Genomic DNA, 72,089 nt, shown 5'->3' with positions numbered 1-72,089 from the left:
CTAGTGGTGGAGAGAGAGATGAGTGGGCTAGTGGTGGGGAGAGAGAGATGAGTGGGCTAGTGGTGGGGGAGAGAGAGAGATGAGTGGGCTAGTGGTGGAGAGAGAGATGAGTGGGCTAGTGGTGGAGAGAGAGATGGTTAGTGGGCTAGTGGTGGAGAGAGAGATGAGTGGGCTAGTGGTGGAGAGAGAGATGAGTGGGCTAGTGGTGGAGAGAGAGAGATGAGTGGGCTAGTGGTGGAGAGAGAGATGAGTGGGCTAGTGGTGGAGAGAGAGATGAGTGGGCTAGTGGTGGAGAGAGAGATAGTGGGCTAGTGGTGGAGAGAGATGGATAGAGATGTGGGCTAGTGGTGGAGAGAGAGATGAGTGGGCTAGTGGTGGAGAGAGAGAGAGATGAGTGGGCTAGTGGTGGAGAGAGAGAGATGGTGGGCTAGTGGTGGAGAGAGAGAGTGGTGGGAGAGATGAGTGGGCTAGTGGTGGAGAGAGAGAGAGATGAGTGGGCTAGTGGTGGAGAGAGAGAGATGAGTGGGCTAGTGGTGGAGAGAGAGATGAGTGGGCTAGTGGTGGAGAGAGAGATGGGTGGGCTAGTGGGGGGAGAGAGAGAGATGGGTGGGCTAGTGGTGGGAGAGAGAGATGAGTGGGCTAGTGGTGGAGAGAGAGAGATGAGTGGGCTAGTGGTGGAGAGAGAGAAATGGGCTAGTGGTGGAGAGAGAGATGAGTGGGCTAGTGGTGGAGAGAGAGATGAGTGGGCTAGTGGTGGAGAGAGAGAGATGAGTGGGCTAGTGGTGGAGAGAGAGATGAGTGGAGTGGGCTAGTGGTGGGAGAGAGAGATTAGTGGGCTAGTGGTGGAGAGAGAGATGAGTTGGGCTAGTGGTGGAGAGAGAGAAATGGTGGAGAGAGAGAGAGTGGGCTAGTGGTGGAGAGAGAGATAGTGGGCTAGTGGTGGAGAGAGATGGTGGGCTAGTGGTGGAGAGAGAAATGAGTGGGCTAGTGGTGGAGAGAGAGAGATGAGTGGGCTAGTGGTGGAGAGAGAGATGAGTGGGCTAGTGGTGGAGAGAGAGATGAGTGGGCTAGTGGTGGAGAGAGAGATTAGTGGGCTAGTGGTGGAGAGAGAGATGGTTGGGCTAGTGGTGGAGAGAGAGAAATGAGTGGGCTAGTGGTGGAGAGAGAGATGGAGTGGGCTAGTGGTGGAGAGAGAGATGAGTGGGCTAGTGGTGGAGAGAGAGATGAGTGGGCTAGTGGTGGAGAGAGAGAGATGAGTGGGCTAGTGGTGGAGAGAGAGAGATGAGTGGGCTAGTGGTGGAGAGAGAGAGATGAGTGGGCTAGTGGTGGAGAGAGAGATGAGTGGGCTAGTGGTGGAGAGAGAGAGATGAGTGGGCTAGTGGTGGAGAGAGAGATGAGTGGGCTAGTGGTGGAGAGAGAGATGAGTGGGCTAGTGGTGAGAGAGAGATGAGTGGGCTAGTGGTGGAGAGAGAGATGAGTGGGCTAGTGGTGGAGAGAGAGATGAGTGGGCTAGTGGTGGAGAGAGAGATGAGTGGGCTAGTGGTGGAGAGAGAGTGGGCTAGTGGTGGAGAGAGAGATGAGTGGGCTAGTGGTGGAGAGAGAGAGATGAGTGGGCTAGTGGTGGAGAGAGAGAGATGAGTGGGCTAGTGGTGGAGAGAGAGATGAGTGGGCTAGTGGTGGAGAGAGAGAGATGAGTGGGCTAGTGGTGGAGAGAGAGAGATGGTGGGCTAGTGGTGGAGAGAGAGATGTTTGGGCTAGTGGTGGAGAGAGAGAGATGAGTGGGCTAGTGGTGGAGAGAGAGATGAGTGGGCTAGTGGTGGAGAGAGAGAGATTAGTGGGCTAGTGGTGGAGAGAGATTAGTGGGCTAGTGGTGGAGAGAGAGATGTTTGGGCTAGTGGTGGAGAGAGAGAGATGAGTGGGCTAGTGGTGGAGAGAGAGATTAGTGGGCTAGTGGTGGGGAGAGAGAGATGAGTGGGCTAGTGGTGGAGAGAGAGATGTGTGGGCTAGTGGTGGAGAGAGAGATGTTTGGGCTAGTGGTGGAGAGAGAGAAATGAGTGGGCTAGTGGTGGAGAGAGAGATGAGTGGGCTAGTGGTGGAGAGAGAGATGAGTGGGCTAGTGGTGGGAGAGAGATATGAGTGGGCTAGTGGTGGAGAGAGAGATGATGAGTGGGCTAGTGGTGGAGAGAGAGAGATGAGTGGGCTAGTGGTGGAGAGAGATGAGTGGGCTAGTGGTGGAGAGATGATTAGTGGGCTAGTGGTGGGAGAGAGATGAGTGGGCTAGTGGTGGGAGAGAGAGAGATGAGTGGGCTAGTGGTGGGAGAGAGAGAGAGTGGTGAGATTAGTGGGCTAGTGGTGGAGAGAGAGAGATGAGTGGGCTAGTGGGTGAGAGAGAGATTAGTGGGCTAGTGGTGGAGAGAGATATGGTTGGGCTAGTGGTGGAGAGAGAGAGATGAGTGGGCTAGTGGTGGAGAGAGAGATGAGTGGGCTAGTGGTGGAGAGAGAGATGAGTGGGCTAGTGGTGGAGAGAGAGATGGGTGGGCGAGTGGTGGAGAGAGAGATGGGTGGGCTTGTGGTGGAGAGAGAGAGATGGTGGGCTAGTGGTGAGAGAGAGTGGGCTAGTGGTGGCTAGTGGTGGAGAGAGAGATGAGTGGGCTAGTGGTGGAGAGAGAGAGATGAGTGGGCTAGTGGTGGAGAGAGAGATGAGTGGGCTAGTGGTGGAGAGAGAGATGAGTGGGCTAGTGGTGGAGAGAGAGAGATGAGTGGGCTAGTGGTGGAGAGAGATGAGTGGGCTAGTGGTGGAGAGAGAGATGAGTGGGCTAGTGGTGGAGAGAGATGAGTGGGCTAGTGGTGGAGAGAGAGAGATGAGTGGGCTAGTGGTGGGAGAGAGAGATGAGTGGGCTAGTGGTGGAGAGAGAGATTAGTGGGCTAGTGGTGGAGAGAGAGATGAGTGGGCTAGTGGTGGAGAGAGAGATGAGTGGGCTAGTGGTGGAGAGAGAGATGGTTGGGCTAGTGGTGGAGAGAGAAATGAGTGGGCTAGTGGTGGAGAGAGAGAGATGAGTGGGCTAGTGGTGGAGAGAGAGAGATGAGTGGGCTAGTGGTGGAGAGAGAGATGAGTGGGCTAGTGGTGGAGAGAGAGATGAGTGGGCTAGTGGTGGGAGAGAGAGATGAGTGGGCTAGTGGTGGAGAGAGAGATGAGTGGGCTAGTGGTGGAGAGAGAGAGATGAGTGGGCTAGTGGAGAGAGAGGAGAGTGGGAGTGGTGGAGAGATAGATGAGTGGGCTAGTGGTGGGAGAGAGAGATGAGTGGGCTAGTGGTGGAGAGAGAGATTAGTGGGCTAGTGGTGGAGAGAGAGAGATGAGTGGGCTAGTGGTGGAGAGAGAGAGTGGGCTAGTGGTGGAGAGAGAGATGGTGGGCTAGTGGTGGAGAGAGAGATGGTGGGCTAGTGGTGGAGAGAGAGATGGTGGGCTAGTGGTGGGAGAGAGAGATGAGTGGGCTAGTGGTGGAGAGAGAGAGAGATGAGTGGGCTAGTGGTGGAGAGAGAGATGAGTGGGCTAGTGGTGGGAGAGAGAGATGAGTGGGCTAGTGGTGGAGAGAGAGAGATTAGTGGGCTAGTGGTGGGAGAGAGAGATGAGTTGGGCTAGTGGTGGAGAGAGAAATGAGTGGGCTAGTGGTGAGAGAGAGAGATGAGTGGGCTAGTGGTGAGAGAGAGAGATGAGTGGGCTAGTGGTGGAGAGAGAGATGGTGGGCTAGTGGTGGAGAGAGAGAGATGAGTGGGCTAGTGGTGGGAGAGAGATGGTGGGCTAGTGGTGGAGAGAGAGATGAGTGGGCTAGTGGTGAGAGAGAGAGATGAGTGGGCTAGTGGTGGAGAGAGAGATGAGTGGGCTAGTGGTGGGAGAGAGAGATGAGTGGGCTAGTGGTGGAGAGAGAGAGATGAGTGGGCTAGTGGTGGAGAGAGAGATTGGGCTAGTGGTGGGCTAGTGGTGGAGAGAGATATGGTTGGGCTAGTGGTGGAGAGAGAGAGATGAGTGGGCTAGTGGTGGAGAGAGAGAGATGAATGGGCTAGTGGTGGGAGAGAGAGATGAGTGGGCTAGTGGTGGAGAGAGAGATGAGTGGGCTAGTGGTGGAGAGAGAGATGGTGGGCTAGTGGTGGAGAGAGAGATGAGTGGGCTAGTGGTGGAAGAGAGATGAGTGGGCTAGTGGTGAGAGAGAGATTGGGCTAGTGGTGTGAGAGGATAGTGGCTAGTGGAGAGAGAGATGGTTGGGCTAGTGGTGGAGAGAGAGAAATGAGTGGGCTAGTGGTGGAGAGAGAGATGAGTGGGCTAGTGGGCAAGTGGTGGAGAGAGAGATTAGTGGGCTAGTGGTGGGGAGAGAGAGATGAGTGGGCTAGTGGTGGAGAGAGATATGAGTGGGCTAGTGGTGGAGAGAGAGATGGTGGGCTAGTGGTGGAGAGAGAGAGATGAGTGGGCTAGTGGTGGAGAGAGAGATGAGTGGGCTAGTGGTGGAGAGAGAGAGAGATGAGTGGGCTAGTGGTGGAGAGAGAGAGATGAGTGGGCTAGTGGTGGAGAGAGAGAGATGAGTGGGCTAGTGGTGGAGAGAGAGATTAGTGGGCTAGTGGTGGAGAGAGAGATGGTTGGGCTAGTGGTGGAGAGAGAGATGAGTGGGCTAGTGGTGGAGAGAGAGAGATGAGTGGGCTAGTGGTGGAGAGAGAGATGAGTGGGCTAGTGGTGGAGAGAGAGATGATTGGGCTAGTGGTGGGGAGAGAGAGATGAGTGGGCTAGTGGTGGAGAGAGAGAGATTAGTGGGCTAGTGGTGGAGAGAGATGAGTGGGCTAGTGGTGGAGAGAGAGAGATGAGTGGGCTAGTGGGCTAGTGGTGGAGAGAGAGAGTGGGCTAGTGAGATGAGTGGGCTAGTGGGGGAGAGAGAGATGAGTGGGCTAGTGGTGGAGAGAGAGATGAGTGGGCTAGTGGTGGGAGAGAGAGATTAGTGGGCTAGTGGTGGAGAGAGAGATGAGTGGGCCAGTGGTGGAGAGAGATGAGTGGGCTAGTGGTGGAGAGAGAGATGAGTGGGCTAGTGGTGGAGAGAGAGATGAGTGGGCTAGTGGTGGAGAGAGTGGTGGGGCTAGAGAGATGATGAGTGGGCCAGTGGTGGGCTAGTGGTGGAGAGAGAGAGATGAGAGAGAGTGGGCTAGTGGTGGAGAGAGAGATGAGTGGGCTAGTGGTGGAGAGAGAGATTAGTGGGCTAGTGGTGGAGAGAGAGATGGAGTGGGCTAGTGGTGGAGAGAGAGATGAGTGGGCTAGTGGTGGAGAGAGAGAGATGAGTGGGCTAGTGGTGGAGAGAGAGATGAGTGGGCTAGTGGTGGAGAGAGAGATGGGTGGGCTAGTGGTGGAGAGAGAGATGAGTGGGCTAGTGGTGGAGAGAGATGAGTGGGCTAGTGGTGGGAGAGAGAGATAGTGGGCGAGTGGTGGAGAGAGAGATTGGTGGGCTAGTGGTGGAGAGAGAGAGATGAGTGGGCTAGTGGTGGAGAGAGAGAGATGAGTGGGCTAGTGGTGGAGAGAGAGATTAGTGGGCTAGTGGTGGGGAGAGAGAGATGAGTGGGCTAGTGGTGGAGAGAGAGAGTGGTGGAGAGAGATGGTGGGCTAGTGGTGGAGAGAGAGATGAGTGGGCTAGTGGTGGGAGAGAGATGAGTGGGCTAGTGGTGGAGAGAGAGAGATGAGTGGGCTAGTGGTGAGAGAGAGTGGGCTAGTGGTGGAGTGGAGATGAGTGGGCTAGTGGTGGAGAGAGAGATGAGTGGGCTAGTGGTGGGAGAGAGAGATGAGTGGGCTAGTGGTGGAGAGAGAGATGAGTGGGCTAGTGGTTGGAAGAGAGAGATGAGTGGGCTAGTGGTGGAGAGAGAGATTAGTGGGCTAGTGGTGGAGAGAGAGATGGTTGGGCTAGTGGTGGAGAGAGAGAAATGAGTGGGCTAGTGGTGGAGAGAGAGAGATGAGTGGGCTAGTGGTGGAGAGAGAGATGAGTGGGCTAGTGGTGGGAGAGAGAGATGAGTGGGCTAGTGGTGGAGAGAGAGATGAGTGGGCTAGTGGTGGAGAGAGAGATGAGTGGGCTAGTGGTGGAGAGAGAGATGAGTGGGCTAGTGGTGGAGAGAGAGATGAGTGGGCTAGTGGTGGAGAGAGAGATTAGTGGGCTAGTGGTGGAGAGAGAGATGGTGGGCTTGTGGTGGAGAGAGAGAAATGAGTGGGCTAGTGGTGGAGAGAGAGATGAGTGGGCAAGTGGTGGAGAGAGAGATTAGTGGGCTTGTGGTGGGGAGAGAGAGATGAGTGGGCTAGTAGTGGAGAGAGAGATTTGTGGGCTAGTGGTGGAGAGAGAGATGGTTGGGCTAGTGGTGGAGAGAGAGATGTGTGGGCTCGTGGTGGGGAGAGAGATGAGTGGGCTTGTGGTGGAGAGAGAGAGAGAGATGAGTGGGCTAGTGGTGGAGAGAGAGAGATGAGTAGGCTTGTTGTAGAGAAAGAGATGAGTGGGCTAGTGGTGGAGAGAGAGATGGTTGGGCTAGTGGTGGAGAGAGAGAAATGAGTGGGCTAGTGGTGGAGAGAGAGAGATGAGTGGGCTAGTGGTGGAGAGAGAGAGATGAGTGGGCTAGTGGTGGAGAGAGAGATGATTGGGCTAGTGGTGGGAGAGAGAGAGATGAGTGGGCTAGTGGTGGAGAGAGAGAGATGAGTGGGCTAGTGGTGGAGAGAGATGAGTGGGCTAGTGGTAGAGAGAGAGATGAGTGGGCTAGTGGGGGGGAGAGAGAGATGAGTGGGCTAGTGGGGGAGAGAGAGATGAGTGGGCTAGTGGTGGAGAGAGAGAAATGAGTGGGCTAGTGGTGGGGAGAGAGAGATTAGTGGGCTAGTGGTGGAGAGAGAGAAATGAGTGGGCCAGTGGTGGAGAGAGAGATGAGTGGGCTAGTGGTGGAGAGAGAGATGAGTGGGCTAGTGGTGGAGAGAGAGAGATGAGTGGGCTAGTGGTGGGAGAGAGAGATGAGTGGGCTAGTGGTGGAGAGAGAGATATGTGGGCTAGTGGTGGAGAGAGAGAAATGAGTGGGCTAGTGGTGGAGAGAGAGATTAGTGGGCTAGTGGTGGAGAGAGAGATGGTTGGGCTAGTGGTGGAGAGAGAGAAATGAGTGGGCTAGTGGTGGAGAGAGAGATGAGTGGGCTAGTGGTGGAGAGGAGTGGAGAGATGAGTGGGCTAGTGGTGGAGGTGGAGTGAGAGAGATGAGTGGGCTAGTGGTGGAGAGAGAGTTGGGCTAGTGGTGGGCTAGTGGTAGTGAAGAGAGAGATGAGTGGGCTAGTGGTGGAGAGAGAGATTAGTGGGCTAGTGGTGGAGAGAGAGATGGTTGGGCTAGTGGTGGAGAGAGAGAAATGAGTGGGCTAGTGGTGGAGAGAGAGATGAGTGGGCTAGTGGTGGAGGAGAGAGATGAGTGGGCTAGTGGTGGAGAGAGAGATGAGTGGGCTAGTGGTGGAGAGAGAGATGAGTGGGCTAGTGGTGGAGAGAGAGATGGTTGGGCTAGTGGTGGAGAGAGAGATGTGTGGGCTAGTGGTGGAGAGAGAGATGAGTGGGCTAGTGGTGGAGAGAGAGATGAGTGGGCTAGTGGTGGAGAGAGAGAGATGAGTGGGCTTGTGGTGGAGAAAGAGATGAGTGGGCTAGTGGTGGAAGAGAGAGATTAGTGGGCTAGTGTTGGAGAGAGAGATGGTTGGGCTAGTGGTGGAGAGAGAGAAATGAGTGGGCAAGTGGTGGAGAGAGAGAGATGAGTGGGCTAGTGGTGGAGAGAGAGAGATGAGTGGGCTAGTGGTGGAGAGAGAGATGATTGGGCTAGTGGTGGGGAGAGAGAGATGAGTGGGCTAGTGGTGGAGAGAGAGAGATGAGTGGGCTAGTGGTGGAGAGATATGAGTGGGCTAGTGGTAGAGAGAGAGATGAGTGGGCTAGTGGGGGGGAGAGAGAGATGAGTGGGCTAGTGGGGGGGAGAGAGAGATGAGTGGGCTAGTGGTGGAGAGAGAGAAATGAGTGGGCTAGTGGTGGAGAGAGAGAGATTAGTGGGCTAGTGATGGAGAGAGAGAAATGTGTGGGCCAGTGGTGGAGAGAGAGATGAGTGGGCTAGTGGTGGAGAGAGAGAGATGAGTGGGCTAGTGGTGGAGAGAGAGATGAGTGGGCTAGTGGTGGAGAGAGAGATGAGTGGGCGAGTGGTGGAGAGAGAGATGAGTGGGCTAGTGGTGGAGAGAGAGATTAGTGGGCTAGTGGTTGGAAGAGAGAGGTGAGTGGGCTAGTGGTGGAGAGAGAGATTAGTGGGCTAGTGGTGGAGAGAGAGATGGTTGGGCTTGTGGTGGAGAGAGAGAAATGAGTGGGCTAGTGGTGGAGAGAGAGAGATGAGTGGGCAAGTGGTGGAGAGAGAGATTAGTGGGCTTGTGGTGGGGAGAGAGAGATGAGTGGGCTAGTAGTGGAGAGAGAGATTTGTGGGCTTGTGGTGGAGAGAGAGATGAGTGGGCTAGTGGTGGAGAGAGAGAGATGAGTAGGCTTGTTGTAGAGAAAGAGATGAGTGGGCTAGTGGTGAAGAGAGAGATTAGTGGGCTAGTGTTGGAGAGAGAGATGGTTGGGCTAGTGGTGGAGAGAGAGAAATGAGTGGGCAAGTGGTGGAGAGAGAGAGATGAGTGGGCTAGTGGTGGGGAGAGAGAGATGAGTGGGCTAGTGGTGGAGAGAGAGAGATGAGTGGGCTAGTGGTGGAGAGATATGAGTGGGCTAGTGGTAGAGAGAGATGAGTGGGCTAGTGGGGGGAGAGAGAGATGAGTGGGCTAGTGGGGGGGAGAGAGAAATGTGTGGGCCAGTGGTGGAGAGAGAGATGAGTGGGCTAGTGGTGGAGAGATGAGTGGGAGTGGTGGAGAGAGAGTGGGCTAGTGGTGGAGAGAGAGATGAGTGGGCTAGTTGTGGAGAGAGATGAGTGGGCTAGTGGTGGGGAGAGAGAGATGAGTGGGCTAGTGGTGGAGAGAGAGAGATGAGTGGGCTAGTGGTGGAGAGAGAGATGAGTGGGCTAGTGGTGGAGAGAGAGAGATGAGTGGGCCAGTGGTGGAGAGAGAGATGAGTGGGCTAGTGGTGGAGAGAGAGAGATTAGTGGGCTTGTGGTGGGGAGAGAGAGATGAGTGGGCTAGTGGTGGAGAGAGAGATTTGTGGGCTAGTGGTGGAGAGAGAGATGGTTGGGCTAGTGGTGGAGAGAGAGATGTGTGGGCTAGTGGTGGAGAGAGAGATGTGTGGGCTCGTGGAGGGGAGAGAGATGAGTGGGCTTGTGGTTGAGAGAGAGAGAGATGAGTGGGCTAGTGGTGGAGAGAGAGAGATGAGTAGGCTTGTTGTAGAGAAAGAGATGAGTGGGCTAGTGGTGGAGAGAGAGATTAGTGGGCTAGTGTTGGAGAGAGAGATGGTTGGGCTGTCATAATATAATACAGGCAGTAGATCGAGCTGGTCTGTCATAATATAATTGAGACAGTAGATCTAGCTGGTTTGTCATAATATAGTAGAGACAGTAGATCTAGCTGGTTTGTCATAATATAGTAGAGACAGTAGATCTAGCTGGTCTGTCATAATATAATAGAGATAGAAGATCTAGCTGGTCTGTCATAATATAATACAGGCAGTAGATCGAGCTGGTCTGTCATAATATAATTGAGACAGTAGATCTAGCTGGTTTGTCATAATATAGTAGATATAGTAGATCTAGCTGGTTTGTCATAATATAATACAGGCAGTAGATCGAGCTGGTCTGTCATAATATAATTGAGACAGTAGATCTAGCTGGTTTGTCATAATATAGTAGAGACAGTAGATCTAGCTGGTTTGTCATAATATAGTAGAGACAGTAGATCTAGCTGGTCTGTCATAATATAATAGAGACAGTAGATCTAGCTGGTTTGTCATAATATAGTAAAGACAGTAGATCAAGCTGGTCCGTCATAATATAATAGAGATAGAAGATCTAGCTGGTCTGTCATAATATAATAGAGACAGTAGATCTAGCTGGTCTGTCATAATATTGTAGAGACAGTAGTTATAGCTGGTCTGTCACAATATAATAGAGACAGTAGATCTCTCTGGTCTGTCATTATATAATAGAGACAGTAGATCAAGCTGGTCTGTCATAATATAATAGAGACAGTAGATTTTGCTGTTCATTCATAAAACAATAGAGACAGTAGATCTAGCTGGTCTGTCATAATATAATAGAGACAGTAGATCTAGCTGGTTTGCCATAATATAGTAGAGACAGTAGATCAAGCTGGTCCGTCATAATATAATAGAGACAGTAGATCTAGCTGGTTTGTCATAATATAGAGACAGTAGATCTAGCTGTTCAATCATAAAATAATAGAGACAGTCGATCTTGCTGGTCTGTCATTATAAAACAGAGACAGTAGATCTAGCTGGTCTGTCATAATATAATAGAGACAGTAGATCTAGCTGGTCTGTCATAATATAATAGAGACAGTAGATCAAGCTGGTATGTCACAATATAATAGAGACAGTAGATCTCGCTGTTCATTCATGATATAATAGAGACAGTCGATCTTGCTGATCTGTCATAACATAATAGAGACAGTAGGTCCAGCTGGTCTGTCATAATATTGTAGAGACAGTAGTTCTAGCTGGTCTGTCACAATATAATAGAGACAGTAGATCTCGCTGGTCTGTCATTATATAATAGAGACAGTAGATCAAGCTGGTCTGTCATAATATAATAGAGACAGTAGATCTTGCTGTTCATTCATAAAATAATAGAGACAGTAGATCTAGCTGGTCTGTCATAATATAATAGAGACAGTAGATCTAGCTGGTTTGCCATAATATAGTAGAGACAGTAGATCAAGCTGGTCCGTCATAATATAATAGAGACAGTCGATCTTGCTGGTCTGTCATTATATAATAGAGACAGTAGATCAAGCTGCTCTGTCATAATATAACAGTTGACAGTAGATGTTGCTGTTCATTCATAAAATAATAGAGACAGTCGATCTTGCTGGTCTGTCATTATATAATAGAGACAGTAGATCAAGCTGGTTTGCCATAATATAGTAGAGACAGTAGATCTAGCTGGTCTGTCATAATATAATAGAGACAGTAGATCTAGCTGGTCTGTCATAATATTGTAGAGACAGTAGTTCTAGCTGGTCTGTCATTATATAATAGAGACAGTAGATCAAGCTGGTCTGTCATAATATAATAGAGACAGTAGATCTTGCTGTTCATTCATAAAATAATAGAGACAGTAGATCTAGCTGGTCTGTCATAATATAACAGAGACAGTTGATCTAGCTGGTCTGTCATAATATAATAGAGACAGTAGGTCCAGCTGGTCTGTCATAATATTGTAGAGACAGTAGTTCTAGCTGGTCTGTCACAATATAATAGAGACAGTAGATCTAGCTGGTTTGCCATAATATAGTAGAGACAGTAGATCAAGCTGGTCCGTCATAATATAATAGAGACAGTAGATCTAGCTGGTTTGTCATAATATAGAGACAGTAGATCTAGCTGGTCCGTCATAATATAATAGAGACATTAGATCTAGCTGGTCTGTCATAATATTGTAGAGACAATAGATCTAGCTGGTTTGTCATAATATAATAGAGACAGTAGATCGAGCTGGTCTGTCATTATATAATAGAGACAGTAGATCTAGCTGGTTTGTCATAATATATTAGAGACAGTAGATCTAGCTGGTCTGTCATAATATAATAGAGACAGTAGATCTAGCTGGTTTGTCATAATATAATAAAGACAGTAGATCTAGCTGGTCTGTCATAATATTGTAGAGACAGTAGTTCTAGCTGGTCTGTCACAATATAATAGAGACAGTAGATCTCGCTGTTCATTCATAAAATAATAGAGACAGTCGATCTTGCTGGTCTGTCATTATATAATAGAGACAGTAGATCAAGCTGCTCTGTCATAATATAATAGTTGACAGTAGATCTTGCTGTTCATTCATAAAATAATAGAGACAGTAGATCTAGATGTTCTGTCATAATATAATAGAGACAGTAGATCTAGCTGGTTTGCCATAATATAGTAGAGACAGTAGATCTAGCTGGTCTGTCATAATATAATAGAGACAGTAGATCTAGCTGGTCTGTCATAATATTGTAGAGACAGTAGTTCTAGCTGGTCTGTCATTATATAATAGAGACAGTAGATCAAGCTGGTCTGTCATAATATAATAGAGACAGTAGATCGAGCTGGTCTGTCATAATATGATAGAGACAGTAGATCTTGCTGATCTGTCATAAAATAATAGAGACAGTAGATCGAGCTGTTCTTTCATGTTATAATAGAAACAGTAGATCTACCTGGTCTGTCATAATATAATAGAGACAGTAGATCTAGCTGGACTGTCATATTATAATAGAGACATTAGGTCTAGCTGGTCTGTCATATTATAATACAGACAGTTGATCTAGCTGGTCTGTCATATTATAATAGAGACAGTAGATCTAGCTGGTCTGTCATAAAATAATAGAGACTGTAGATCTAGCTGGTCTATCATGTTATAATGGAGACAGTAGATCTAGCTGGTCTGTCATAATATAATAGAGACTGTAGATCTAGCTGGTCTGTCACATTATAATAGAGACAGTTGATCTAGCTGGTCTGTCATAATATAGTAGAGACAGTAGATCAAAATGGTCTGTCATTTTATAATAGAGACAGTACATCTAGCTGGTCTGTCATAATCTAATAGAGACAGTAGATTTTGCTGGTCTGTCATATTATAATAGAGACAGTAGATCTCGCTGGTCTGTGATAATAGAATAGAGGCAGTAGATCTAGCTGGTCTGTCATAAAATAATAGAGACAGTAGATCGAGCTGGTCTGTCATAATATGATAGAGACAGTAGATCTAGCTGATCTGTCATAAAATAATAGAGACAGTAGAACGAGCTGTTCTTTCATGTTATAATAGAAACAGTAGATCTACCTGGTCTGTCATAATATAATAGAGACAGTAGATCTAGCTGGTCTGTCATATTATAATAGAGACAGTAGATCTAGCTGTTCTGTCATAATATGAGACAGTATATCTAGCTGGTCTGTCATATTATAATAGAGACAGTAGATCTAGCTGGTCTGTCATATTATAATGGGGACAGTAGATCTAGCTGGTCTGTCATAATAGAATAGAGATAGTAGATCTAGCTGGTCTGACACATTATAATAGAGACAGTAGATCGAGCTGGTCTGTCATATTATAATACAGACAGTTGATCTTGCTGGTCTGTCATATTATAATAGAGACAGTAGATCTAGCTGGTCTGTCATAATATAATAGAGACAGTAGATTTAGCTGGTCTATCATATTATAATGGACACAGTAGATGTCGCTGGTCTGTCATAATGTAATAGAGACAGTAGATCTAGCTGGTCTGTCATATTATAATAGAGACAGTAGATCTACCTTGTCTGTCATAGAATAATAGAGACAGTAGATCTAGCTGGTCTGTCATAATATAATAGAGACATTATATCTAGCTGGTCTGTCAAATTATAATAGAGACAGTAGATCGAGCTGGTCTGTCATATTATAATACAGACAGTTGATCTCGCTGGTCTGTCATATTATAATAGAGACAGTAGATCTAGCTGGTCTGTCATATTATAATGGAGACAGTAGATCTAGCTGGTCTGTCATATTATAATAGAGACAGTACATCTCGCTGGTTTGTCATAATAGAATACAGACAGTAGATCTACCTGGTCTGTCATTCTCTAATAGAGACAGTAGATTTTGCTGGTCTGTCATATTATAATGGAGACAGTAGATCTAGCTGTTCTGTCATAATATGAGACAGTAGATCTAGCTGGTCTTTCATATTATAATAGAGACAGTAGATCTACCTGGTCTGTCATAATATAATAGATACAGTAGATCTACCTGGTCTGTCATAATAGAATAGAGACAGTAGATCGAGCTGGTCTGTCATATTATAATGGAGACAGTAGATCTAGCTGTTCTGTCATAATATGAGACAGTAGATCTAGCTGGTCTGTCATATTATAATAGAGACAGTAGATCTAGCTGATCTGTCATATTATAATGGGGACAGTAGATCTAGCTGGTCTGTCATAGAATAATAGAGACAGTAGATCTAGCTGGTATGTCATATTATAATAGAGGCAGTAGATCTAGCTGGTCTGTCATAAAATAATAGAGACAGTAGATCGAGCTGGTCTGTCATGATATAATAGAGACAGTATATCTCGCTGGTCTGTCAAATTATAATAGAGGCAGTAGATCTAGCTGGTCTGTCATAAAATAATAGAGACAGTAGATCGAGCTGGTCTTTCATGTTATAATAGAAACAGTAGATCTAGCTGGTCTGTCATAATATAATAGAGACAGTATATCTAGCTGGTCTGTCACATTATAATAGAGACAGTAGATCTAGCTGGTCTGTCATAATATAGCAGAGACAGTAGATCTATCTGGTCTGTCATAAAATAATAGAGACAGAAGATCGAGCTGTTCTTTCATGTTATAATAGAGACAGTAGATCTAGCTGGTCTGTCATATTATAATAGAGACAGTAGATCTAGCTGGTCTGTCATATTATAATGGGGACAGTAGATCTAGCTGGTCTGTCATAATAGAATAGAGATAGTAGATCTAGCTGGTCTGTCACATTATAATAGAGACAGTAGATCTAGCTGATCTGTCATAAAATAATTGAGACAGTAGATCGAGCTGGTCTTTCATGTTATAATAGAAACAGTAGATCTACCTGGTCTGTCATAATATAATAGAGACAGTAGATCTAGCTGGTCTGTCATATTATAATAGAGACATTAGGTCTAGCTGGTCTGTCATATTATAATACAGACAGTTGATCTAGCTGGTCTGTCATATTATAATAGAGACAGTAGATCTAGCTGGTCTGTCATAAAATAATAGAGACTGTAGATCTAGCTGGTCTATCATGTTATAATAGAGACAGTATATCTAGCTGGTCTGTCATAAAATAATAGAGACTGTAGATCTAGCTGGTCTATCATGTTATAATAGAGACAGTATATCTAGCTGGTCTGTCACATTATAATAGAGACAGTAGATCTAGCTGGTCTGTCATAATATAGCAGAGACAGTAGATCTTGCTGGTCTGTCATAAAATAATAGAGACAGTAGATCGAGCTGGTCTGTCATAATATGATAGAGACAGTAGATCTTGCTGATCTGTCATAAAATAATAGAGACAGTAGATCGAGCTGTTCTTTCATGTTATAATAGAAACAGTAGATCTACCTGGTCTGTCATAATATAATAGAGACAGTAGATCTAGCTGGACTGTCATATTATAATAGAGACATTAGGTCTAGCTGGTCTGTCATATTATAATACAGACAGTTGATCTAGCTGGTCTGTCATATTATAATAGAGACAGTAGATCTAGCTGGTCTGTCATAAAATAATAGAGACTGTAGATCTAGCTGGTCTATCATGTTATAATGGAGACAGTAGATCTAGCTGGTCTGTCATAATATAATAGAGACTGTAGATCTAGCTGGTCTGTCACATTATAATAGAGACATTAGGTCTAGCTGGTCTGTCATATTATAATACAGACAGTTGATCTAGCTGGTCTGTCATAATATAGTAGAGACAGTAGATCAAAATGGTCTGTCATTTTATAATAGAGACAGTACATCTAGCTGGTCTGTCATAATCTAATAGAGACAGTAGATTTTGCTGGTCTGTCATATTATAATAGAGACAGTAGATCGAGCTGTTCTTTCATGTTATAATAGAAACAGTAGATCTACCTTGTCTGTCATAATATAATAGAGACAGTAGATCTAGCTGGTCTGTCATATTATAATAGAGACAGTAGATCTAGCTGTTCTGTCATAATATGAGACAGTATATCTAGCTGGTCTGTGATAATAGAATAGAGACAGTAGATCTAGCTGGTCTGTCATAAAATAATAGAGACAGTAGATCGAGCTGGTCTGTCATAATATGATAGAGACAGTAGATCTAGCTGATCTGTCATAAAATAATAGAGACAGTAGATCGAGCTGTTCTTTCATGTTATAATAGAAACAGTAGATCTACCTTGTCTGTCATAATATAATAGAGACAGTAGATCTAGCTGGTCTGTCATATTATAATAGAGACAGTAGATCTAGCTGTTCTGTCATAATATGAGACAGTATATCTAGCTGGTCTGTCATATTATAATAGAGACAGTAGATCTAGCTGATCTGTCATATTATAATGGGGACAGTAGATCTAGCTGGTCTGTCATAATAGAATAGAGATAGTAGATCTAGCTGGTCTGACACATTATAATAGAGACAGTAGATCGAGCTGGTCTGTCATATTATAATACAGACAGTTGATCTTGCTGGTCTGTCATATTATAATAGAGACAGTAGATCTAGCTGGTCTGTCATAATATAATAGAGACAGTAGATTTAGCTGGTCTATCATATTATAATGGACACAGTAGATGTCGCTGGTCTGTCATAATGTAATAGAGACAGTAGATCTAGCTGGTCTGTCATATTATAATAGAGACAGTAGATCTACCTTGTCTGTCATAGAATAATAGAGACAGTACATCTAGCTGGTCTGTCATAATAGAATAGAGACAGTAGATCTAGCTGTTCTGTCATAATATGAGACAGTAGATCTAGCTGGTCTTTCATATTATAATAGAGACAGTAGATGTAGCTGGTCTGTCATAATATAATAGAGACAGTATATCTAGCTGGTCTGTCAAATTATAATAGAGACAGTAGATCTAGCTGGTCTGTCATAATATAGCAGAGACAGTAGATCTAGCTGATCTGTCATAAAATAATAGAGACAGTAGATCGAGCTGGTCTTTCATGTTATAATAGAAACAGTAGATCTAGCTGGTCTGTCATAATATAATAGAGACAGTAGATCTAGCTGGTCTGTCATAATATAGCAGAGACAGTAGATCTACCTGGTCTGTCATAAAATAATAGAGACAGTAGATCGAGCTTGTCTGTCATAATATGATAGAGACAGTAGATCTAGCTGATCTGTCATAAAATAATAGAGACAGTAGATCGAGCTGTTCTTTCATGTTATAATAGAAACAGTAGATCTACCTGGTCTGTCATAATATAATAGAGACAGTAGATCTAGCTGTTCTGTCATAATATGAGACAGTATATCTAGCTGGTCTGTCATATTATAATAGAGACAGTAGATCTAGCTGGTCTGTCATATTATAATAGAGACAGTACATCTACCTGGTCTGTCATAATAGAATAGAGACAGTAGATCTAGCTGTTCTGTCATAATATGAGACAGTAGATCTCGCTGGTCTTTCATATTATAATAGAGACAGTAGATCTTGCTGGTCTGTCATAATATAGTAGAGACAGTAGATCTAGCTGGTCTGTCATAATAGAATAGAGATAGTAGATCGAGCTGGTCTGTCATATTATAATACAGACAGTTGATCTCGCTGGTCTGTCATATTATAATAGAGACAGTAGATCTAGCTGGTCTGTCATTATATAATAGAGACAGTAGATTTAGCTGGTCTGTCATATTATAATGGACACAGTAGATGTCGCTGGTCTGTCATAATATAATAGAGACAGTAGATCTAGCTGGTCTGTCATATTATAATGGAGACAGTAGATCTAGCTGGTCTGTCATATTATAATAGAGACAGTACATCTAGCTGGTCTGTCATAATAGAATAGAGACAGTAGATCTAGCTGTTCTGTCATAATATGAGACAGTAGATCTAGCTGGTCTTTCATATTATAATAGAGACAATAGATCTACCTGGTCTGTCATAATATAATAGATACAGTAGATCTACCTGGTCTGTCATAGAATAATAGAGACAGTAGATCTAGCTGGTCTGTCATATTATAATAGAGACAGTAGATCTAGCTGGTCTGTCATAATATAATAGAGACAGTATATATAGCTAGTCTGTGAAATTATAATAGAGACAGTAGATCTAGCTGGTCTGTCATAATATAGCAGAGACAGTAGATCTAGCTGATCTGTCATAAAATAATAGAGACAGTAGATCTAGCTGGTCTGTCATAATATAGCAGAGACAGTAGATCTAGCTGATCTGTCATAAAATAATAGAGACAGTAGATCTAGCTGGTCTATCATATTATAATGGACACAGTAGATCTAGCTGGTCTGTCATAATATAATAGAGACAGTAGATCTAGCTGGTCTATCATATTATAATGGACACAGTAGATCTAGCTGGTCTGTCATAATATAATAGAGACAGTATATCTATCTGGTCTGTCAAATTATAATAGAGACAGTAGATCTAGCTGGTCTGTCATAATATAGCAGAGACAGTAGATCTACCTGGTCTGTCATAAAATAATAGAGACAGTAGATCGAGCTTGTCTGTCATAATATGATAGAGACAGTAGATCTAGCTGATCTGTCATAAAATAATAGAGACAGTAGATTGAGCTGTTCTTTCATGTTATAATAGAAACAGTAGATCTACCTGGTCTGTCATAATATAATAGAGACAGTAGATCTAGCTGTTCTGTCATAATATGAGACAGTATATCTAGCTGGTCTGTCATATTATAATAGAGACAGTAGATCTAGCTGGTCTGTCATATTATAATAGAGACAGTACATCTACCTGGTCTGTCATAATAGAATAGAGACAGTAGATCTAGCTGTTCTGTCATAATATGAGACAGTAGATCTCGCTGGTCTTTCATATTATAATAGAGACAGTAGATCTTGCTGGTCTGTCATAATATAGTAGAGACAGTAGATCTAGCTGGTCTGTCATAATAGAATAGAGATAGTAGATCGAGCTGGTCTGTCATATTATAATACAGACAGTTGATCTCGCTGGTCTGTCATATTATAATGGACACAGTAGATGTCGCTGGTCTGTCATAATATAATAGAGACAGTAGATCTAGCTGGTCTGTCATATTATAATGGAGACAGTAGATCTAGCTGGTCTGTCATATTATAATAGAGACAGTACATCTAGCTGGTCTGTCATAATAGAATAGAGACAGTAGATCTAGCTGTTCTGTCATAATATGAGACAGTAGATCTAGCTGGTCTTTCATATTATAATAGAGACAATAGATCTACCTGGTCTGTCATAATATAATAGATACAGTAGATCTACCTGGTCTGTCATAGAATAATAGAGACAGTAGATCTAGCTGGTCTGTCATATTATAATAGAGACAGTAGATCTAGCTGGTCTGTCATAATATAATAGAGACAGTATATCTAGCTGGTCTGGGAAATTATAATAGAGACAGTAGATCTAGCTGGTCTGTCATAATATAGCAGAGACAGTAGATCTAGCTGATCTGTCATAAAATAATAGAGACAGTAGATCTAGCTGGTCTATCAAATTATAATGGACACAGTAGATCTAGCTGGTCTGTCATAATATAATAGAGACTGTAGATCTAGCTGGTCTGTCATATTATAATAGAGACAGTAGATGTCGCTGGTCTGTCATAATATAATAGAGACAGTAGATCTAGCTGGTCTGTCATATTATAATGGAGACAGTAGATCGAGCTGGTCTTTCATGTTATAATAGAAACAGTAGATATAGCTGGTCTGTCATAATATAATAGAGACAGTATATCTAGCTGGTCTTTCATGTTATAATAGAAACAGTAGATCGAGCTGGTCTGTCATAATATAATAGAGACAGTAGATCTAGCTGTTCTGTCATAATATGAGACAGTAGATCTCACTGGTCTTTCATATTATAATAGAGACAGTAGATCTTGCTGGTCTGTCATAATATAGTAGAGACAGTAGATCTAGCTGGTCTGTCATAATAGAATAGAGATAGTAGATCTAGCTGGTATGTCACATTATAATAGAGACAGTAGATCGAGCTGGTCTGTCATATTATAATACAGACAGTTGATCTCGCTGGTCTGTCATATTATAATAGAGACAGTAGATCTAGCTGGTCTGTCATAATATAATAGAGACAGTAGATTTAGCTGGTCTGTCATATTATAATGGACACAGTAGATGTCGCTGGTCTGTCATAATATAATAGAGACAGTAGATCTAGCTGGTCTGTCATATTATAATGGAGACAGTAGATCGAGCTGGTCTTTCATGTTATAATTGAAACAGTAGATCTAGCTGGTCTGTCATAATATAATAGAGACAGTATATCTAGCTGGTCTGTCATAATATAATAGAGACAGTATATCTAGCTGGTCTGTCATAATATAGCAGAGACAGTAGATCTAGCTGATCTGTCATAAAATAATAGAGACAGTAGATCTAGCTGGTCTATCATAGTATAATGGACACAGTAGATCTAGCTGGTCTGTCATAATATAATAGAGACTGTAGATCTAGCTGGTCGGTCATATTATAATAGAGACAATACATCTAGCTGGTCTGTCATAATATAATAGAGACAGTAGATCTAGCTGGTCTGTCATATTATAATGGAGACAGTAGATCGAGCTGGTCTTTCATGTTATAATAGAAACAGTAGATCTAGCTGGTCTGTCATAATATAATAGAGACTGTAGATCTAGCTGGTCTGTCATATTATAATAGAGACAGTAGATGTCGCTGGTCTGTCATAATATAATAGAGACAGTAGATCGAGCTGGTCTGTCATAATATGATAGAGACAGTAGATCTAGCTGATCTGTCATAAAATAATAGAGACAGTAGATCGAGCTGTTCTGTCATAATATGAGACAGTATATCTAGCTGGTCTGTCATATTATAATAGAGACAGTAGATCTAGCTGGTCTGTCATATTATAATAGAGACAGTACATCTACCTGGTCTGTCATAATAGAATAGAGACAGTAGATCTAGCTGTTCTGTCATAATATGAGACAGTAGATCTCGCTGGTCTTTCATATTATAATAGAGACAGTAGATCTTGCTGGTCTGTCATAATATAGTAGAGACAGTAGATCTAGCTGGTCTGTCATAATAGAATAGAGATAGTAGATCGAGCTGGTCTGTCATATTATAATACAGACAGTTGATCTCGCTGGTCTGTCATATTATAATAGAGACAGTAGATCTAGCTGGTCTGTCATAATATAATAGAGACAGTAGATTTAGCTGGTCTGTCATATTATAATACAGACAGTTGATCTCGCTGGTCTGTCATATTATAATGGACACAGTAGATGTCGCTGGTCTGTCATAATATAATAGAGACAGTAGATCTAGCTGGTCTGTCATATTATAATGGAGACAGTAGATCTAGCTGGTCTGTCATATTATAATAGAGACAGTACATCTAGCTGGTCTGTCATAATAGAATAGAGACAGTAGATCTAGCTGTTCTGTCATAATATGAGACAGTAGATCTAGCTGGTCTTTCATATTATAATAGAGACAATAGATCTACCTGGTCTGTCATAATATAATAGATACAGTAGATCTACCTGGTCTGTCATAGAATAATAGAGACAGTAGATCTAGCTGGTCTGTCATATTATAATAGAGACAGTAGATCTAGCTGGTCTGTCATAATATAATAGAGACAGTATATCTAGCTGGTCTGTGAAATTATAATAGAGACAGTAGATCTAGCTGGTCTGTCATAATATAGCAGAGACAGTAGATCTAGCTGATCTGTCATAAAATAATAGAGACAGTAGATCTAGCTGGTCTATCATATTATAATGGACACAGTAGATCTAGCTGGTCTGTCATAATATAATAGAGACTGTAGATCTAGCTGGTCTGTCATATTATAATAGAGACAGTAGATGTCGCTGGTCTGTCATAATATAATAGAGACAGTAGATCTAGCTGGTCTGTCATATTATAATGGAGACAGTAGATCGAGCTGGTCTTTCATGTTATAATAGAAACAGTAGATATAGCTGGTCTGTCATAATATAATAGAGACAGTATATCTAGCTGGTCTTTCATGTTATAATAGAAACAGTAGATCGAGCTGGTCTGTCATAATATAATAGAGACAGTAGATCTAGCTGTTCTGTCATAATATGAGACAGTAGATCTCGCTGGTCTTTCATATTATAATAGAGACAGTAGATCTTGCTGGTCTGTCATAATATAGTAGAGACAGTAGATCTAGCTGGTCTGTCATAATAGAATAGAGATAGTAGATCTAGCTGGTCTGTCACATTATAATAGAGACAGTAGATCGAGCTGGTCTGTCATATTATAATACAGACAGTTGATCTCGCTGGTCTGTCATATTATAATAGAGACAGTAGATCTAGCTGGTCTGTCATAATATAATAGAGACAGTAGATTTAGCTGGTCTGTCATATTATAATGGACACAGTAGATGTCGCTGGTCTGTCATAATATAATAGAGACAGTAGATCTAGCTGGTCTGTCATATTATAATGGAGACAGTAGATCGAGCTGGTCTTTCATGTTATAATTGAAACAGTAGATCTAGCTGGTCTGTCATAATATAATAGAGACAGTATATCTAGCTGGTCTGTCATAATATAATAGAGACAGTATATCTAGCTGGTCTGTCAAATTATAATAGAGACAGTAGATCTAGCTGGTCTGTCATAATATAGCAGAGACAGTAGATCTAGCTGATCTGTCATAAAATAATAGAGACAGTAGATCTAGCTGGTCTATCATATTATAATGGACACAGTAGATCTAGCTGGTCTGTCATAATATAATAGAGACTGTAGATCTAGCTGGTCGGTCATATTATAATAGAGACAATACATCTAGCTGGTCTGTCATAATATAATAGAGACAGTAGATCTAGCTGGTCTGTCATATTATAATGGAGACAGTAGATCGAGCTGGTCTTTCATGTTATAATAGAAACAGTAGATCTAGCTGGTCTGTCATAATATAATAGAGACAGTATATCTAGCTGGTCTGTCAAATTATAATAGAGACAGTAGATCTAGCTGGTCTGTCATAATATAGCAGAGACAGTAGATCTAGCTGATCTGTCATAAAATAATAGAGACAGTAGATCTAGCTGGTCTATCATAGTATAATGGACACAGTAGATCTAGCTGGTCTGTCATAATATAATAGAGACTGTAGATCTAGCTGGTCGGTCATATTATAATAGAGACAATACATCTAGCTGGTCTGTCATAATATAATAGAGACAGTAGATCTAGCTGGTCTGTCATATTATAATGGAGACAGTAGATCGAGCTGGTCTTTCATGTTATAATAGAAACAGTAGATCTAGCTGGTCTGTCATAATATAATAGAGACTGTAGATCTAGCTGGTCTGTCATATTATAATAGAGACAGTAGATGTCGCTGGTCTGTCATAATATAATAGAGACAGTAGATCGAGCTGGTCTGTCATAATATGATAGAGACAGTAGATCTAGCTGATCTGTCATAAAATAATAGAGACAGTAGATCGAGCTGGTCTTTCATGTTATAATAGAAACAGTAGATCTAGCTGGTCTGTCATAATATAATAGAGACAGTATATCTATCTGGACTGTCAAATTATAATAGAGACAGTACATCTAGCTGGTCTGTCATATTATAAGAGACAGTACATCTAGCTGGTCTGTCAAATTATAATAGAGACAGTAGATCTAGCTGGTCTGTCATAATATAGCAGAGACAGTAGATCTAGCTGATCTGTCATAAAATAATAGAGACAGTAGATCTAGCTGGTCTATCATATTATAATGGACACAGTAGATCTAGCTGGTCTGTCATAATATAATAGAGACTGTAGATCTAGCTGGTCGGTCATATTATAATAGAGACAATACATCTAGCTGGTCTGTCATAATATAATACAGACAGTAGATCTAGCTGGTCTGTCATATTATAATGGAGACAGTAGATCTAGCTGATCTGTCATAAAATAATAGAGACAGTAGATCGAGCTGGTCTTTCATGTTATAATAGAAACAGTAGATCTAGCTGGTCTGTCATAATATAATAGAGACAGTAGATCGAGCTGGTCTGTCATATTATAATACAGACATTTGATCTCGCTGGTCTGTCATATTATAATAGAGACAGTAGATCGAGCTGGTCTGTCATATTATAATACAGACATTTGATCTCGCTGGTCTGTCATATTATAATAGAGACAGTAGATCTAGCTGGTCTGTCATAATGTAATAGAGACAGTAGATTTAGCTGGTCTGTTATATTATAATGGACACAGTAGATGTCGCTGGTCTGTCATAATATAATAGAGACAGTAGATCTAGCTGGTCTGTCATATTATAATGGAGACAGTAGATCGAGCTGGTCTTTCATGTTATAATAGAGACAGTATATCTAGCTGGTCTGTCATAATATAATAGAGACAGTATATCTAGCTGGTTTGTCAAATTATAATAGAGACAGTAGATCTAGCTGGTCTGTCATAATATAGCAGAGACAGTTGATCTAGCTGATCTGTCATAAAATAATAGAGACAGTAGATCTAGCTGGTCTATCATATTATAATGGACACAGTAGATCTAGCTGGTCTGCCATAATATAATAGAGACTGTAGATCTAGCTGGTCGGTCATATTATAATAGAGACAATACATCTAGCTGGTCTGTCATAATATAATAGAGACAGTAGATCTAGCTGGTCTGTCATATTATAATGGAGACAGTAGATCGAGCTGGTCTTTCATGTTATAATAGAAACAGTAGATCTAGCTGGTCTGTCATAATATAATAGAGACTGTAGATCTAGCTGGTCTGTCATAATATAATAGAGACTGTAGATCTAGCTGGTCTGTCATATTATAATGGACACAGTAGATCTAGCTGGTCTGTCATAATATAATAGAGACTGTAGATCTAGCTGGTCTGTCATATTATAATAGAGACAGTAGATGTCGCTGGTCTGTCATAATATAATAGAGACAGTAGATCTAGCTGGTCTGTCATATTATAATGGAGACAGTAGATCGAGCTGGTCTTTCATGTTATAATAGAAACAGTAGATATAGCTGGTCTGTCATAATATAATAGAGACAGTATATCTAGCTGGTCTTTCATGTTATAATAGAAACAGTAGATCTAGCTGGTCTGTCATAATATAATAGAGACAGTAGATCTAGCTGTTCTGTCATAATATGAGACAGTAGATCTCGCTGGTCTTTCATTTTATAATAGAGACAGTAGATCTTGCTGGTCTGTCATAATATAGTAGAGACAGTAGATCTAGCTGGTCTGTCATAATAGAATAGAGATAGTAGATCTAGCTGGTCTGTCACGTTATAATAGAGACAGTAGATCGAGCTGGTCTGTCATATTATAATATGTAATATAATATATGTAATATATGCCATTTAGCTGACGCTTTTATCCAAAGACAGTTGATCTCGCTGGTCTGTCATATTATAATAGAGTCAGTAGATCTAGCTGGTCTGTCATAATGTAATAGAGACAGTAGATTTAGCTGGTCTGTCATATTATAATGGACACAGTAGATGTCGCTGGTCTGTCATAATATAATAGAGACAGTAGATCTAGCTGGTCTGTCATATTATAATGGAGACAGTAGATCGAGCTGGTCTTTCATGTTATAATAGAGACAGTATATCTAGCTGGTCTGTCATAATATAATAGAGACAGTATATCTAGCTGGTCTGTCAAATTATAATAGAGACAGTAGATCTAGCTGGTCTGTCATAATATAGCAGAGACAGTAGATCTAGCTGATCTGTCATAAAATAATAGAGACAGTAGATCTAGCTGGTCTATCATATTATAATGGACACAGTAGATCTAGCTGGTCTGTCATAATATAATAGAGACTGTAGATCTAGCTGGTCGGTCATATTATAATAGAGACAATACATCTAGCTGGTCTGTCATAATATAATAGAGACAGTAGATCTAGCTGGTCTGTCATATTATAATGGAGACAGTAGATCGAGCTGGTCTTTCATGTTATAATAGAAACAGTAGATCTAGCTGGTCTGTCATAATATAATAGAGACTGTAGATCTAGCTGGTCTGTCATAATATAATAGAGACTGTAGATCTAGCTGGTCTGTCATATTATAATGGACACAGTAGATCTAGCTGGTCTGTCATAATATAATAGAGACTGTAGATCTAGCTGGTCTGTCATATTATAATAGAGACAGTAGATGTCGCTGGTCTGTCATAATATAATAGAGACAGTAGATCTAGCTGGTCTGTCATATTATAATGGAGACAGTAGATCGAGCTGGTCTTTCATGTTATAATAGAAACAGTAGATATAGCTGGTCTGTCATAATATAATAGAGACAGTATATCTAGCTGGTCTTTCATGTTATAATAGAAACAGTAGATGTAGCTGGTCTGTCATAATATAATAGAGACAGTAGATCTAGCTGTTCTGTCATAATATAAGACAGTAGATCTCGCTGGTCTTTCATTTTATAATAGAGACAGTAGATCTTGCTGGTCTGTCATAATATAGTAGAGACTGTAGATCTAGCTGGTCTGTCATATTATAATAGAGACAGTAGATGTCGCTGGTCTGTCATATTATAATGGAGACAGTAGATCTAGCTGTTCTGTCATAATATGAGACAGTATATCTAGCTGGTCTGTCATATTATAATAGAGACAGTACATCTAGCTGGTCTGTCATATTATAATACAGACAGTTGATCTAGCTGGTCTGTCATATTATAATAGAGACAGTAGATCTAGCTGGTCTGTCATAAAATAATAGAGACTGTAGATCTAGCTGGTCTATCATGTTATAATGGAGACAGTAGATCTAGCTGGTCTGTCATAATATAATAGAGACTGTAGATCTAGCTGGTCTGTCATATTATAATAGAGACAGTAGATGTCTTTGGTCTGTCATAATATAATAGAGACAGTAGATCGAGCTGGTCTGTCATATTATAATGGAGACAGTAGATCTACCTGGTCTGTCATATTATAATAGAGACAGTAGATCTAGCTGGTCTGTCATATTATAATGGACACAGTAGATCTAGCTGGTCTGTCATAATATAATGGAGACAGTAGATCTACCTGGTCTGTCATATTATAATAGAGACAGTAGATCTAGCTGGTCTGTCATATTATAATGGACACAGTAGATCTAGCTGGTCTGTCATAATATAATAGAGACTGTAGATCTAGCTGGTCTGTCATATTATAATAGAGACAGTAGATGTCGCTGGTCTGTCATAATATAATAGAGACAGTAGATCGAGCTGGTCTGTCATATTATAATGGAGACAGTAGATCTACCTGGTCTGTCATATTATAATAGAGTCAGTAGATCTAGCTGGTCTGTCATATTATAATGGACACAGTAGATCTAGCTGGTCTGTCATAATATAATAGAGACTGTAGATCTAGCTGGTCTGTCATATTATAATAGAGACAGTAGATGTCGCTGGTCTGTCATAATATAATAGAGACAGTAGATCTAGCTGGTCTGTCATATTATAATGGAGACAGTAGATCTAGCTGGTCTGTCATATTATAATAGAGACAGTAGATCTAGCTGGTCTGTCATATTATAATAGAGACAGTAGATCTAGCTGGTCTGTCATAATATGACACAGTAGATCTCGCTGGTCTTTCATATTATAATAGAGACAGTAGATCTCGCTGGTCTGTCATAATAGAATAGAGACAGTAGATCTACCTGGTCTGTCATAATCTAATAGAGACAGTAGATTTTGCTGCTCTGTCATATTATAATAGAGACAGTAGATCTCGCTGGTCTGTCATAATAGAATAGAGACAGTAGATCGAGCTGGTCTGTCATATTATAATGGAGACAGTAGATCTCGCTGGTCTGTCATAATAGAATAGAGACAGTAGATCGAGCTGGTCTGTCATATTATAATGGAGACAGTAGATCTAGCTGTTCTGTCATAATATGAGAAAGTAGATCTAGCTGGTCTTTCATATTATAATAGAGACAGTAGATCTACCTGGTCTGTCATAATATAATAGATACAGTAGATCTACCTGGTCTGTCATAGAATAATAGAGACAGTAGATCTAGCTGGTCTGTCATATTATAATAGAGGCAGTAGATCTAGCTGGTCTGTCATAATATAATAGAGACAGTATATCTAGCTGGTCTGTCAAATTATAATAGAGACAGTAGATCTAGCTGGTCTGTCATATTATAATAGAGACAGTAGATCTAGCTGGTCTGTCATAATATAGCAGAGACAGTAGATCTACCTGGTCTGTCATAAAATAATAGAGACAGTAGATCTAGCTGGTCTGTCATAATATGATAGAGACAGTAGATCTAGCTGATCTGTCATAAAATAATAGAGACAGTAGATCGAGCTGGTCTTTCATGTTATAATAGAAACAGTAGATCTAGCTGGTCTTTCATAATATAATAGAGACAGTATATCTAGCTGGTCTGTCACATTATAATAGAGACAGTAGATCTAGCTGGTCTGTCATAATATAGCAGAGACAGTAGATCTAGCTAGTCTGTCATATTATAATAGAGACAGTAGATCTAGCTGTTCTGTCATAATATGAGACAGTATATCTAGCTGGTCTGTCATATTATAATAGAGACAGTACATCTAGCTGGTCTGTCATATTATAATGGGGACAGTAGATCTAGCTGGTCTGTCACATTATAATAGAGACATTAGGTCTAGCTGGTCTGTCATATTACAATACAGACAGTTGATCAAGCTGGTCTGTCATATTATAATAGAGACAGTAGATCTAGCTGGTCTGTCATAAAATAATAGAGACTGTAGATCTAGCTGGTCTATCATGTTATAATGGACACAGTAGATCTAGCTGGTCTGTCATAATATAATAGAGACTGTAGATCTAGCTGGTCGGTCATATTATAATAGAGACAATACATCTAGCTGGTCTGTCATAATATAATAGAGACAGTAGATCTAGCTGATCTGTCATAAAATAATAGAGACAGTAGATCTAGCTGGTCTATCATATTATAATGGACACAGTAGATCTAGCTGGTCTGTCATAATATAATAGAGACTGTAGATCTAGCTGGTCGGTCATATTATAATAGAGACAATACATCTAGCTGGTCTGTCATAATATAATAGAGACAGTAGATCTAGCTGGTCTGTCATATTATAATGGAGACAGTAGATCGAGCTGGTCTTTCATGTTATAATAGAAACAGTAGATCTAGCTGGTCTGTCATAATATAATAGAGACAGTATATCTAGCTGGTCTGTCAAATTATAATAGAGACAGTAGATCTAGCTGGTCTGTCATAATATAGCAGAGACAGTAGATCTAGCTGATCTGTCATAAAATAATAGAGACAGTAGATCTAGCTGGTCTATCATATTATAATGGACACAGTAGATCTAGCTGGTCTGTCATAATATAATAGAGACTGTAGATCTAGCTGGTCGGTCATATTATAATAGAGACAATACATCTAGCTGGTCTGTCATAATATAATAGAGACAGTAGATCTAGCTGGTCTGTCATATTATAATGGAGACAGTAGATCGAGCTGGTCTTTCATGTTATAATAGAAACAGTAGATCTAGCTGGTCTGTCATAATATAATAGAGACAGTATATCTAGCTGGTCTGTCAAATTATGATAGAGACAGTAGATCTAGCTGATCTGTCATAAAATAATAGAGACATTAGATCGAGCTGGTCTTTCATGTTATAATAGAAACAGTAGATCTAGCTGGTCTGTCATAATATGATAGAGACAGTAGATCTAGCTGGTCTATCATATTATAATGGACACAGTAGATCTAGCTGGTCTGTCATAATATAATAGAGACTGTAGATCTAGCTGGTCTGTCATATTATAATAGAGACAGTAGATGTCGCTGGTCTGTCATAATATAATAGAGACAGTAGATCTAGCTGGTCTGTCATATTATAATGGAGACAGTAGATCTAGCTGGTCTGTCATATTATAATAGAGACAGTAGATCTAGCTGGTCTGTCATATTATAATAGAGACAGTAGATCTAGCTGGTCTGTCATAATATGACACAGTAGATCTCGCTGGTCTTTCATATTATAATAGAGACAGTAGATCTCGCTGGTCTGTCATAATAGAATAGAGACAGTAGATCTACCTGGTCTGTCATAATCTAATAGAGACAGTAGATTTTGCTGCTCTGTCATATTATAATAGAGACAGTAGATCTCGCTGGTCTGTCATAATAGAATAGAGACAGTAGATCGAGCTGGTCTGTCATATTATAATGGAGACAGTAGATCTCGCTGGTCTGTCATAATAGAATAGAGACAGTAGATCGAGCTGGTCTGTCATGTTATAATGGAGACAGTAGATCTAGCTGTTCTGTCATAATATGAGAAAGTAGATCTAGCTGGTCTTTCATATTATAATAGAGACAGTAGATCTACCTGGTCTGTCATAATATAATAGATACAGTAGATCTACCTGGTCTGTCATAGAATAATAGAGACAGTAGATCTAGCTGGTCTGTCATATTATAATAGAGGCAGTAGATCTAGCTGGTCTGTCATAATATAATAGAGACAGTATATCTAGCTGGTCTGTCAAATTATAATAGAGACAGTAGATCTAGCTGGTCTGTCATATTATAATAGAGACAGTAGATCTAGCTGGTCTGTCATAATATAGCAGAGACAGTAGATCTACCTGGTCTGTCATAAAATAATAGAGACAGTAGATCTAGCTGGTCTGTCATAATATGATAGAGACAGTAGATCTAGCTGATCTGTCATAAAATAATAGAGACAGTAGATCGAGCTGGTCTTTCATGTTATAATAGAAACAGTAGATCTAGCTGGTCTTTCATAATATAATAGAGACAGTATATCTAGCTGGTCTGTCACATTATAATAGAGACAGTAGATCTAGCTGGTCTGTCATAATATAGCAGAGACAGTAGATCTAGCTAGTCTGTCATATTATAATAGAGACAGTAGATCTAGCTGTTCTGTCATAATATGAGACAGTATATCTAGCTGGTCTGTCATATTATAATAGAGACAGTACATCTAGCTGGTCTGTCATATTATAATGGGGACAGTAGATCTAGCTGGTCTGTCACATTATAATAGAGACATTAGGTCTAGCTGGTCTGTCATATTACAATACAGACAGTTGATCAAGCTGGTCTGTCATATTATAATAGAGACAGTAGATCTAGCTGGTCTGTCATAAAATAATAGAGACTGTAGATCTAGCTGGTCTATCATGTTATAATGGACACAGTAGATCTAGCTGGTCTGTCATAATATAATAGAGACTGTAGATCTAGCTGGTCAGTCATATTATAATAGAGACAATACATCTAGCTGGTCTGTCATAATATAATAGAGACAGTAGATCTATCTGATCTGTCATAAAATAATAGAGACAGTAGATCTAGCTGGTCTATCATATTATAATGGACACAGTAGATCTAGCTGGTCTGTCATAATATAATAGAGACTGTAGATCTAGCTGGTCGGTCATATTATAATAGAGACAATACATCTAGCTGGTCTGTCATAATATAATAGAGACAGTAGATCTAGCTGGTCTGTCATATTATAATGGAGACAGTAGATCGAGCTGGTCTTTCATGTTATAATAGAAACAGTAGATCTAGCTGGTCTGTCATAATATAATAGAGACAGTATATCTAGCTGGTCTGTCAAATTATGATAGAGACAGTAGATCTAGCTGATCTGTCATAAAATAATAGAGACAGTAGATCGAGCTGGTCTTTCATGTTATAATAGAAACAGTAGATCTAGCTGGTCTGTCATAATATAATAGAGACAGTATATCTAGCTGGTCTGTCAAATTATGATAGAGACAGTAGATCTAGCTGATCTGTCATAAAATAATAGAGACAGTAGATCGAGCTGGTCTTTCATGTTATAATAGAAACAGTAGATCTAGCTGGTCTGTCATAATATGATAGAGACAGTAGATCTAGCTGGTCTATCATATTATAATGGACACAGTAGATCTAGCTGGTCTGTCATAATATAATAGAGACTGTAGATCTAGCTGGTCTGTCATATTATAATAGAGACAGTAGATGTCGCTGGTCTGTCATAATATAATAGAGACAGTAGATCTAGCTGGTCTGTCATATTATAATGGAGACAGTAGATCTAGCTGGTCTGTCACATTATAATAGAGACATTAGGTCTAGCTGGTCTGTCATATTATAATACAGACAGTTGATCTAGCTGGTCTGTCATATTATAATAGAGACAGTAGATCTAGCTGGTCTGTCATAAAATAATAGAGACAGTAGATCGAGCTGGTCTGTCATATTATAATGGAGACAGTAGATCTACCTGGTCTGTCATATTATAATAGAGACAGTAGATCTAGCTGGTCTGTCATATTATAATAGAGACAGTACATCTAGCTGGTCTGTCATAATATCAGACAGTAGATCTCGCTGGTCTTTCATATTATAATAGAGACAGTAGATCTTGCTGGTCTGTCATAATATAATAGAGACAGTAGATCTACCTGGTCTGTCATAATCTAGTAGAGACAGTAGATTTTGCTGGTCTGTCATATTATAATAGAGACAGTAGATCTCGCTGGTCTGTGATAATAGAATAGAGACAGTAGATCTCCCTGGTCTGTCATAAAATAATAGAGACAGATCTAGCTGGTCTGTCATAATATGATAGAGACAGTAGATCTAGCTGGTCTGTCATAATATAATAGAGACAGTATATCTAGCTGGTCTGTCATATTATAATACAGACAGTTGATCTCGCTGGTCTGTCATATTATAATAGAGACAGTAGATCTAGCTGGTCTGTCATAATATAATAGAGACAGTAGATTTAGCTGGTCTATCATATTATAATGGACACAGTAGATGTCGCTGGTCTGTCATAATATAATAGATACAGTAGATCTACCTGGTCTGTCATAGAATAATAGAGACAGTACATCTAGCTGGTCTGTCATAATATGAGACAGTAGATCTAGCTGGTCTGTCATATTACAATAGAGACAGTAGATCTACCTGGTCTGTCATAATATAATAGATACAGTAGATTTACCTGGTCTGTCATGGAATAATAGAGACAGTAGATCTAGCTGGTCTGTCATATTATAATAGAGACAGTAGATGTTGCTGGTCTGTCATAATATAATAGAGACAGTATATCTAGCTGGTCTGTCAAATTATAATAGAGACAGTAGATCTAGCTGGTCTGTCATAATATAGCAGAGACAGTAGATCTAGCTGATCTGTCATAAAATAATAGAGACAGTAGATCGAGCTGGTCTTTCATGTTATAATAGAAACAGTAGATCTAGCTGGTCTGTCATAATATAATAGAGACAGTATATCTAGCTGGTCTGTCAAATTATGATAGAGACAGTAGATCTAGCTGATCTGTCATAAAATAATAGAGACAGTAGATCGAGCTGGTCTTTCATGTTATGATAGAAACAGTAGATCTAGCTGGTCTGTCATAATATAATAGAGACAGTATATCTAGCTGGTCTGTCAAATTATAATAGAGACAGTAGATCGAGCTGGTCTGTCATATTATAATACAGACAGTTGATCTCGCTGGTCTGTCATATTATAATAGAGACAATAGATCTAGCTGGTCTGTCATATTATAATGGAGACAGTAGATCTAGCTGGTCTGTCATATTATAATAGAGACAGTACATCTCGCTGGTCTGTCATAATAGAATACAGACAGTAGATCTACCTGGTCTGTCATTATCTAATATAGACAGTAGATTTTGCTGGTCTGTCATATTATAATAGAGACAGTAGATCGAGCTGGTCTGTCATAATAGAATAGAGACAGTAGATCGAGCTGGTCTGTCATATTATAATGGAGACAGTAGATCTAGCTGTTCTGTCATAATATGAGACTGTAGATCTAGCTGGTCTTTCATATTATAATAGAGACAGTAGATCTACCTGGTCTGTCATAATATAATAGATACAGTAGATCTACCTGGTCTGTCATAGAATAATAGAGACAGTAGATCTAGCTGGTCTGTCATATTATAATAGAGGCAGTAGATCTAGCTGGTCTGTCATAATATAATAGAGACAGTATATCTAGCTGGTCTGTCAAATTATAATAGATACAGTAGATCTAGCTGGTCTGTCATAATATAGCAGAGACAGTAGATCTACCTGGTCTGTCATAAAATAATAGAGACAGTAGATCGAGCTGGTCTGTCATATTATAATAGAGACAGTAGATCTACCTGGTCTGTCATATTATAATAGAGACAGTAGATCTAGCTGGTCTGTCATATTATAATGGGGACAGTAGATCTAGCTGGTCTGTCATAATAGAATAGAGACAGTAGATCTCGCTGGTCTGTCATAATAGAATACAGACAGTAGATCTACCTGGTCTGTCATTATCTAATATAGACAGTAGATTTTGCTGGTCTGTCATATTATAATAGAGACAGTAGATCGAGCTGGTCTGTCATAATAGAATAGAGACAGTAGATCGAGCTGGTCTGTCATATTATAATAGAGACAGTAGATCTACCTGGTCTGTCATATTATAATAGAGACAGTAGATCTAGCTGGTCTGTCATATTATAATAGAGACAGTAGATCTAGCTGGTCTGTCATATTATAATAGAGACAGTAGATCTACCTGGTCTGTCATATTATAATAGAGACAGTAGATCTAGCTGGTCTGTCATATTATAATAGAGGCAGTAGATCTAGCTGGTCTGTCATAATATAATAGAGACAGTAGATCTAGCTGGTCTGTCATAATATAGCAGAGACAGTAGATCTACCTGGTCTGTCATAAAATAATAGAGACAGTAGATCGAGCTGGTCTGTCATATTATAATAGAGACAGTAGATCTACCTGGTCTGTCATATTATAATAGAGACAGTAGATCTAGCTGGTCTGTCATATTATAATGGGGACAGTAGATCTAGCTGGTCTGTCATAATAGAATAGAGACAGTAGATCTAGCTGGTCTGTCACATTATAATAGAGACATTAGATCTAGCTGGTCTGTCATATTATAATAGAGACAGTAGATCGAGCTGGTCTGTCATAAAATAATAGAGACAGTAGATCTAGCTGGTCTGTCATAATAGAATACAGACAGTAGATCTACCTGGTCTGTCATTATCTAATATAGACAGTAGATTTTGCTGGTCTGTCATATTATAATAGAGACAGTAGATCGAGCTGGTCTGTCATAATAGAATAGAGACAGTAGATCGAGCTGGTCTGTCATATTATAATGGAGACAGTAGATCTAGCTGTTCTGTCATAATATGAGACTGTAGATCTAGCTGGTCTTTCATATTATAATAGAGACAGTAGATCTACCTGGTCTGTCATAATATAATAGATACAGTAGATCTACCTGGTCTGTCATAGAATAATAGAGACAGTAGATCTAGCTGGTCTGTCATATTATAATAGAGGCAGTAGATCTAGCTGGTCTGTCATAATATAATAGAGACAGTATATCTAGCTGGTCTGTCAAATTATAATAGATACAGTAGATCTAGCTGGTCTGTCATAATATAGCAGAGACAGTAGATCTACCTGGTCTGTCATAAAATAATAGAGACAGTAGATCGAGCTGGTCTGTCATATTATAATAGAGACAGTAGATCTAGCTGGTCTGTCATATTATAATGGGGACAGTAGATCTAGCTGGTCTGTCATAATAGAATAGAGACAGTAGATCTAGCTGGTCTGTCACATTATAATAGAGACATTAGATCTAGCTGGTCTGTCATATTATAATAGAGACAGTAGATCGAGCTGGTCTGTCATAAAATAATAGAGACAGTAGATCTAGCTGGTCTATCATGTTATAATGGAGACAGTAGATCGAGCTGGTCTGTCATATTATAATGGAGACAGTAGATCTACCTGGTCTGTCATATTATAATAGAGACAGTAGATCTAGCTGGTCTGTCATATTATAATAGAGACAGTACATCTAGCTGGTCTGTCATAATAGAATAGAGACAGTAGATCTAGCTGTTCTGTCATAATATGAGACAGTAGATCTCGCTGGTCTTTCATATTATAATAGAGACAGTAGATCTTGCTGGTCTGTCATAATATAGTAGAGACAGTAGATCAAGGTGGTCTGTCATTTTATAATAGAGACAGTACATCTAGCTGGTCTGTCATAATATAATAGAGACAGTAGATCTACCTGGTCTGTCATAATCTAATAGAGACAGTAGATTTTGCTGGTCTGACATATTATAATAGAGACAGTAGATCTCGCTGGTCTGTCATAATATAATAGAGACAGTAGATCTACCTGGTCTGTCATAAAATAATAGAGACAGTAGATCTAGCCGGTCTGTCATAATATGATAGAGACAGTAGATCTAGCTGGTCTGTCATAATATAATAGAGACAGTATATCTAGCTGGTCTGTCAAATTATAATAGAGGCAGTAGATCTAGCTGGTCTGTCATAAAATAATAGAGACAGTAGATCTAGCTGGTCTTTCATGTTATAATAGAAACAGTAGATCTAGCTGGTCTGTCATAATAGAATAGAGACAGTATATCTAGCTGGTCTGTCACATTATAATAGAGACAGTAGATCTAGCTGGTCTGTCATAATATAGCAGAGACAGTAGATCTAGCTGGTCTGTCATAAAATAATAGAGACAGTAGATCGAGCTGGTCTGTCATAATATGATAGAGACAGTAGATCTAGCTGATCTGTCATATTATAATACAGACAGTTGATCTAGCTGGTCTGTCATATTATAATAGAGACAGTAGATCTAGCTGGTCTGTCATATTATAATGGAGACAGTAGATCTAGCTGGTCTGTCATATTATAATAGAGACAGTACATCTCGCTGGTCTGTCATAATAGAATACAGACAGTAGATCTACCTGGTCTTTCATTATCTAATAGAGACAGTAGATTTTGCTGGTCTGTCATATTATAATAGAGACAGTAGATCTAGCTGGTCTGTCATAATAGAATAGAGACAGTAGATCGAGCTGGTCTGTCATATTATAATGGAGACAGTAGATCTAGCTGTTCTGTCATAATATGAGACAGTATATCTAGCTGGTCTGTCATATTATAATACAGACAGTTGATCTCGCTGGTCTGTCATATTATAATAGAGACAGTAGATCTAGCTGGTCTGTCATAATATAATAGAGACAGTAGATTTAGCTGGTCTATCATATTATAATGGACACAGTAGATGTCGCTGGTCTGTCATAATATAATAGATACAGTAGATCTACCTGGTCTGTCATAGAATAATAGAGACAGTACATCTAGCTGGTCTGTCATAATATGAGACAGTAGATCTAGCTGGTCTGTCATATTATAATAGAGACAGTAGATCTACCTGGTCTGTCATAATATAATAGATACAGTAGATTTACCTGGTCTGTCATGGAATAATAGAGACAGTAGATCTAGCTGGTCTGTCATATTATAATAGAGACAGTAGATGTTGCTGGTCTGTCATAATATAATAGAGACAGTATATCTAGCTGGTCTGTCAAATTATAATAGAGACAGTAGATCTAGCTGGTCTGTCATAATATAGCAGAGACAGTAGATCTAGCTGATCTGTCATAAAATAATAGAGACAGTAGATCGAGCTGGTCTTTCATGTTATAATAGAAACAGTAGATCTAGCTGGTCTGTCATAATATAATAGAGACAGTATATCTAGCTGGTCTGTCAAATTATGATAGAGACAGTAGATCTAGCTGATCTGTCATAAAATAATAGAGACAGTAGATCGAGCTGGTCTTTCATGTTATGATAGAAACAGTAGATCTAGCTGGTCTGTCATAATATAATAGAGACAGTATATCTAGCTGGTCTGTCAAATTATAATAGAGACAGTAGATCGAGCTGGTCTGTCATATTATAATACAGACAGTTGATCTCGCTGGTCTGTCATATTATAATAGAGACAATAGATCTAGCTGGTCTGTCATATTATAATGGAGACAGTAGATCTAGCTGGTCTGTCATATTATAATAGAGACAGTAGATCTACCTGGTCTGTCATTATCTAATATAGACAGTAGATTTTGCTGGTCTGTCATATTATAATAGAGACAGTAGATCGAGCTGGTCTGTCATAATAGAATAGAGACAGTAGATCGAGCTGGTCTGTCATATTATAATGGAGACAGTAGATCTAGCTGTTCTGTCATAATATGAGACTGTAGATCTAGCTGGTCTTTCATATTATAATAGAGACAGTAGATCTACCTGGTCTGTCATAATATAATAGATACAGTAGATCTACCTGGTCTGTCATAGAATAATAGAGACAGTAGATCTAGCTGGTCTGTCATATTATAATAGAGGCAGTAGATCTAGCAGGTCTGTCATAATATAATAGAGACAGTATATCTAGCTGGTCTGTCAAATTATAATAGATACAGTAGATCTAGCTGGTCTGTCATAATATAGCAGAGACAGTAGATCTACCTGGTCTGTCATAAAATAATAGAGACAGTAGATCGAGCTGGTCTGTCATATTATAATAGAGACAGTAGATCTACCTGGTCTGTCATATTATAATAGAGACAGTAGATCTAGCTGGTCTGTCATATTATAATGGGGACAGTAGATCTAGCTGGTCTGTCATAATAGAATAGAGACAGTAGATCTAGCTGGTCTGTCATAATAGAATAGAGACAGTAGATCTAGCTGGTCTGTCACATTATAATAGAGACATTAGATCTAGCTGGTCTGTCATATTATAATAGAGACAGTAGATCGAGCTGGTCTGTCATAAAATAATAGAGACAGTAGATCTAGCTGGTCTATCATGTTATAATGGAGACAGTAGATCGAGCTGGTCTGTCATATTATAATGGAGACAGTAGATCTACCTGGTCTGTCATATTATAATAGAGACAGTAGATCTAGCTGGTCTGTCATATTATAATAGAGACAGTACATCTAGCTGGTCTGTCATAATAGAATAGAGACAGTAGATCTAGCTGTTCTGTCATAATATGAGACAGTAGATCTCGCTGGTCTTTCATATTATAATAGAGACAGTAGATCTTGCTGGTCTGTCATAATATAGTAGAGACAGTAGATCAAGGTGGTCTGTCATTTTATAATAGAGACAGTACATCTAGCTGGTCTGTCATAATAGAATACAGACAGTAGATCTACCTGGTCTTTCATTATCTAATAGAGACAGTAGATTTTGCTGGTCTGTCATATTATAATAGAGACAGTAGATCGAGCTGGTCTGTCATAATAGAATAGAGACAGTAGATCGAGCTGGTCTGTCATATTATAATGGAGACAGTAGATCTAGCTGTTCTGTCATAATATAATAGAGACAGTATATCTAGCTGGTCTGTCACATTATAATAGAGACAGTAGATCTAGCTGGTCTGTCATAATATAGCAGAGACAGTAGATCTAGCTGGTCTGTCATAAAATAATAGAGATAGTAGATCGAGCTGGTCTGTCATAATATGATAGAGACAGTAGATCTAGCTGATCTGTCATAAAATAATAGAGACAGTAGATCGAGCTGTTCTTTCATGTTATAATAGAGACAGTAGATCTAGCTGGTCTGTCATATTATAATAGAGACAGTAGATCTAGCTGTTCTGTCATAATATGAGACAGTATATCTAGCTGGTCTGTCATATTATAATAGAGACAGTAGATCTAGCTGGTCTGTCATATTATAATGGGGACAGTAGATCTAGCTGGTCTGTCATAATAGAATAGAGATAGTAGATCGAGGTGGTCTGTAACATTATAATAGAGACAGTAGATCGAGCTGGTCTGTCATATTATAATACAGACAGTTGATCTCGCTGGTCTGTCATATTATAATAGAGACAGTAGATCTAGCTGGTCTGTCATATTATAATGGGGACAGTAGATCTAGCTGGTCTGTCATAATAGAATAGAGATAGTAGATCGAGCTGGTCTGTAACATTATAATAGAGACAGTAGATCGAGCTGGTCTGTCATATTATAATAAAGACAGTTGATCTCGCTGGTCTGTCATATTATAATAGACACAGTAGATCTAGCTGGTCTGTCATAATATAATAGAGACAGTAGATTTAGCTAGTCTATCATATTATAATGGACACAGTAGATGTCGCTGGTCTGTCATAATATAATAGAGACAGTAGATCTAGCTGGTCTGTCATAAAATAATAGAGACAGTAGATCTAGCTGGTCTATCATGTTATAATGGAGACAGTAGATCGAGCTGGTCTGTCATATTATAATGGAGACAGTAGATCTACCTGGTCTGTCATATTATAATAGAGACAGTAGATCTAGCTGGTCTGTCATATTATAATAGAGACAGTACATCTAGCTGGTCTGTCATAATAGAATAGAGACAGTAGATCTAGCTGTTCTGTCATAATATGAGACAGTAGATCTCGCTGGTCTTTCATATTATAATAGAGACAGTAGATCTTGCTGGTCTGTCATAATATAGTAGAGACAGTAGATCAAGGTGGTCTGTCATTTTATAATAGAGACAGTACATCTAGCTGGTCTGTCATAATATAATAGAGACAGTAGATCTACCTGGTCTGTCATAATCTAATAGAGACAGTAGATTTTGCTGGTCTGTCATATTATAATAGAGACAGTAGATCTCGCTGGTCTGTCATAATATAATAGAGACAGTAGATCTACCTGGTCTGTCATAAAATAATAGAGACAGTAGATCTAGCTGGTCTGTCATAATATGATAGAGACAGTAGATCTAGCTGGTCTGTCATAATATAATAGAGACAGTATATCTAGCTGGTCTGTCAAATTATAATAGAGGCAGTAGATCTAGCTGGTCTGTCATAAAATAATAGAGACAGTAGATCGAGCTGGTCTTTCATGTTATAATAGAAACAGTAGATCTAGCTGGTCTGTCATAATAGAATAGAGACAGTATATCTAGCTGGTCTGTCACATTATAATAGAGACAGTAGATCTAGCTGGTCTGTCATAATATAGCAGAGACAGTAGATCTAGCTGGTCTGTCATAAAATAATAGAGACAGTAGATCGAGCTGGTCTTTCATGTTATAATAGAAACAGTAGATCTAGCTGGTCTGTCATAATATAATAGAGACAGTATATCTAGCTGGTCTGTCAAATTATGATAGAGACAGTAGATCTAGCTGATCTGTCATAAAATAATAGAGACAGTAGATCGAGCTGGTCTTTCATGTTATGATAGAAACAGTAGATCTAGCTGGTCTGTCATAATATAATAGAGACAGTATATCTAGCTGTTCTGTCAAATTATAATAGAGACAGTAGATCGAGCTGGTCTGTCATATTATAATACAGACAGTTGATCTCGCTGGTCTGTCATATTATAATAGAGACAATAGATCTAGCTGGTCTGTCATATTATAATGGAGACAGTAGATCTAGCTGGTCTGTCATATTATAATAGAGACAGTAGATCTACCTGGTCTGTCATTATCTAATATAGACAGTAGATTTTGCTGGTCTGTCATATTATAATAGAGACAGTAGATCGAGCTGGTCTGTCATAATAGAATAGAGACAGTAGATCGAGCTGGTCTGTCATATTATAATGGAGACAGTAGATCTAGCTGTTCTGTCATAATATGAGACTGTAGATCTAGCTGGTCTTTCATATTATAATAGAGACAGTAGATCTACCTGGTCTGTCATAATATAATAGATACAGTAGATCTACCTGGTCTGTCATAGAATAATAGAGACAGTAGATCTAGCTGGTCTGTCATATTATAATAGAGGCAGTAGATCTAGCAGGTCTGTCATAATATAATAGAGACAGTAGATCTAGCTGGTCTGTCATAATATAGCAGAGACAGTAGATCTACCTGGTCTGTCATAAAATAATAGAGACAGTAGATCGAGCTGGTCTGTCATATTATAATAGAGACAGTAGATCTACCTGGTCTGTCATATTATAATAGAGACAGTAGATCTAGCTGGTCTGTCATATTATAATGGGGACAGTAGATCTAGCTGGTCTGTCATAATAGAATAGAGACAGTAGATCTAGCTGGTCTGTCATAATAGAATAGAGACAGTAGATCTAGCTGGTCTGTCACATTATAATAGAGACATTAGATCTAGCTGGTCTGTCATATTATAATAGAGACAGTAGATCTAGCTGGTCTGTCATAAAATAATAGAGACAGTAGATCTAGCTGGTCTATCATGTTATAATGGAGACAGTAGATCGAGCTGGTCTGTCATATTATAATGGAGACAGTAGATCTACCTGGTCTGTCATATTATAATAGAGACAGTAGATCTAGCTGGTCTGTCATATTATAATAGAGACAGTACATCTAGCTGGTCTGTCATAATAGAATAGAGACAGTAGATCTAGCTGTTCTGTCATAATATGAGACAGTAGATCTCGCTGGTCTTTCATATTATAATAGAGACAGTAGATCTTGCTGGTCTGTCATAATATAGTAGAGACAGTAGATCAAGGTGGTCTGTCATTTTATAATAGAGACAGTACATCTAGCTGGTCTGTCATAATAGAATACAGACAGTAGATCTACCTGGTCTTTCATTATCTAATAGAGACAGTAGATTTTGCTGGTCTGTCATATTATAATAGAGACAGTAGATCGAGCTGGTCTGTCATAATAGAATAGAGACAGTAGATCGAGCTGGTCTGTCATATTATAATGGAGACAGTAGATCTAGCTGTTCTGTCATAATATAATAGAGACAGTATATCTAGCTGGTCTGTCACATTATAATAGAGACAGTAGATCTAGCTGGTCTGTCATAATATAGCAGAGACAGTAGATCTAGCTGGTCTGTCATAAAATAATAGAGATAGTAGATCGAGCTGGTCTGTCATAATATGATAGAGACAGTAGATCTAGCTGATCTGTCATAAAATAATAGAGACAGTAGATCGAGCTGTTCTTTCATGTTATAATAGAGACAGTAGATCTAGCTGGTCTGTCATATTATAATAGAGACAGTAGATCTAGCTGTTCTGTCATAATATGAGACAGTATATCTAGCTGGTCTGTCATATTATAATAGAGACAGTAGATCTAGCTGGTCTGTCATATTATAATGGGGACAGTAGATCTAGCTGGTCTGTCATAATAGAATAGAGATAGTAGATCGAGGTGGTCTGTAACATTATAATAGAGACAGTAGATCGAGCTGGTCTGTCATATTATAATACAGACAGTTGATCTCGCTGGTCTGTCATATTATAATAGAGACAGTAGATCTAGCTGGTCTGTCATATTATAATGGGGACAGTAGATCTAGCTGGTCTGTCATAATAGAATAGAGATAGTAGATCGAGCTGGTCTGTAACATTATAATAGAGACAGTAGATCGAGCTGGTCTGTCATATTATAATAAAGACAGTTGATCTCGCTGGTCTGTCATATTATAATAGACACAGTAGATCTAGCTGGTCTGTCATAATATAATAGAGACAGTAGATTTAGCTAGTCTATCATATTATAATGGACACAGTAGATGTCGCTGGTCTGTCATAATATAATAGAGACAGTAGATCTAGCTGGTCTGTCATAAAATAATAGAGACAGTAGATCTAGCTGGTCTATCATGTTATAATGGAGACAGTAGATCGAGCTGGTCTGTCATATTATAATGGAGACAGTAGATCTACCTGGTCTGTCATATTATAATAGAGACAGTAGATCTAGCTGGTCTGTCATATTATAATAGAGACAGTACATCTAGCTGGTCTGTCATAATAGAATAGAGACAGTAGATCTAGCTGTTCTGTCATAATATGAGACAGTAGATCTCGCTGGTCTTTCATATTATAATAGAGACAGTAGATCTTGCTGGTCTGTCATAATATAGTAGAGACAGTAGATCAAGGTGGTCTGTCATTTTTATAATAGAGACAGTACATCTAGCTGGTCTGTCATAATATAATAGAGACAGTAGATCTACCTGGTCTGTCATAATCTAATAGAGACAGTAGATTTTGCTGGTCTGTCATATTATAATAGAGACAGTAGATCTCGCTGGTCTGTCATAATATAATAGAGACAGTAGATCTACCTGGTCTGTCATAAAATAATAGAGACAGTAGATCTAGCCGGTCTGTCATAATATGATAGAGACAGTAGATCTAGCTGGTCTGTCATAATATAATAGAGACAGTATATCTAGCTGGTCTGTCAAATTATAATAGAGGCAGTAGATCTAGCTGGTCTGTCATAAAATAATAGAGACAGTAGATCGAGCTGGTCTTTCATGTTATAATAGAAACAGTAGATCTAGCTGGTCTGTCATAATAGAATAGAGACAGTATATCTAGCTGGTCTGTCACATTATAATAGAGACAGTAGATCTAGCTGGTCTGTCATAATATAGCAGAGACAGTAGATCTAGCTGGTCTGTCATAAAATAATAGAGACAGTAGATCGAGCTGGTCTGTCATAATATGATAGAGACAGTAGATCTAGCTGATCTGTCATATTATAATACAGACAGTTGATCTCGCTGGTCTGTCATATTATAATAGAGACAGTAGATCTAGCTGGTCTGTCATATTATAATGGAGACAGTAGATCTAGCTGGTCTGTCATATTATAATAGAGACAGTACATCTCGCTGGTCTGTCATAATAGAATACAGACAGTAGATCTACCTGGTCTTTCATTATCTAATAGAGACAGTAGATTTTGCTGGTCTGTCATATTATAATAGAGACAGTAGATCGAGCTGGTCTGTCATAATAGAATAGAGACAGTAGATCGAGCTGGTCTGTCATATTATAATGGAGACAGTAGATCTAGCTGTTCTGTCATAATATGAGACAGTATATCTAGCTGGTCTGTCATATTATAATACAGACAGTTGATCTCGCTGGTCTGTCATATTATAATAGAGACAGTAGATCTAGCTGGTCTGTCATAATATAATAGAGACAGTAGATTTAGCTGGTCTATCATATTATAATGGACACAGTAGATGTCGCTGGTCTGTCATAATATAATAGATACAGTAGATCTACCTGGTCTGTCATAGAATAATAGAGACAGTACATCTAGCTGGTCTGTCATAATATGAGACAGTAGATCTAGCTGGTCTGTCATATTATAATAGAGACAGTAGATCTACCTGGTCTGTCATAATATAATAGATACAGTAGATTTACCTGGTCTGTCATGGAATAATAGAGACAGTAGATCTAGCTGGTCTGTCATATTATAATAGAGACAGTAGATGTTGCTGGTCTGTCATAATATAATAGAGACAGTATATCTAGCTGGTCTGTCAAATTATAATAGAGACAGTAGATCTAGCTGGTCTGTCATAATATAGCAGAGACAGTAGATCTAGCTGATCTGTCATAAAATAATAGAGACAGTAGATCGAGCTGGTCTTTCATGTTATAATAGAAACAGTAGATCTAGCTGGTCTGTCATAATATAATAGAGACAGTATATCTAGCTGGTCTGTCAAATTATGATAGAGACAGTAGATCTAGCTGATCTGTCATAAAATAATAGAGACAGTAGATCGAGCTGGTCTTTCATGTTATGATAGAAACAGTAGATCTAGCTGGTCTGTCATAATATAATAGAGACAGTATATCTAGCTGGTCTGTCAAATTATAATAGAGACAGTAGATCGAGCTGGTCTGTCATATTATAATACAGACAGTTGATCTCGCTGGTCTGTCATATTATAATAGAGACAATAGATCTAGCTGGTCTGTCATATTATAATGGAGACAGTAGATCTAGCTGGTCTGTCATATTATAATAGAGACAGTAGATCTACCTGGTCTGTCATTATCTAATATAGACAGTAGATTTTGCTGGTCTGTCATATTATAATAGAGACAGTAGATCGAGCTGGTCTGTCATAATAGAATAGAGACAGTAGATCGAGCTGGTCTGTCATATTATAATGGAGACAGTAGATCTAGCTGTTCTGTCATAATATGAGACTGTAGATCTAGCTGGTCTTTCATATTATAATAGAGACAGTAGATCTACCTGGTCTGTCATAATATAATAGATACAGTAGATCTACCTGGTCTGTCATAGAATAATAGAGACAGTAGATCTAGCTGGTCTGTCATATTATAATAGAGGCAGTAGATCTAGCAGGTCTGTCATAATATAATAGAGACAGTATATCTAGCTGGTCTGTCAAATTATAATAGATACAGTAGATCTAGCTGGTCTGTCATAATATAGCAGAGACAGTAGATCTACCTGGTCTGTCATAAAATAATAGAGACAGTAGATCGAGCTGGTCTGTCATATTATAATAGAGACAGTAGATCTACCTGGTCTGTCATATTATAATAGAGACAGTAGATCTAGCTGGTCTGTCATATTATAATGGGGACAGTAGATCTAGCTGGTCTGTCATAATAGAATAGAGACAGTAGATCTAGCTGGTCTGTCATAATAGAATAGAGACAGTAGATCTAGCTGGTCTGTCACATTATAATAGAGACATTAGATCTAGCTGGTCTGTCATATTATAATAGAGACAGTAGATCGAGCTGGTCTGTCATAAAATAATAGAGACAGTAGATCTAGCTGGTCTATCATGTTATAATGGAGACAGTAGATCGAGCTGGTCTGTCATATTATAATGGAGACAGTAGATCTACCTGGTCTGTCATATTATAATAGAGACAGTAGATCTAGCTGGTCTGTCATATTATAATAGAGACAGTACATCTAGCTGGTCTGTCATAATAGAATAGAGACAGTAGATCTAGCTGTTCTGTCATAATATGAGACAGTAGATCTCGCTGGTCTTTCATATTATAATAGAGACAGTAGATCTTGCTGGTCTGTCATAATATAGTAGAGACAGTAGATCAAGGTGGTCTGTCATTTTATAATAGAGACAGTACATCTAGCTGGTCTGTCATAATAGAATACAGACAGTAGATCTACCTGGTCTTTCATTATCTAATAGAGACAGTAGATTTTGCTGGTCTGTCATATTATAATAGAGACAGTAGATCGAGCTGGTCTGTCATAATAGAATAGAGACAGTAGATCGAGCTGGTCTGTCATATTATAATGGAGACAGTAGATCTAGCTGTTCTGTCATAATATAATAGAGACAGTATATCTAGCTGGTCTGTCACATTATAATAGAGACAGTAGATCTAGCTGGTCTGTCATAATATAGCAGAGACAGTAGATCTAGCTGGTCTGTCATAAAATAATAGAGACAGTAGATCGAGCTGGTCTGTCATAATATGATAGAGACAGTAGATCTAGCTGATCTGTCATAAAATAATAGAGACAGTAGATCGAGCTGTTCTTTCATGTTATAATAGAGACAGTAGATCTAGCTGGTCTGTCATATTATAATAGAGACAGTAGATCTAGCTGTTCTGTCATAATATGAGACAGTATATCTAGCTGGTCTGTCATATTATAATAGAGACAGTAGATCTAGCTGGTCTGTCATATTATAATGGGGACAGTAGATCTAGCTGGTCTGTCATAATAGAATAGAGATAGTAGATCGAGCTGGTCTGTAACATTATAATAGAGACAGTAGATCGAGCTGGTCTGTCATATTATAATACAGACAGTTGATCTCGCTGGTCTGTCATATTATAATAGAGACAGTAGATCTAGCTGGTCTGTCATATTATAATGGGGACAGTAGATCTAGCTGGTCTGTCATAATAGAATAGAGATAGTAGATCGAGCTGGTCTGTAACATTATAATAGAGACAGTAGATCTAGCTGGTCTGTCATATTATAATGGAGACAGTAGATCTAGCTGGTCTGTCTTATTATAATAGATACAGTACATCTAGCTGGTCTGTCATAATAGAATAGAGACAGTAGATATAGCTGTTATGTCATAATATGAGACAGTAGATCTAGCTGGTCTTTCATATTATAATAGAGACATTAGATCTACCTGGTCTGTCATAATATAGCAGAGACAGTAGATCTAGCTGGTCTGTCATAAAATAATAGAGACAGTAGATCGAGCTGGTCTGTCATAATAGAATAGAGATAGTAGATCGAGCTGGTCTGTAACATTATAATAGAGACAGTAGATCGAGCTGGTCTGTCATATTATAATACAGACAGTTGATCTCGCTGGTCTGTCATAATATAATAGAGACAGTAGATTTAGCTAGTCTATCATATTATAATGGACACAGTAGATGTCGCTGGTCTGTCATAATATAATAGAGACAGTAGATCTAGCTGGTCTGTCATATTATAATGGAGACAGTAGATCTAGCTGGTCTGTCTTATTATAATAGATACAGTACATCTAGCTGGTCTGTCATAATAGAATAGAGACAGTAGATATAGCTGTTATGTCATAATATGAGACAGTAGATCTAGCTGGTCTTTCATATTATAATAGAGACATTAGATCTACCTGGTCTGTCATAATATAATAGAGACAGTAGATCAAAATGGTCTGTCATTTTATAATAGAGACAGTACATATCGCTGGTATGTCATAATATAATAGAGACAGTAGATCTACCTGGTCTGTCATAATCTAATAGAGACAGTAGATTTTGCTGGTCTGTCATATTATAATAGAGACAGTAGATCTCGCTGGTCTGTGATAATAGAATAGAGACAGTAGATCTACCTGGTCTGTCATAAAATAATAGAGACAGTAGATCTAGCTGGTCTGTCATAATATGATAGAGACAGTAGATCTAGCTGGTCTGTCATAATATAATAGAGACAGTATATCTAGCTGGTCTGTCAAATTATAATAGATACAGTAGATCTAGCTGGTCTGTCATAATATAGCAGAGACAGTAGATCTACCTGGTCTGTCATAAAATAATAGAGACAGTAGATCGAGCTGGTCTGTCATATTATAATAGAGACAGTAGATCTACCTGGTCTGTCATATTATAATAGAGACAGTAGATCTAGCTGGTCTGTCATATTATAATGGGGACAGTAGATCTAGCTGGTCTGTCATAATAGAATAGAGACAGTAGATCTAGCTGGTCTGTCACATTATAATAGAGACATTAGATCTAGCTGGTCTGTCATATTATAATAGAGACAGTAGATCGAGCTGGTCTGTCATAAAATAATAGAGACAGTAGATCTAGCTGGTCTATCATGTTATAATGGAGACAGTAGATCGAGCTGGTCTGTCATATTATAATGGAGACAGTAGATCTACCTGGTCTGTCATATTATAATAGAGACAGTAGATCTAGCTGGTCTGTCATATTATAATACAGACAGTACATCTAGCTGGTCTGTCATAATAGAATAGAGACAGTAGATCTAGCTGTTCTGTCATAATATGAGACAGTAGATCTCGCTGGTCTTTCATATTATAATAGAGACAGTAGATCTTGCTGGTCTGTCATAATATAGTAGAGACAGTAGATCAAGGTGGTCTGTCATTTTATAATAGAGACAGTACATCTAGCTGGTCTGTCATAATAGAATACAGACAGTAGATCTACCTGGTCTTTCATTATCTAATAGAGACAGTAGATTTTGCTGGTCTGTCATATTATAATAGAGACAGTAGATCGAGCTGGTCTGTCATAATAGAATAGAGACAGTAGATCGAGCTGGTCTGTCATATTATAATGGAGACAGTAGATCTAGCTGTTCTGTCATAATATAATAGAGACAGTATATCTAGCTGGTCTGTCACATTATAATAGAGACAGTAGATCTAGCTGGTCTGTCATAATATAGCAGAGACAGTAGATCTAGCTGGTCTGTCATAAAATAATAGAGACAGTAGATCGAGCTGGTCTGTCATAATATGATAGAGACAGTAGATCTAGCTGATCTGTCATAAAATAATAGAGACAGTAGATCGAGCTGTTCTTTCATGTTATAATAGAGACAGTAGATCTAGCTGGTCTGTCATATTATAATAGAGACAGTAGATCTAGCTGTTCTGTCATAATATGAGACAGTATATCTAGCTGGTCTGTCATATTATAATAGAGACAGTAGATCTAGCTGGTCTGTCATATTATAATGGGGACAGTAGATCTAGCTGGTCTGTCATAATAGAATAGAGATAGTAGATCGAGCTGGTCTGTAACATTATAATAGAGACAGTAGATCGAGCTGGTCTGTCATATTATAATACAGACAGTTGATCTCGCTGGTCTGTCATATTATAATAGACACAGTAGATCTAGCTGGTCTGTCATAATATAATAGAGACAGTAGATTTAGCTAGTCTATCATATTATAATGGACACAGTAGATGTCGCTGGTCTGTCATAATATAATAGAGACAGTAGATCTAGCTGGTCTGTCATATTATAATGGAGACAGTAGATCTAGCTGGTCTGTCTTATTATAATAGATACAGTACATCTAGCTGGTCTGTCATAATAGAATAGAGACAGTAGATATAGCTGTTATGTCATAATATGAGACAGTAGATCTAGCTGGTCTTTCATATTATAATAGAGACATTAGATCTACCTGGTCTGTCATAATATAATAGAGACAGTAGATCAAAATGGTCTGTCATTTTATAATAGAGACAGTACATATCGCTGGTATGTCATAATATAATAGAGACAGTAGATCTACCTGGTCTGTCATAATCTAATAGAGACAGTAGATTTTGCTGGTCTGTCATATTATAATAGAGACAGTAGATCTCGCTGGTCTGTGATAATAGAATAGAGACAGTAGATCTACCTGGTCTGTCATAAAATAATAGAGACAGTAGATCTAGCTGGTCTGTCATAATATGATAGAGACAGTAGATCTAGCTGGTCTGTCATAATATAATAGAGACAGTATATCTAGCTGGTCTGTCAAATTATAATAGAGGCAGTAGATCTAGCTGGTCTGTCATAATATAACAGAGACAGTAGATCTAGCTGATCTGTCATTAAATAATAGAGACAGTAGATTGAGCTGTTCTTTCATGTTATAATAGAAACAGTAGATCTACCTGGTCTGTCATAATATAATAGAGACAGTAGATCGAGCTGGTCTTTCATGTTGTAATAGAAACAGTAGATCTAGCTGGTCTGTCATAATATAATAGAGACAGTATATCTAGCTGGTCTGTCACATTATAATACAGACAGTAGATCTAGCTGGTCTGTCATAATATAGCAGAGACAGTAGATCTAGCTGGTCTGTCATAAAATAATAGAGACAGTAGATCGAGCTGGTCTGTCATAATATGATAGAGACAGTAGATTGAGCTGTTCTTTCATGTTATAATAGAGACAGTAGATCTAGCTGGTCTGTCATATTATAATAGAGACAGTAGATCTAGCTGTTCTGTCATAATATGAGACAGTATATCTAGCTGGTCTGTCATATTATAATAGAGACAGTAGATCTAGCTGGTCTGTCATATTATAATGGGGACAGTAGATCTAGCTGGTCTGTCATAATAGAATAGAGATAGTAGATCGAGCTGGTCTGTCACATTATAATAGAGACAGTAGATCGAGCTGGTCTGTCATATTATAATACAGACAGTTGATCTCGCTGGTCTGTCATATTATAATAGAGACAGTAGATCTAGCTGGTCTGTCATAATATAATAGAGACAGTAGATCTACCTGGTCTGTCATAATCTAATAGAGACAGTAGATTTTGCTGGTCTGTCATATTATAATAGAGACAGTAGATCTCGCTGGTCTTTCATGTTGTAATAGAAACAGTAGATCTAGCTGGTCTGTCATAATATAATAGAGACAGTATATCTAGCTGGTCTGTCACATTATAATACAGACAGTAGATCTAGCTGGTCTGTCATAATATAGCAGAGACAGTAGATCTACCTGGTCTGTCATAAAATAATAGAGACAGTAGATCTAGCTGGTCTGTCATAATATGATAGAGACAGTAGATCTAGCTGGTCTGTCATAATATAGTAGAGACAGTATATCTAGCTGGTCTGTCAAATTATAATAGAGGCAGTAGATCTAGCTGGTCTGTCATAATATAGCAGAGACAGTAGATCTAGCTGATCTGTCATTAAATGATAGAGACAGTAGATTGAGCTGTTCTTTCATGTTATAATAGAAACAGTAGATCTACCTGGTCTGTCATAATATAATAGAGACAGTAGATCGAGATGGTCTGTCATAATATGATAGAGACAGTAGATCTAGCTGATCTGTCATAAAATAATAGAGACAGTAGATCGAGCTGGTCTTTCATGTTGTAATAGAAACAGTAGATCTAGCTGGTCTGTCACATTATAATACAGACAGTAGATCTAGCTGGTCTGTCATAATATAGCAGAGACAGTAGATCTAGCTGGTCTGTCATAAAATAATAGAGACAGTAGATCGAGCTGGTCTGTCATAATATGATAGAGACAGTAGATCGAGCTGTTCTTTCATGTTATAATAGAGACAGTAGATCTAGCTGGTCTGTCATATTATAATAGAGACAGTAGATCTAGCTGTTCTGTCATAATATGAGACAGTATATCTAGCTGGTCTGTCATATTATAATAGAGACAGTAGATCTAGCTGGTCTGTCATATTATAATGGGGACAGTAGATCTAGCTGGTCTGTCATAATAGAATAGAGATAGTAGATCGAGCTGGTCTGTCACATTATAATACAGACAGTTGATCTCGCTGGTCTGTCATATTATAATAGAGACAGTAGATCTAGCTGGTCTGTCATAATATAATAGAGACAGTAGATTTAGCTGGTCTATCATATTATAATGGACACAGTAGATGTCGCTGGTCTGTCATTATATAATAGAGAGAGTAGATCTAGCTGGTCTGTCATATTATAATGGAGACAGTAGATCTAGCTGGTCTGTCTTATTATAATAGAGACAGTACATCTAGCTGGTCTGTCATAGTAGAATAGAGACAGTAGATATAGCTGTTCTGTCATAATATGAGACAGTAGATCTAGCTGGTCTTTCATATTATAATAGAGACAGTAGATCTACCTGGTCTGTCATAATATAATAGAGACAGTAGATCAACATGGTCTGTCATTTTATAATAGAGACAGTACATCTAGCTGGTCTGTCATAATATAATAGAGACAGTAGATCTACCTGGTCTGTCATAATCTAATAGAGACAGTAGATTTTGCTGGTCTGTCATATTATAATAGAGACAGTAGATCTCGCTGGTCTGTCATTAAATAATAGAGACAGTAGATTGAGCTGTTCTTTCATGTTATAATAGAAACAGTAGATCTACCTGGTCTGTCATAATATAATAGAGACAGTAGATCGAGATGGTCTGTCATAATATGATAGAGACAGTAGATCTAGCTGATCTGTCATAAAATAATAGAGACAGTAGATCGAGCTGGTCTGTCATAATATAGCAGAGACAGTAGATCTAGCTGATCTGTCATTAAATAATAGAGACAGTAGATTGAGCTGTTCTTTCATGTTATAATAGAAACAGTAGATCTACCTGGTCTGTCATAATATAATAGAGACAGTAGATCGAGCTGGTCTGTCATAATATGATAGAGACAGTAGATCTAGCTGATCTGTCATAAAATATTAGAGACAGTAGATCGAGCTGGTCTTTCATGTTATAATAGAAACAGTAGATCTAGCTGGTCTGTAATAATATAATAGAGACAGTATATCTAGCTGGTCTGTCACATTATAATAGAGACAGTAGATCGAGCTGGTCTTTCATGTTGTAATAGAAACAGTAGATCTAGCTGGTCTGTCACATTATAATACAGACAGTAGATCTAGCTGGTCTGTCATAATTTAGCAGAGACAGTAGATCTAGCTGGTCTGTCATAAAATAATAGAGACAGTAGATCGAGCTGGTCTGTCATAATATGATAGAGACAGTAGATCGAGCTGTTCTTTCATGTTATAATAGAGACAGTAGATCTAGCTGGTCTGTCATATTATAATAGAGACAGTAGATCTAGCTGTTCTGTCATAATATGAGACAGTATATCTAGCTGGTCTGTCATATTATAATAGAGACAGTAGATCTAGCTGGTCTGTCATATTATAATGGGGACAGTAGATCTAGCTGGTCTGTCATAATAGAATAGAGATAGTAGATCGAGCTGGTCTGTCACATTATAATACAGACAGTTGATCTCGCTGGTCTGTCATATTATAATAGAGACAGTAGATCTAGCTGGTCTGTCATAATATAATAGAGACAGTAGATTTAGCTGGTCTATCATATTATAATGGACACAGTAGATGTCGCTGGTCTGTCATTATATAATAGAGAGAGTAGATCTAGCTGGTCTGTCATATTATAATGGAGACAGTAGATCTAGCTGGTCTGTCTTATTATAATAGAGACAGTACATCTAGCTGGTCTGTCATAGTAGAATAGAGACAGTAGATATAGCTGTTCTGTCATAATATGAGACAGTAGATCTAGCTGGTCTTTCATATTATAATAGAGACAGTAGATCTACCTGGTCTGTCATAATATAATAGAGACAGTAGATCAACATGGTCTGTCATTTTATAATAGAGACAGTACATCTAGCTGGTCTGTCATAATATAATAGAGACAGTAGATCTACCTGGTCTGTCATAATCTAATAGAGACAGTAGATTTTGCTGGTCTGTCATATTATAATAGAGACAGTAGATCTCGCTGGTCTGTCATTAAATAATAGAGACAGTAGATTGAGCTGTTCTTTCATGTTATAATAGAAACAGTAGATCTACCTGGTCTGTCATAATATAATAGAGACAGTAGATCGAGATGGTCTGTCATAATATGATAGAGACAGTAGATCTAGCTGATCTGTCATAAAATAATAGAGACAGTAGATCGAGCTGGTCTGTCATAATATAGCAGAGACAGTAGATCTAGCTGATCTGTCATTAAATAATAGAGACAGTAGATTGAGCTGTTCTTTCATGTTATAATAGAAACAGTAGATCTACCTGGTCTGTCATAATATAATAGAGACAGTAGATCGAGCTGGTCTGTCATAATATGATAGAGACAGTAGATCTAGCTGATCTGTCATAAAATATTAGAGACAGTAGATCGAGCTGGTCTTTCATGTTATAATAGAAACAGTAGATCTAGCTGGTCTGTAATAATATAATAGAGACAGTATATCTAGCTGGTCTGTCACATTATAATAGAGACAGTAGATCTAGCTGGTCTGTCATAATATAGCAGAGACAGTAGATCTAGCTGGTCTGTCATAAAATAATAGAGACAGTAGATCGAGCTGGTCTGTCATAATATGATAGAGACAGTAGATCGAGCTGTTCTTTCATGTTATAATAGAAACAGTAGATCTACCTGGTCTGTCATAATAGAATAGAGACAGTAGATATAGCTGTCCTGTCATAATATGAGACAGTAGATCTAGCTTGTCTTTCATATTATAATAGAGACAGTAGATCTACCTGGTCTGTCATAATATAATAGAGACAGTAGATCAAAATGGTCTGTCATTTTATAATAGAGACAGTACATCTAGCTGGTCTGTCATAATATAATAGAGACAGTAGATCTACCTGGTCAGTCATAATCTAATAGAGACAGTAGATTTTGCTGGTCTGTCATAATATAATAGAGACAGTAGATTTAGCTGGTCTATCATATTATAATGGACACAGTAGATGTCGCTGGTCTGTCATAATATAATAGAGACAGTAGATCTAGCTGGTCTGTCATATTATAATGGAGACAGTAGATCTAGCTGGTCTGTCTTATTATAATAGAGACAGTACATCTAGCTGGTCTGTCATAATAGAATAGAGACAGTAGATATAGCTGTTCTGTCATAATATGAGACAGTAGATCTAGCTGGTCTTTCATATTATAATAGAGACATTAGATCTACCTGGTCTGTCATAATATAATAGAGACAGTAGATCAAAATGGTCTGTAATTTTATAATAGAGACAGTACATCTAGCTGGTCTGTCATAATATAATAGAGACAGTAGATCTACTTGGTCTGTCATAATCTAATAGAGACAGTAGATTTTGCTGGTCTGTCATATTATAATAGAGACAGTAGATCTCGCTGGTCTGTCATTAAATAATAGAGACAGTAGATTGAGCTGTTCTTTCATGTTATAATAGAAACAGTAGATCTACCTGGTCTGTCATAATATAATAGAGACAGTAGATCGAGATGGTCTGTCATAATATGATAGAGACAGTAGATCTAGCTGATCTGTCATAAAATAATAGAGACAGTAGATCGAGCTGGTCTGTCATAATATAGCAGAGACAGTAGATCTAGCTGATCTGTCATTAAATAATAGAGACAGTAGATTGAGCTGTTCTTTCATGTTATAATAGAAACAGTAGATCTACCTGGTCTGTCATAATATAATAGAGACAGTAGATCGAGCTGGTCTGTCATAATATGATAGAGACAGTAGATCTAGCTGATCTGTCATAAAATATTAGAGACAGTAGATCGAGCTGGTCTTTCATGTTATAATAGAAACAGTAGATCTAGCTGGTCTGTCATAATATAATAGAGACAGTATATCTAGCTGGTCTGTCACATTATAATAGAGACAGTAGATCTAGCTGGTCTGTCATAATATAGCAGAGACAGTAGATCTAGCTGGTCTGTCATAAAATAATAGAGACAGTAGATCGAGCTGGTCTGTCATAATATGATAGAGACAGTAGATCGAGCTGTTCTTTCATGTTATAATAGAAACAGTAGATCTACCTGGTCTGTCATAATATAATAGAGACAGTAGATCTAGCTGGTCTGTCATATTATAATAGAGACATTAAGTCTAGCTGGTCTGTCATATTATAATACAGACAGTTGATCTAGCTTGTCTGTCATATTATAATAGAGACAGTAGATCTAGCTGGTCTGTCATAAAATAATAGAGACTGTAGATCTAGCTGGTCTATCATGTTATAATGGAGACAGTAGATCTAGCTGGTCTGTCATAATATAATAGAGACTGTAGATCTAGCTGGTCTGTCACATTATAATAGAGACATTAGGTCTAGCTGGTCTGTCATATTATAATACAGACAGTTGATCTAGCTGGTCTGTCATATTATAATAGAGACAGTAGATCTAGCTGGTCTGTCATAAAATAATAGAGACTGTAGATCTAGCTGGTCTATCATAATATAATAGAGACTGTAGATCTAGCTGGTCTGTCATATTATAATAGAGACAGTAGATCGAGCTGGTCTGTCATATTATAATAGAGACAGTAGATCGAGCTGGTCTGTCATATTATAATGGAGACAGTAGATCTACCTGGTCTGTCATATTATAATAGAGACAGTAGATCTAGCTGGTCTGTCATATTATAATAGAGACAGTAGATCTAGCTGGTCTGTCATAATATAATAGAGACAGTAGATTTAGCTGGTCTATCATATTATAATGGACACAGTAGATGTCGCTGGTCTGTCATAATATAATAGAGACAGTAGATCTAGCTGGTCTGTCATATTATAATAGAGACAGTAGATCTATCTGGTCTGTCATAATATAATAGATACAGTAGATCTACCTGGTCTGTCATATAATAATAGAGACAGTACATCTAGCTGGTCTGTCATAATATGAGACAGTAGATCTAGCTGGTCTGTCATATTATAATAGAGACAGTAGATCTACCTGGTCTGTCATAATATAATAGAGACAGTAGATCTACCTGGTCTGTCATAATATAATAGATACAGTAGATTTACCTGGTCTGTCATGGAATAATAGAGACAGTAGATCTAGCTGGTCTGTCATATTATAATAGAGACAGTAGATGTTGCTGGTCTGTCATAATATAATAGAGACAGTAGATCTCGCTGGTCTTTCATATTATAATAGAGACAGTAGATCTTGCTGGTCTGTCATAATATAGTAGAGACAGTAGATCAAAATGTTCTGTCATTTTATAATAGAGACAGTACATCTAGCTGGTCTGTCATAATATAATAGAGACAGTAGATCTACCTGGTCTGTCATAATCTAATAGAGACAGTAGATTTTGCTGGTCTGTCATATTATAATAGAGACAGTAGATCTCGCTGGTCTGTGATAATAGAATAGAGACAGTAGATCTACCTGGTCTGTCATCAAATAATAGAGACAGTAGATCTAGCTGGTCTGTCATAATATGATAGAGACAGTAGATCTAGCTGGTCTGTCATAATATAATAGAGACAGTATATCTAGCTGGTCTGTCATATTATAATACAGACAGTTGATCTCGCTGGTCTGTCATATTATAATAGAGACAGTAGATCTAGCTGATCTGTCATAATATAATAGAGACAGTAGATTTAGCTGGTCTATCATATTATAATGGACACAGTAGATGTCGCTGGTCTGTCATAATATAATAGAGACAGTAGATCTAGCTGGTCTGTCATATTATAATAGAGACAGTAGATCTACCTGGTCTGTCATAATATAATAGATACAGTAGATCTACCTGGTCTGTCATAGAATAATAGAGACATTACATCTAGCTGGTCTGTCATAATAGAATAGAGACAGTAGATCTAGCTGTTCTGTCATAATATGAGACAGTAGATCTAGCTGGTCTTTCATATTATAATAGAAACAGTAGATCTACCTGGTCTGTCATAATATAATAGATACAGTAGATTTACCTGGTCTGTCATAGAATAATAGAGACAGTAGATCTAGCTGGTCTGTCATAATATAATAGAGACAGTATATCTAGCTGGTCTGTCAAATTATAATAGAGACAGTAGATCTAGCTGGTCTGTCATAATATAGCAGAGACAGTAGATCTAGCTGATCTGTCAGAAAATAATAGAGACAGTAGATCTAGCTGGTCTGTCATATTATAATAGAGACAGTACATCTAGCTGGTCTGTCATAATAGAATAGACACAGTAGATCTAGCTGTTCTGTCATAATATGAGACAGTAGATCTCGCTGGTCTTTCATATTATAATAGAGACAGTAGATCTTGCTGGTCTGTCATAATATAGTAGAGACAGTAGATCAAAATGGTCTGTCATTTTATAATAGAGACAGTACATCTAGCTGGTCTGTCATAATATAATAGAGACAGTAGATCTACCTGGTCTGTCATAATCTAATAGAGACAGTAGATTTTGCTGGTCTGTCATATTATAATAGAGACAGTAGATCTCGCTGGTCTGTGATAATAGAATAGAGACAGTAGATCTACCTGGTCTGTCATCAAATAATAGAGACAGTAGATCTAGCTGGTCTGTCATAATATGATAGAGACAGTAGATCTAGCTGGTCTGTCATAATATAATAGAGACAGTATATCTAGCTGGTCTGTCATATTATAATACAGACAGTTGATCTCGCTGGTCTGTCATATTATAATAGAGACAGTAGATCTAGCTGGTCTGTCATAATATAATAGAGACAGTAGATTTAGCTGGTCTATCATATTATAATGGACACAGTAGATGTCGCTGGTCTGTCATAATATAATAGAGACAGTAGATCTAGCTGGTCTGTCATATTATAATAGAGACAGTAGATCTACCTGGTCTGTCATAATATAATAGATACAGTAGATCTACCTGGTCTGTCATAGAATAATAGAGACATTACATCTAGCTGGTCTGTCATAATAGAATAGAGACAGTAGATCTAGCTGTTCTGTCATAATATGAGACAGTAGATCTAGCTGGTCTTTCATATTATAATAGAAACAGTAGATCTACCTGGTCTGTCATAATATAATAGATACAGTAGATTTACCTGGTCTGTCATAGAATAATAGAGACAGTAGATCTAGCTGGTCTGTCATAATATAATAGAGACAGTATATCTAGCTGGTCTGTCAAATTATAATAGAGACAGTAGATCTAGCTGGTCTGTCATAATATAGCAGAGACAGTAGATCTAGCTGATCTGTCATAAAATAATAGAGACAGTAGATCTAGCTGGTCTGTCATATTATAATAGAGACAGTACATCTAGCTGGTCTGTCATAATAGAATAGACACAGTAGATCTAGCTGTTCTGTCATAATATGAGACAGTAGATCTCGCTGGTCTTTCATATTATAATAGAGACAGTAGATCTTGCTGGTCTGTCATAATATAGTAGAGACAGTAGATCAAAATGGTCTGTCATTTTATAATAGAGACAGTACATCTAGCTGGTCTGTCATAATATAATAGAGACAGTAGATCTACCTGGTCTGTCATAATCTAATAGAGACAGTAGATTTTGCTGGTCTGTCATAAAATAATAGAGACAGTAGATCTAGCTGGTCTGTCATAATATGATAGAGACAGTAGATCTAGCTGGTCTGTCATAATATAATAGAGACAGTATATCTAGCTGGTCTGTCATATTATAATACAGACAGTTGATCACTCTGGTCTGTCATATTATAATAGAGACAGTAGATATAGCTGGTCTGTTATAATATAATAGAGACAGTAGATTTAGCTGGTCTATCATATTATAATGGACACAGTAGATGTCGCTGGTCTGTCATAATATAATAGATACAGTAGATCTACCTGGTCTGTCATAGAATAATAGAGACAGTACATCTAGCTGGTCTGTCATAATAGAATAGAGACAGTAGATCTAGCTGTTCTGTCATAATATGAGACAGTAGATCTACCTGGTCTGTCATAATATAATAGATACAGTAGATTTACCTGGTCTGTCATAGAATAATAGAGACAGTAGATCTAGCTGGTCTGTCATATTATAATAGAGACAGTAGATGTAGCTGGTCTGTCATAATATAATAGAGACAGTATATCTAGCTGGTCTGTCAAATTATAATAGAGACAGTAGATCTAGCTGGTCTGTCATAATATAGCAGAGACAGTAGATCTAGCTGATCTGTCATAAAATAATAGAGACAGTAGATCTAGCTGGTCTGTCATAATATAATAGAGACTGTAGATCTAGCTGGTCTGTCACATTATAATAGAGACATTAGGTCTAGCTGGTCTGTCATATTATAATACAGACCGTTGATCTAGCTGGTCTGTCATATTATAATAGAGACAGTAGATCTAGCTGGTCTGTCATAAAATAATAGAGACTGTAGATCTAGCTGGTCTATCATGTTATAATGGAGACAGTAGATCTAGCTGGTCTGTCATAATATAATAGAGACTGTAGATCTAGCTGGTCTGTCATATTATAATAGAGACAGTAGATGTCGCTGGTCTGTCATAATATAATAGAGACAGTAGATCGAGCTGGTCTGTCATATTATAATGGAGACAGTAGATCTACCTGGTCTGTCATAATATAATAGAGACTGTAGATCTCGCTGGTCTGTGATAATAGAATAGAGACAGTAGATCTAGCTGGTCTGTCATAATATGATAGAGACAGTAGATCTAGCTGGTCTGTCATAATATAATAGAGACAGTATATCTAGCTGGTCTGTCATATTATAATACAGACATTTGATCTCGCTGGTCTGTCATATTATAATAGAGACAGTAGATCTAGCTGGTCTGTCATAATATAATAGAGACAGTAGATTTAGCTGGTCTATCATATTATAATGGACACAGTAGATGTAGCTGGTCTGTCATAATATAATAGAGACAGTAGATCTAGCTGGTCTGTCATAATATAGCAGAGACAGTAGATCTAGCTGATCTGTCATAAAATAATAGAGACAGTAGATCGAGCTGGTCTTTCATGTTATAATAGAAACAGTAGATCTAGCTGGTCTGTCATAATATAATAGAGACAGTATATCTAGCTGGTCTGTCAAATTATAATAGAGACAGTAGATCGAGCTGGTCTGTCATATTATAATACAGACAGTTGATCTCGCTGGTCTGTCATATTATAATAGAGACAGTATATCTAGCTGGTCTGTCATATTATAATGGAGACAGTAGATCTAGCTGGTCTGTCATATTATAATAGAGACAGTACATCTCGCTGGTCTGTCATAATAGAATACAGACAGTAGATCTACCTGGTCTGTCATTATCTAATAGAGACAGTAGATTTTGCTGGTCTGTCATATTATAATAGAGACAGTAGATCGATCTGGTCTGTCATAATAGAATAGAGACAGTAGATCGAGCTGGTCTGTCATATTATAATGGAGAAATTAGATCTAGCTGTTCTGTCATAATATGAGACTGTAGATCTAGCTGGTCTTTCATATTATAATAGAGACAGTAGATCTACCTGGTCTGTCATAATATAATAGATACAGTAGATCTACCTGGTCTGTCATAGAATAATAGAGACAGTAGATCTAGCTGGTCTGTCATATTATAATAGAGGCAGTAGATCTAGCTGGTCTGTCATAATATAATAGAGACAGTATATCTAGCTGGTCTGTCAAATTATAATAGAGACAGTAGATCTAGCTGGTCTGTCATATTATAATAGAGACAGTACATCTAGCTGGTCTGTCATAATATAGTAGAGACAGTAGATCTTGCTGGTCTGTCATAATATAGTAGAGACAGTAGATCAAGCTGGTCTGTCATTTTATAATAGAGACAGTACATCTAGCTGGTCTGTCATAATATAATAGAGACAGTAGATCTACCTGGTCTGTCATAAAATAATAGAGACAGTAGATCTAGCCGGTCTGTCATAATATGATAGAGACAGTAGATCTAGCTGGTCTGTCATAATATAATACAGACAGTATATCTAGCTGGTCTGTCAAATTGTAATAGAGGCAGTAGATCTAGCTGGTCTGTCATAAAATAATAGAGACAGTAGATCGAGCTGGTCTTTCATGTTATAATAGAAACAGTAGATCTAGCTGGTCTGTCATAATATAATAGAGACAGTATATCTAGCTGGTCTGTCACATTATAATAGAGACAGTAGATCTAGCTGGTCTGTCATAATATAGCAGAGACAGTAGATCTAGCTGGTCTGTCATAAAATAATAGAGACAGTAGATCGAGCTGGTCTGTCATAATATGATAGAGACAGTAGATCTAGCTGATCTGTCATAAAATAATAGAGACAGTAGATCGAGCTGTTCTTTCATGTTATAATAGAGACAGTAGATCTAGCTGGTCTGTCATATTATAATAGAGACAGTAGATCTAGCTGTTCTGTCATAATATGAGACAGTATATCTAGCTGGTCTGTCATATTATAATAGAGACAGTAGATCTTGCAGGTCTGTCATATTATAATGGGGACAGTAGATCTAGCTGGTCTGTCATAATAGAATAGAGATAGTAGATCGAGCTGGTCTGTCACATTATAATAGAGACAGTAGATCGAGCTGGTCTGTCATATTATAATACAGACAGTTGATCTCGCTGTTCTGTCATAATATGAGACAGTATATCTAGCTGGTCTGTCATATTATAATAGAGACAGTAGATTTAGCTGGTCTATCATATTATAATGGACACAGTAGATGTCGCTGGTCTGTCATAATATAATAGAGACAGTAGATCTAGCTGGTCTGTCATATTATAATGGAGACAGTAGATCTAGCTGGTCTGTCATATTATAATAGAGACAGTACATCTAGCTGGTATGTCATAATAGAATAAAGTCAGTAGATATAGCTGTTCTGTCATAATATGAGACAGTAGATCTAGCTGGTCTTTCATATTATAATAGAGACAGTAGATCTAGCTGGTCTGTCATATTATAATAGAGACAGTAGATCTAGCTGGTCTGTCATAATATAATAGAGACAGTATATCTAGCTGGTCTGTCAAATTATAATAGAGACAGTAGATCTAGCTGGTCTGTCATAATATAGCAGAGACAGTAGATCTAGCTGGTCTGTCATATTATAATGGAGACAGTAGATCTCGCTTGTCTGTCATAATAGAATAGAGACAGTAGATCGAGCTGGTCTGTCATATTATAATGGAGACAGTAGATCTAGCTGTTCTGTCATAATATGAGACAGTAGTTCTAGCTGGTCTTTCATATTATAATAGAGACAGTAGATCTACCTGGTCTGTCATAATATAATAGATACAGTAGATCTACCTGGTCTGTCATAATATAATAGATACAGTAGATCTATCTGGTCTGTCAAATTATAATAGAGACAGTAGATCTAGCTGGTCTGTCATAATATAGCAGAGACAGTAGATCTACCTGGTCTGTCATAAAATAATAGAGACAGTAGATCTAGCTGGTCTGTCATAATATGATAGAGACAGTAGATCTACCTGGTCTGTCATAAAATAATAGAGACAGTAGATCGAGCTGTTCTTTCATGTTATAATAGAAACAGTAGATCTACCTGGTCTGTCATAATATAATAGAGACAGTATATCTAGCTGGTCTGTCATATTATAATAGAGACAGTACATCTAGCTGGTCTGTCATAATAGAATAGAGACAGTAGATCTAGCTGTTCTGTCATAATATGAGACAGTAGATCTCGCTGGTCTTTCATATTATAATAGAGGCAGTAGATCTAGCTGGTCTGTCATAATATAGCAGAGACAGTAGATCTAGCTGTTATTTCATGTTATAATAGAAACAGTAGATCTACCTGGTCTGTCATAATATAATAGAGACAGTAGATCTAGCTGTTCTGTCATAATATGAGACAGTATATCTAGCTTGTCTGTCATATTATAATAGAGACAGTAGATATAGCTGGTCTGTCACATTATAATAGAGACAGTAGATCTTGCTGGTCTGTCATAATATAGTAGAGACAGTAGATCAAAATGGTCTGTCATTTTATAATAGAGACAGTACATCTAGCTGGTCTGTCATAATCTAATAGAGACAGTAGATTTTGCTGGTCTGTCATATTATAATAGAGACAGTAGATCTACCTGGTCTGTCATAATCTAATAGAGACAGTATATTTTGCTGGTCTGTCATATTAGAGACAGTAGATCTCGCTGGTCTGTCATAATATAATAGAGACAGTAGATCTACCTGGTCTGTCATAAAATAATAGAGACAGTAGATCTAGCCGGTCTATCATAATATGATAGAGACAGTAGATCTAGCTGGTCTGTCATAATATAATAGAGACAGTATATCTAGCTGGTCTGTCAAATTGTAATAGAGGCAGTAGATCTAGCTGGTCTGTCATAAAATAATAGAGACAGTAGATCGAGCTGGTCTTTCATGTTATAATAGAAACAGTAGATCTAGCTGGTCTGTCATAATATAATAGAGACAGTATATCTAGCTGGTCTGTCATATTAGAGACAGTAGATCTCGCTGGTCTGTCATAATATAATAGAGACAGTAGATCTAGCCGGTCTGTCATAATATGATAGAGACAGTAGATCTAGCTGGTCTGTCATAATATAATAGAGACAGTATATCTAGCTGGTCTGTCAAATTGTAATAGAGGCAGTAGATCTAGCTGGTCTGTAATAAAATAATAGAGACAGTAGATCGAGCTGGTCTTTCATGTTATAATAGAAACAGTAGATCTACCTGGTCTGTCATAATCTAATAGAGACAGTATATTTTTCTGGTCTGTCATATTAGAGACAGTAGATCTCGCTGGTCTGTCATAATATAATAGAGACAGTAGATCTACCTGGTCTGTCATAAAATAATAGAGACAGTAGATCTAGCCGGTCTGTCATAATATGATAGAGACAGTAGATCTAGCTGGTCTGTCATAATATAATAGAGACAGTATATCTAGCTGGTCTGTCAAATTGTAATAGAGGCAGTAGATCTAGCTGGTCTGTCATAAAATAATAGAGACAGTAGATCGAGCTGGTCTTTCATGTTATAATAGAAACAGTAGATCTACCTGGTCTGTCATAATCTAATAGAGACAGTATATTTTGCTGGTCTGTCATATTAGAGACAGTAGATCTCGCTGGTCTGTCATAATATAATAGAGACAGTAGATCTACCTGGTCTGTCATAAAATAATAGAGACAGTAGATCTAGCCGGTCTGTCATAATATGATAGAGACAGTAGATCTAGCTGGTCTGTCATAATATAATAGAGACAGTATATCTAGCTGGTCTGTCAAATTGTAATAGAGGCAGTAGATCTAGCTGGTCTGTCATAAAATAATAGAGACAGTAGATCGAGCTGGTCGTTCATGTTATAATAGAAACAGTAGATCTAGCTGGTCTGTCATAATATAATAGAGACAGTATATCTAGCTGGTCTGTCAAATTGTAATAGAGGCAGTAGATCTAGCTGGTCTGTCATAAAATAATAGAGACAGTAGATCGAGCTGGTCTTTCATGTTATAGTAGAGACAGTAGATCAAGCTGGTCTGTCATTTTATAATAGAGACAGTACATCTAGCTGGTCTGTCATAATATAATAGAGACAGTAGATCTACCTGGTCTGTCATAATCTAATAGAGACAGTATATTTTGCTGGTCTGTCATATTAGAGACAGTAGATCTCGCTGGTCTGTCATAATATAATAGAGACAGTAGATCTACCTGGTCTGTCATAAAATAATAGAGACAGTAGATCTAGCCGGTCTGTCATAATATGATAGAGACAGTAGATCTAGCTGGTCTGTCATAATATAATAGAGACAGTATATCCCAGTTAGGGGGAGTGATGAGCTCTACAGCAGAGTCTCACAACTCAATCGCTGGTTGAAAACTGTTTTCTGCCCCTCCCAAAAGATAGAATTTGTAGATAATTGGCCCTCTTTCTGGGACTCACCCACAAACAGGACCAAGCCTGACCTGCTGAGGAGTGACGGACTCCATCCTAGCTGGAGGGGTGCTCTCATCTTATCTGCCAACATAGACAGGGCTCTAACTCCTCTAGCTCCACAATGAAATAGGGTGCAGGCCAGGCAGCAGGCTATTAGCCAGCCTGCCAGCATAGTGGAGTCTGCCACTAGCATAGTCAGTGTAGTCAGCTCAGCTATCACCATTGAGACCGTGTCTGTGCCTCGACCTAGGTTGGGCAAAACTAAACATGGCGGTGTTCGCCTTAGCAATCTCACTAGGATAAAGACCACCTCCATTCCTGTCATTACTGAAAGAGATCATGATACCTCACATCTCAAAATAGGGCTACTTAATGTTAGATCCCTTACTTCAAAGGCAATTATAGTCAATGAACTAATCACTGATCATAATCTTGATGTGATTGGCCTGACTGAAACATGGCTTAAGCCTGATGAATTTACTGTGTTAAATGAGGCCTCACCTCCTGGCTACACTAGTGACCATATCCCCGTGCATCCCGCAAAGGCGGAGGTGTTGCTAACATTTACGATAGCAAATTTCAATTTACAAAAAAAAAAAAAATGACGTTTTCGTCTTTTGAGCTTCTAGTCATGAAATCTATGCAGCCTACTCAATCACTTTTTATAGCTACTGTTTACAGGCCTCCTGGGCCATATACAGCGTTTCTCACTGAGTTCCTGAATTCCTATCAGACCTTGTAGTCATTGCAGATAATATTCTAATCTTTGGTGACTTTAATATTCACATGGAAAAGTCCACAGACCCACTCCAAAAGGCTTTTGGAGCCATCATCGACTCAGTGGGTTTTGTCCAACATGTCTCTGGACCCACTCACTGTCACAGTCATACGCTGGACCTAGTTTTGTCCCATGGAATAAATGTTGTGGATCTTAATGTTTTTCCTCATAATCCTGGACTATCGGACCACCATTTTATTACGTTTGCAATTGCAACAAATAATCTGCTCAGACCCCAACCAAGGAACATCAAAAGTCGTGCTATAAATTCACAGACAACACAAAGATTCCTTGATGCCCTTCCAGACTCCCTCTGCCTACCCAAGGACGCCAGAGGACAAAAATCCGTTAACCACCTAACTGAGGATCTCAATTTAACCTTGCGCAATACCCTAGATGCAGTTGCACCCCTAAAAACTAAAAAAATGTCTCATAAGAAACTAGCTCCCTGGTACACAGAAAATACCCGAGCTCTGAAGCAAGCTTCCAGAAAATTGGAACGGAAATGGCGCCACACCAAACTGGAAGTCTTCCGACTAGCTTGGAAGGACGGTACCGTGCAGTACCGAAGAGCCCTTACTGCTGCTCGATCGTCCTATTTTTCTAACTTAATTGAGGAAAATAAGAACAATCCGAAATTCCTTTTTTGATACTGTGGCAAAGCTAACTAAAAAGCAGCATTCCCCAAGAGAGGATGACTTTCACTTTAGCAGTGATAAATTCATGAACTTCTTTGAGGAAAAGATTATGATTATTAGAAAGCAAATTACGGACTCCTCTTTAAACCTGCGTATTCCTCCAAACCTCAGTTGTCCTGAGTCTGCACAACTCTGCCAGGACCTAGGATCAAGAGAGACGCTCAAGTGTTTTAGTACTATATCTCTTGACACAATGATGAAAATAATCATGGCCTCTAAACCTTCAAGCTGTATACTGGACCCTATTCCAACTAAACTACTGAAAGAGCTGCTTCCCTGTGCTTGGCCCTCCTATGTTGAACATAATAAACGGCTCTCTATCCACTGGATGTGTACCAAACTCACTAAAAGTGGCAGTAATAAAGCCTCTCTTGAAAAAGCCAAACCTTGACCCAGAAAATATAAAAAACTATCGGCCTATATCGAATCTTCCATTCCTCTCAAAGATTTTAGAAGGCTGTTGCGCAGCAACTCACTGCCTTCCTGAAGACAAACAATGTATACGAAATGCTTCAGTCTGGTTTTAGACCCCATCATAGCACTGAGACGGCACTTGTGAAGGTGGTAAATGACATTTTAATGGCATCGGACCGAGGCTCTGCATCTGTCCTCGTGCTCCTAGACCTTAGTGCTGCTTTTGATACCATCGATCACCACATTCTTTTGGAGAGATTGGAAACCCAAATTGGTCTACACGGACAAGTTCTGGCCTGGTTTAGATCTTATCTGTCGGAAAGATATCAGTTTGTCTCTGTGAATGGTTTGTCCTCTGACAAATCAACTGTACATTTCGGTGTTCCTCAAGGTTCTGTTTTAGGACCACTATTGTTTTCACTATATATTTTACCTCTTGGGGATGTTATTCGAAAACATAATGTAAACTTTCACTGCTATGCGGATGACACACAGCTGTACATTTCAATGAAACATGGTGAAGCCCCAAAATTGCCCTCGCTAGAAGCATGTGTTTCAGACATAAGGAAGTGGATGGCTGCAAACTTTCTACTATTAAACTCGGACAAAACAGAGATGCTTGTTCTAGGTCCCAAGAAACAAAGAGATCTTCTGTTGAATCTGACAATTAATCTTAATGGTTGTACAGTCGTCTCAAATAAAACTGTGAAGGACCTCGGCGTTACTCTGGACCCTGATCTCTCTTTTGAAGAACATATCAAGACCATTTCGAGGACAGCTTTTTTCCATCTACGTAACATTGCAAAAATCAGAAACTTTCTGTCCAAAAATGATGCAGAAAAATTAATCCATGCTATTGTCACTTCTAGGTTAGACTACTGCAATGCTCTATTTTCCGGCTACCCGGATAAAGCACTAAATAAACTTCAGTTAGTGCTAAATACGGCTGCTAGAATCCTGACTAGAACCAAAAAATTTGATCATATTACTCCAGTGCTAGCCTCTCTACACTGGCTTCCTGTCAAAGCAAGGGCTGATTTCAAGGTTTTACTGCTAACCTACAAAGCATTACATGGGCTTGCTCCTACCTACCTCTCTGATTTGGTCCTGCCGTACATACCTACACGTACGCTACGGTCACAAGACGAGGCCTCCTAATTGTCCCTAGAATTTCTAAGCAAACAGCTGGAGGCAGGGCTTTCTCCTATAGAGCTCCATTTTTATGGAACGGTCTGCCTACCCATGTCAGAGACGCAAACTCGGTCTCAACCTTTAAGTCTTTACTGAAGACTCATCTCTTCAGTGGGTCATATGATTGAGTGTAGTCTGGCCCAGGAGTGGGAAGGTGAACGGAAAGGCTCTGGAGCAACGAACCGCCCTTGCTGTCTCTGCCTGGCCGGTTCCCCTCTTTCCACTGGGATTCTCTGCCTCTAACCCTGTTACGGGGGCTGAGTCACTGGCTTGCTGGGGCTCTCTCGTGCCGTCCCTGGGGGTGCGTCACCTGGGTGGGTTGATTCACTGTTGTGGTCGGCCTGTCTGGGTTGCCCCCCTTGGGTTGTACCGTGGCGGAGATCTTTGTGGGCTATACTCGGCCTTGTCTCAGGATGGTAAGTTGGTGGTTGAAGATATCCCTCTAGTGGTGTGGGGGATGTGCTTTGGCAAAGTGGGTGGGGTTATATCCTTCCTGTTTGGCCCTGTCCGGGGTGTCCTCGGATGGGGCCACAGTGTCTCCTGACCCCTCCTGTCTCAGCCTCCAGTATTTATGCTGCAGTAGTTTATGTGTCGGGGGGCTAGGGTCAGTTTGTTATATCTGGAGTACTTCTCCTGTCCTATTCGGTGTCCTGTGTGAATCTAAGTGTGCGTTCTCTAATTCTCTCCTTCTCTCTTTCTTTCTTTCTCTCTCTCGGAGGACCTGAGCCCTAGGACCATGTCCCAGGACTACCTGACATGAGGACTCCTTGCTGTCCCCAGTCCACCTGGCCATGCTCCTGCTCCAGTTTCAACTGACCTGAGCCCTAGGACCGTGCCCCAGGACTACCTGACATGAAGGCTCCTTGCTGTCCCCAGTCCACCTGACTGTGCTGCTGCTCCAGTTTCAACTGTTCTGCCTTATTATTATTCGACCATGCTGGTCATTTATGAACATTTGAACATCTTGGTCATGTTCTGTTATAATCTCTACCCGGCACAGCCAGAAGAGGACTGGCCACCCCACATAGCCCGGTTCCTCTCTAGGTTTCTTCCTAGGTTTTGGCCTTTCTAGGGAGTTTTTCCTAGCCACCGTGCTTTTACACCTGCATTGTTTGCTGTTTGGGGTTTTAGGCTGGGTTTCTGTACAGCACTTTGAGATATCAGCTGATGTACGAAGGGCTATATAAATAAATTTGATTTGATTTGATATCTAGCTGGTCTGTCAAATTGTAATAGAGGCAGTAGATCTAGCTGGTCTGTCATAAAATAATAGAGACAGTAGATCGAGCTGGTCTTTCATGTTATAATAGAAACAGTAGATCTAGCTGGTCTGTCATAATATAATAGAGACAGTATATCTAGCTGGTCTGTCACATTATAATAGAGACAGTAGATCTAGCTGGTCTGTCATAATATAGCAGAGACAGTAGATCTAGCTGGTCTGTCATAAAATAATAGAGACAGTAGATCGAGCTGGTCTGTCATAATATGATAGAGACAGTAGATCTAGCTGATCTGTCATGAAATAATAGAGACAGTAGATCGAGCTGTTCTTTCATGTTATAATAGAGACAGTAGATCTAGCTGGTCTGTCATATTATAATAGAGACAGTAGATCTAGCTGTTCTGTCATAATATGAGACAGTATATCTAGCTGGTCTGTCATATTATAATAGAGACAGTAGATCTTGCTGGTCTGTCATATTATAATGGGGACAGTAGATCTAGCTGGTCTGTCATAATAGAATAGAGATAGTAGATCGAGCTGGTCTGTCACATTATAATAGAGACAGTAGATCGAGCTGGTCTGTCATATTATAATGCAGACAGTTGATCTCGCTGTTCTGTCATAATATGAGACAGTATATCTAGCTGGTCTGTCATATTATAATAGAGACAGTAGATTTAGCTGGTCTATCCTATTATAATGGACACAGTAGATGTCGCTGGTCTGTCATAATATAATAGAGACAGTAGATCTAGCTGGTCTGTCATATTATAATGGAGACAGTAGATCTAGCTGGTCTGTCATATTATAATAGAGACAGTACATCTAGCTGGTCTGTCATAATAGAATAGAGACAGTAGATATAGCTGTTCTGTCATAATATGAGACAGTAGATCTAGCTGGTCTTTCATATTATAATAGAGACAGTAGATCTACCTGGTCTGTCATAATATAATAGATACAGTAGATCTACCTGGTCTGTCATAGAATAATAGAGACAGTAGATCTAGCTGGTCTGTCATATTATAATAGAGACAGTAGATCTAGCTGGTCTGTCATAATATAATAGAGACAGTATATCTCGCTGGTCTGTCAAATTATAATAGAGACAGTAGATCTAGCTGGTCTGTCATAATATAGCAGAGACAGTAGATCTAGCTGGTCTGTCATATTATAATGGAGACAGTAGATCTCGCTTGTCTGTCATAATAGAATAGAGACAGTAGATCGAGCTGGTCTGTCATATTATAATGGAGACAGTAGATCTAGCTGTTCTGTCATAATATGAGACAGTA

Source organism: Oncorhynchus keta, chromosome 21 (genome assembly GCF_023373465.1).
Source record: "Oncorhynchus keta strain PuntledgeMale-10-30-2019 chromosome 21, Oket_V2, whole genome shotgun sequence".
Lineage (NCBI taxonomy): Eukaryota > Metazoa > Chordata > Actinopteri > Salmoniformes > Salmonidae > Oncorhynchus > Oncorhynchus keta.
The sequence above is the reverse complement of the archived record's forward strand: the minus strand, read 5'-3'. Positions refer to the sequence as shown.